Source organism: Lissotriton helveticus, chromosome 1_1, assembly GCF_964261635.1.
Source record: "Lissotriton helveticus chromosome 1_1, aLisHel1.1, whole genome shotgun sequence".
Lineage (NCBI taxonomy): Eukaryota > Metazoa > Chordata > Amphibia > Caudata > Salamandridae > Lissotriton > Lissotriton helveticus.
The window spans coordinates 797,681,558-797,753,646 of NC_136057.1; positions in this window are offsets into that span (position 1 = coordinate 797,681,558).

The window sequence follows — 72,089 nt, forward strand, 5'->3', positions numbered from 1 at the left end:
AGCATATCAATGGAGCAGAGGAAACGTTGTTCTTGTTATTCTTTCAGTAGTCGGACAGATAATGACTGTTGAATGTGTTTCTCCTCATGCTGTCTATATTTATCTGCCTTGACCCACAGTAATGTAGCCGGGGCGGGCAAACTCATGGACAGTTGAAGTGTGATTGGTGCGTTTGAACAATATTTTACAAAAATTAAGTTAAATTATATAAATAAGAAGCTCGGTTTCACTCCCTTAATGATAGCACAGGTGCTCTGCTTTATTAATACCTTGTTTAATTTGAAAACATTGGCGCTTATTACAAGTTAAGGGCTAAATACTGATCCCTGTGTAAACACGTTTGCACCGGGATCGGAATTACCATTTGTATGATAATTAGCACACTCTTGAAATTTTCCCCTGATAAATTCCATCAGGTCAAGCTGGCTAAAATGTATTGAGGAAAAAGCCTGTACAAAAAAGACAAAATGTGGAATTCGGTGTGTTAAAAACCAATTCCGCATGTTATGCTTAATTTTCCTGTAGGAGGTATTTACCACACGTCGTATATACCGCACCTTTGAGTATTCGGCCAAATTTGAAATGAGGTCCATACTTACTGAAGCTAAATTAAATTCAGAGTTAACATTTTGATGGAAATAAACAGTTTGCCAAGAGTAGGAGGTAGCAATAACATAATTTACATTGCCCACAAGGAGATAAATATATATATATATATATATATATATATAGAAACCAAGTCCTCAGCACTGCAAACACTCAGCAACAGAAGACACGGACCCCAGGCTGCAGTAAGGTAGATTTTATTCTCCTCTCAGGTGACGCGTTTCGAGCAACTCGTGCTCTTGATCACACACCATACACCTGGTCAGCACACCTTTAAATACATTTTTTTCCTTTGCAATGCTCCACCTCCAAAGTGAGTCACATGGTGCATGAACATAAATAAAATACTTCACGACACCCACCATCCTTACAATTAATAAGCAGGAGAAAAGGAAAAAAGGAAATATATAACTGCATGAATGCAATAAACCAAATTGTTCTCATAAGGCACTCCTTGTCCAATCCATCATACAAGGGTTATAATATCACCTCCTACAGACCAAATCCAAACAACAACCCCACATAAAAACATACTATATGTACAAATAGAAAAATATATATATACATAAACATGTAATTCCTATATATACATAATTACATATACTATATTACCATAAGCATATAAACACTATCTACAAATATATACAACAGAAAAGGTGTTGACGATAGGTCTTATGTGTTAGGTATATGAGAACAAAAACTATTTATCATAAATTGACTCTTTTCACATTTCCCCTATAATCCATACTCAAACCCTAAGTGATAATACATATATTAGTGATTGAGACACTTAAAAAAACAACAAAGTACAAAAAAATCTTTGTGTTTAGTAATTAACAAAAAACGTGACTTTTCTCTTAATATGTACATAGTCGTTTGAAGAGAGTTTAACCGAATTCTCAGCTTGTTATCAGTTCATTATCTTGAAAGATATAATTGGATGATTACTTCCCCATATGTACAACTTGATGCCTTTATTTTTCTTATGTTGCAAACTGTATCCCTGAATCCATACCGGCCCTTGAAGAACAAAGAAAATAAAAATCCTCATCAGGATTTATTTCATATTTGATATTTTCTATGTGATACATCTCACTATATACATATTACGCACAATTTATAAAAGATGATGCAAATCTTCAGTTGTGTTAAGCCCATTGGGATATTTGCTATCCAGCTCCACTATGTACTCTGTCTCCCTTCTTCTTAGAAGTCCCTCTCTGTCACCTCCCCGATTGAGAGGGGCCACTACATCTATAACGAAATAAGTCAGCTGTGACAGATCATTATTATGCGTTGATTTGAAGTGGCATGCCACGGGGTATGTATTGTCGTTGTTTACTATTGCACGCAAGTGTTGCAAAATCCTGACATGCACCTGTAGTTTCGTGCTGCCTACATATCGCAGACCACAGGTGCAAGTCAGGACATATATAGCAAACTCGCTGTGACAATTGAAATTGCCCCGAATGGCCTTCCTGATGGGACAGAAAGGCGTGCTGTAGTGAGTGGTGTTTACTCCAAATTTGCACGCCCTACATGTGGAGCATTTAAAGAAACCTTTGTACTTGAGCCAGGTGCTGCCACCACCTGATTCTGGGCTAGTTTTCACTAAGCTGTTGTGCATGCTAGATGATTTTTTATAGGTTATCGTAGGAGTAACTTGTAGTATCTCACTATAAAAACCATCTGTCATCAAAATAGGCCAATGTTTTCTGACAATAGACCTAATTTGTTTTTCGTGCTTGCTGTAGGTTAGAATCAAGCGAGGAGTATTGTTTTCTGGAGTGGGTTTTCGTGCCTCAGATCTAAGTAAAGATTCTCTAGATTTTTCTCGACTTTTTCTCAGGGCACTGTTTAAAACCTTATCACTGTACCCTCTGACCCTGAGTGTGTTAATGGTATATATATATATATATATATATATATATATATATATATATATATATATATATATATATATATATATATATATATATATAAGAACAGTCCCTGCTTGCTCTCGCCTGGAGCCCAATCCTGGATACCACAGCGCAGCGAAAGAAGAGAGGAGACCCAAGTGCAGGTGAGCAGTGTATTTATTTTCTCGAGGAGACGGCACACCACATATATATATATATATATTACCTACTGGCGATAGCCAGTAGGTATATATAGTTAGGATTTTTTTCCTATGGGATTTTTGAAAATTCTATGTCGAATACCTTTGGCGTTTGAGGACAGAATTGGCTGAAATTTTCAGGAAAATTGAACATTGTGTTTCTGAGCAGCCCCTGAAAATTTGGGGGGGTTTCGTCAAGGGGGGGCCGAGAAAAAAGGGGGGTCCCAAAACATGTTTTTCCCATGCAATTTTCCATAGGGCGGTTGGCCTCACTTTTAGCCTGAACGGCTGAATGGATTTACACCAAACTTGGCAAAATTGTAGGGACTGGTAGCCCGATGTGCCTTTGCTATGTCTCAAGATATAGGCTCCAGTGGTGTTTACGAAAATTAACTTTGAAAAATATATATTGGGCTACATTGGGCTATATATATGTTGGAGCCCAAATGTAGCCCAATGTAGCCCAATGTAGCCCAATGTAGCCCAAAGATGGTCACCAGAGACAAAAAAAACAAATGTAGCCCAAATATCAGCCAGATGTAGCCCAACTATAGCCCAATGACAGAATGTCCCAGAGTGTTCTAAAGAACAACTAGAGTGCTAACAGTCCTACTTATTACAAAGGTATGGCACACCTGAAGCCATCTTGATTGGAATAAAGTGGTAACTCTTAAAACATTTAATTTAAAAATGAACAAAATGAGGGGGTTCATTTTGCCATAGAAAGTATGATTAGCGAATATATGACGAAATCCCGCATACCATCAGTCCGCAAAAAAAATCCTGCATGTACTATTAGGCCGCAAATTAAAATAACGAAAACTTTTAGAACGAATATGCCTTTAGCATACACTAAACAACTTAACTACCCTAAACCCTAAAACACTACCCCCAGCATGACCCTACACTACACAAACAGTACAACACTACCCTAAACCCTAAAACACTACCCCCAGCATGACCCTACACTACACAAACACTACAACACTACCCTAAACCCTAAAACACTACCCCCAGCATGACCCTACACTACGCAAACACTACAACACTACCCAAAACCCTAAAACACTACACCCCAGCATGACCCTACACTACGCAAACACTATAACACTACCCTAAACCCTAAAACACTACCCCCAGCATGACCCTACACTACACAAACACTACAACACAACCCTAAACCCTAAAACACTACCCCCAGCATGACCCTACACTACACAAACACTACAACACAACCCTAAACCCTAAAACACTACCCCCAGCATGACCCTACACTACGCAAACACTACAACACTACCCTAAACCCTAAAACACTACCCCCAGCATGACCCTACACTACGCAAACACTACAACACTACCCAAAACCCTAAAACACTATACCCCAGCATGACCCTACACTACGCAAACACTACAACACTACCCTAAACCCTAAAACACTACCCCCAGCATGACCCTACACTACGCAAACACTACAACACTACCCAAAACCCTAAAACACTACACCCCAGCATGACCCTACACTACGCAAACACTACAACACTACCCTAAACCCTAAAACACTACCCCCAGCATGACCCTACACTACGCAAACACTACAACACTACCCTAAACCCTAAAACACTACCCCCAGCATGACCCTACACTACGCAAACACTACAACACTACCCTAAACCCTAAAACACTACCCCCAGCATGACCCTACACTACGCAAACACTACAACACTACCCTAAACCCTAAAACACTACCCCCAGCATGACCCTACACTACGCAAACACTACAACACTACCCAAAACCCTAAAACACTACCCCCAGCATGACCCTACACTACGCAAACACTACAACACTACCCAAAACCCTAAAACACTACCCCCCAGCATGACCCTACACTACGCAAACACTACAACACTACCCAAAACCCTAAAATACTACCCCGAGCATGACCCTACACTACGCAAACACTACAACACTACCCGAAACCCTAAAACACTACCCCCAGCATGACCCTACACTACGCAAACACTACAACACTACCCAAAACCCTAAAACACTACACCCCAGCATGACCCTACACTACGCAAACACTACAACACTACCCAAAACCCTAAAACACTACACCCCAGCATGACCCTACACTACGCAAACACTACAACACTACCCAAAACCCTAAAACACTACCCCCAGCATGACCCTACACTACGCAAACACTACAACACTACCCAAAACCCTAAAACACTACCCCCAGCATGACCCTACACTACGCAAACACTACAACACTACCCTAAACCCTAAAATACTACACCCCAGCATGACCCTACACTACGCAAACACTACAACACTACCCAAAACCCTAAAACACTACCCCCAGCATGACCCTACACTACGCAAACACTACAACACTATCCTAAACCCTAAAACACTACGCCCAGCATGACCCTACACTACGCAAACACTACAACACTACCCTAAACCCTAAAACACTAGCCCCAGCATGACCCTACACTACGCAAACACTACAACACAACCCTAAACCCTAAAACACTACCCCCAGCATGACCCTACACTACGCAAACACTACCCTAAACCCTAAAACACTACCCCCAGCATGACCCTACACTACGCAAACACTACAACACAACCCTAAACCCTAAAACACTACCCCCAGCATGACCCTACACTAAACAACCACCACAACTCTACACTACACTAACACAACACTACACTACACAACACTACACTACACTACACAATCACTAACCCACGAAAAAATTAACACAAACCCACTTACCTCTCTCGTCATCGTGGTTTTCACAACGCAAATGCATTTACCATACATGCCTTTAAAATGTAATTCTTTGTAAAGGCATGCGCGATAAATGCACATGCGTTTTGAAAAAATGCGGGATAATGGTATGCGAGGTCAATGACCTTGCGGGATAATGGTATGCGGACTGAAAGTCTGCGGGATAAAAAATGCGCGAAAATGGCTGCAAACCATGATTAGCAGCAGACTTCCCTGGTGAGCACTAGCTTTACTACAGTGATCTAATGAGCAACTAGAGTGCTAACATTTAGAATTTATGGCAAATGTGTGACACATCGAGCATGACCCTACACTACGCAAACACTACAACACTACCCGAAACCCTAAAACACTACCCCCAGCATGACCCTACACTACGCAAACACTACAACACTACCCAAAACCCTAAAACACTACACCCCAGCATGACCCTACACTACGCAAACACTACAACACTACCCAAAACCCTAAAACACTACACCCCAGCATGACCCTACACTACGCAAACACTACAACACTACCCAAAACCCTAAAACACTACCCCCAGCATGACCCTACACTACGCAAACACTACAACACTACCCAAAACCCTAAAACACTACCCCCAGCATGACCCTACACTACGCAAACACTACAACACTACCCTAAACCCTAAAATACTACACCCCAGCATGACCCTACACTACGCAAACACTACAACACTACCCAAAACCCTAAAACACTACCCCCAGCATGACCCTACACTACGCAAACACTACAACACTATCCTAAACCCTAAAACACTACGCCCAGCATGACCCTACACTACGCAAACACTACAACACTACCCTAAACCCTAAAACACTAGCCCCAGCATGACCCTACACTACGCAAACACTACAACACAACCCTAAACCCTAAAACACTACCCCCAGCATGACCCTTCACTACGCAAACACTACCCTAAACCCTAAAACACTACCCCCAGCATGACCCTACACTACGCAAACACTACAACACAACCCTAAACCCTAAAACACTACCCCCAGCATGACCCTACACTAAACAACCACCACAACTCTACACTACACTAACACAACACTACACTACACAACACTACACTACACTACACAATCACTAACCCACGAAAAAATTAACACAAACCCACTTACCTCTCTCGTCATCGTGGTTTTCACAACGCAAATGCATTTACCATACATGCCTTTAAAACGTAATTCTTTGTAAAGGCATGCGCGATAAATGCACATGCGTTTTGAAAAAATGCGGGATAATGGTATGCGAGGTCAATGACCTTGCGGGATAATGGTATGCGGACTGAAAGTCTGCGGGATAAAAAATGCGCGAAAATGGCTGCAAACCATGATTAGCAGCAGACTTCCCTGGTGAGCACTAGCTTTACTACAGTGATCTAATGAGCAACTAGAGTGCTAACATTCAGAATTTATGGCAAATGTGTGACACATCTGAATGCCTTCTTGATAGAACCAAAGTAAACAAGCATTGAAAATGCAATAGATCTCGCCCTCGTTTAAGTTAAAGCCATTCTGTTTGTAATGAGGTGGCTTTTTAGCTTTGCTTTTATTAGTGTTTTTAAAACTTTCATGTAAATAACATGCATATGTATGCATATATGTATATGTATGCATGCATTTATATTTATATAGATATGCAGATTATATATGTTTATATATGTATATTACCTACTGGCGATAGCCAGTGGGTATATATAGTTAGGATTTTTTCTCTATGGGATTTCTGAAAATTCTATGTCTAATACCTTTGGCGTTTGTGGACGGAATTGGCTGAAACTTTCAGGAAAATGGCACATTGTGTTTCTGAGCAGCCCCTGAAAATTTGGGGGGGTTTCGTCAAGGGGGGGCCGAGAAAAAAGGGGGGTCCCAAAACGCGTTTTTCCCATTAATTTTTCCATAGGGCGGTTGGACTCACTTTTAGCTCGAATGGCTGAATAGATTTACATGAAACTTGGCAAAATTGTAGATATGGTTTGCCCGACATGCCTTTGCTATGTCTCAATATATGTGCTCCAGTGGATTTTGAGAAATTAACGTTTAAAAAAATATATATATCTGTGACAGCGCTCCGGTTAGCGCCCCGGTTCGCGTACCTGACGCGTAACGGCACTTCGCGAAGCGAAGCTGATTGGCTCTCCGGTGTCTGTCAACATTCTAAACAGTCCGGAGCGGCCGCCATCTTGTCTCTTGGTACGATCGAGAGACAAGATGTGGTGAAAAACGAAGGGGGAAATGAAGGAAAGGGGGCAACGTAGACCACTCCTGACCCCCTAGGATTGATGAGGGGGATATTAAAGTGCCCCGCGGGGCAAAAAATACGCCGTAGAGGCGCGTCCCGATACGCGAACCGGGCAGCTCACCGGGCAGCTAACCGGGCAGCTAACCGGCAGCGTAGCTGTCAACATTGTAAACAGTCCGGAGCGGCCGCCATCTTGTCTCTCGGTAGGTTCGAGAGACAAGATGTGGTGAAAAAAGAAGGGGAAATGAAGGAAAGGGGGCAAGGTAAACCCCTCCTGACCCCCTAGGATTGATGAGGGGGATATTAAAGTCCCCCGCGATTTTTCGCGGTAGAGGCGCTTCCCGGTACGCGAACCGGGCAGCTAACCGGCAGCGTAGCGGGAGTCCGCCATCTTGTGTTTTTGGAGCATCCGGTTCGCTTACCGGGTAGCGTCCCGGTAAGCGTAACAAGGGGAAAACCAAGAGAAACAGTAAAAAAAGAAATTAAGGGAATAGATTTCCAGCAAACTTGGCAAAATTGTAGGGACTGTTTGTTTGATGTGCCTTTGCAAGGCCTCAAGATATGTGCACGTGTGGATTTTGTCTAATTAAGGTTAAAAAAAAATATATATATCTGTAAGCGTGCTCCGGCACGCTTACGTTACGGGTTTTGTTTGCGCTGCAGAGCCGATACGTCACGGTTATGCGACGCGTCATGAGGCGTCTCACGTGGCTACGTGATACGTCACGTAATAAAGAATATATTTTACAGCTATAGATATTAGCTTTTAAAAAACCAATGAAATTCACTGAAAAAACCATAGGTTATAGACCATATATAGTTAGGAATTTGCATTTACAAAACCTTGAAAATTCACTGAAAAAACCATAGGTTAGAGACCATATATAGTTAGCTGGACATTTTATTGACATAAAACCAATGAAATTCCATATATAGTTAGTTGCACTAACTATATATCGCGCACCCGCAATCCACTGCTGATGATGTCACATATTACATCATTCATGACATGGTCAGTGACATCACTGATGATATCTCAAATGACATCACTGATGACATCTCAAATGACATCACTGATGACATCATGACACACCAATACCAGTTACTACATACGCACTCACTGATTCCTACGTCTACACACACATTCACTCATTCACCCATACAATCACTCATACATACAGTCACTCATTATTACAACACTATCATATGCACTCATACACCTAGTCAGTCCTGTGAAGAATCAATCACACTTCGATTTCCTCATCTATACAGTTAAACACAGAACACCATACTTTTCACACATATACTAACACATACTTACTCTCTTATACAATCACTGATACAAGTACACATTGATATGCACAGTCACACACCTCCCAGCCAGCCACACACACACTCAGTCTTCCATACATCCACTCATTCTTCAATATGTAAAACATATTTAAACTTTACAAAAACACACAGACACTAGATGATGTCATCAGTGATGTCATTTGAGATGTCATCAGTGATGTCATCAGTGATGTCATTTGAGATGTCATCAGTGATGTCATCAGTGATGTCACTGGCCATGTCATGAATGATGTAATATGTGACATCATCAGCAGTGGATTGCGGGTGCGCGATATATAGTTAGTGCAACTAACTATATATGGAATTTCATTGGTTTTATGTCAATAAAATGTCCAGCTAACTATATATGGTCTCTAACCTATGGTTTTTTCAGTGAATTTTCAAGGTTTTGTAAATGCAAATTCCTAACTATATATGGTCTATAACCTATGGTTTTTTCAGTGAATATATATATATATATATAATATCAACCAGCTGTATATGAAAATCGACCGAATGATGCCGAAAGCAAGTGTACCACCCCAAAAAGAATCATCATTAATAAAAAAAATACTTTTATGAAATAATACTTCGAAAGCTGAATCTTCTTTTTTTCCGCAGAACTTCTTACTTTGAACCCGTCTGTTTTTAATTTCTTTGTGTGATGGCTGAAGAGCACTTTTTGTTTGCGTATCTGAGTGTGTGTGTGTGTGCGCGCGATTTCCACGAAGTCGGCTGTGTATAATGAAACCGGGAGTATGTGCTCTTACAGTACACTGAAAAGGAGAATTGAGGTGCTGGGAAATCTAGCGTCCGACTGTAACAAAGTATTCAATCAAACAAAGTCACGCTACCTCAGTTTGACGGCTAGCAGCATATAATCGGGTAAACAAATACTTTCACATACTGCAAAAGTACTATTAAAGGCCAGAACTGTCAACACAAATCCCACTCTTACAAGAAAAAAAATGTAAACTGTTGATCACCTCTGGTTGCTTTAACTTGCCTCGATGTTGTCATGGAAACATGGACTAAATCCACAATGATGAAACACAAACACTTCTATTTTAATTGCTCTTCGGTTTAGAGTACCACTGTTTATTTATACTTGCAGCACATTCTAATGAAACGAAATACGGTGAAGGTGAAGGGCTGGTCGAGTCTCGACTTTGCCAAATCTTGTTGTTTAGAAACTTGAACCAAGCATAAATGTAAAATTTAGAGGAATAGTTTGCATACATTTCTAAAAATATTACTGATTCAGTGCTGCTACGTGCATTTGCTTTATGGTCGTCATCAACGCTTATATTTCCCCCAAATCAAAGGTCAAGTGTTTGAGCAAATTGCTGTTCAAGTCAAGGAAACAAGCCAGACATTTCTGCAGAACTCGTTTAGTTACAATTCTGTGGATTTACAATGGGGCGATTTTCACAAAGGACAAGTTGATAAAGTAAGACATTTTCTTCGTATTTTCCCAATTCAAAAAAATTGCACCAGAGCTCAAAGAAATCTGCCCCATTTATATATTTTGAGCATACTCTACTGTCCAACATTTGCCTATGTAGAATTTAAACATGGTGAAAATTGTTAAGGTAAAAACTGTTATTTTGCAAGTAACGTTTTTTCTACTCAAAAAAAGTATTGTCCACAATGAAGAAATTCCTTAACCTTCACCACAATCCAATATGCAAGTGTCCACCTGTTTCTTCAAAAGTCCTGCCCTGCGAAGTCACTCACTCTTTCCTCTGACATAGCCCAATTAACATCTAATTTCATGGGAACGTACCTACAACGTATGTATTTGTATCTTCAAGGTTACAAATTAATAAACTGTTTCATGCCCCATGGGAGAGGGTTGGTTTGCCCTGCATTGACTTGACCAAGCCCACAACATATTTAAAAAACATTGGCAATACCAATAGGTCTGGTTTACAGGAATGGTGTGTGTTAATGTAAAGTATTACAAGTAAATAGCATGGAAACGAATGTGCATTTGTGTTGAAGTAAAGAACTGTAAGAGAGAGGTGTGACGCCGCTGCCAGGGCGACTGACACTGGACGCTGGGGATCACGGTTCAATCCCCGGCTCTGGCGACAGGGGTCTGCCCAGCACCATGTGACTCTGGGCAATAGCTCGCTTGATCTTCCCAACGGCCCCCAGCGCCGAGATACCCCTTCGGGGGTGATTCGTGCGCTATACAAGTACTGGATTTACATTTATGTTTTAAGCCAGAATTTAAAATACATGTTGTTTAATGGTTGTCCTTCTCCATCTGTGTTCCTGGCAGGAAAAAAAACAACATAAATGATCTTGTTATCTACGACACTGCATTATGGGTTATCTGCATGCCGCTGGAATTTTAAGCTCAGGCAGCTCGATAAATAATCACAGCTGTGTGGAGGACAAGCACTTTTTTTGCAGAAGCACATAACTTTGGCCCAATTAAATGTAGTCCAGGCTCCCAACATGTGGGTGGAGCCAAAACTCTTCTTTAACAATGCCCACATAATTGTCTGGCAACTGCTGGTCTGTCAAGCCACATCATAAAACTATGAGAAGACTCATTACCCTCTAAGGGCCTGACCTCCCTTGCAAGGAACGATTATTATTTAAAACAAGCTGTGGCAAAGCCAAAAGGTGTTGTGTTTGGAGACTATTGTTGACCTATTGCTTCCCCCGGTAGCTGTCAAGCATGCACACATGCACAGTAATCATCTTGTAAAGAATGTTATTATATTTTTTGAAAGTCCATAACAAGAAGTTTGCAATGCATAGCAAGTAAGTAAACGTTGATAGAGCGACAAATTGCCGAGGCGTCTTGGCACTAGGGTTCCTGAAAACAAGAATTAATAAAAAATGTATAGAATTAGTGGCAGGCTGTTCAGTTTGTAAAACACGTGTCTTTAAAAGCTCTCTAAAGTAGGAATGATTTAATGGGATCTCAATGCCAAAAGCATAGCGTTCCAAAGATTACAGGCTAGGAAGGAGAAAATGTTCCCTCCCCGTCATGCCTTCTTTATTTTTCAGACTGAGACAAGTCTTGCAGAGCCAGATTTCAGAGTTCGGGTAGGTACTTGCCAGGTGAAAATCTCTTGAAAATATACTGAACCACTACTTTCCTTGGCTTTTTGAGCTATACACAGATAATTGGATTTCTTTCTTTCACTAACAGGCAGCCAGTGAAGAATCCTAATACTCTTGGAACAGAAGAAAAGTTTAGTATTCCCAAGAGCAAACAGGCAGCTGCCTTTTGAGGGGATTAGAGCTTCAGTAGCAAACGTTTCTGGGTACCCAGGTATAACACATTGCCATATTCTAATTTAAATAATACTAAGGACACCATCACTATTAGCTGCATTTCTGTTGGAATGAATCGAAATATTTAACTGAGAACTTTAAGGAGATGGAAACGGGCGAAGATGAACTGGTTGATTTGAACTGAGAAGCTCAACTGATTCTCAAATAGCACTCCTAAGTTTTTTCTGCTTTCTGAACAGGGCAAGGAAGCTGTCCAAGATGTGCCAGCCACCATGACGTATTCCAAAAGGAGGTGTTTGTACCCTAAATAATTATTTCTTTCTTTTCGGAATTCAGCTTCAGGCAGTTTTCCTGCATCCAGATGCCTCTATTACCCAGACAATTTTGATGGTAACTAGACACAATATCAAAAAAAATGTCGAATGGACATATCAAATCCAAAATATAGAATGGAAATAATATCGAATGGACATAATGTAGTTGTTAATAATATCGAAATGCAGGTAAGTAATATCAACTGTCAAAATATCGAAGTACATAATATAGGCATTAAAACAAATCGAATTTTTAATATCGAATTTTTATAAGTGATTTGCATGTTAGTATATGTGTTAAAAGTGTATATTATTTTTGTAATGCATGTTTAAATTTTTTTAAAGTAAAGAATTTTATTCTATTACATTTTTGCATTATTTAATTCCGTTACGGGTTGTGGGTTTATAGCGGAATAGGGTAGAAAGTAATTTAATTGTAGTAAATTAAATATTAATTTTTAGGAATTATTAATTACTTTTAATTAAATTTTTCGTTCGTTCTGTAGTGGTTTGTGGGTTTATAAGGGAATAGGGTGGGAAGTAATTTAATTATAATTAAGTAAATATTTATTTTTATTTCTTGGTATTGATAATTAATTTATTTTTAATTCATTATTAATTGGTAATACATTTTTATTAATTGGTAATTAATTTTTTTGAATTGATAATTATGTTATTTGTATTAATTTATTATTCATACCAGGTTGTGGGTTTATAGGGGAGTAGGGTGGGAAGTAATTTAATTTTAATTAATTCATTATTGACATTTTTGTGTATTGATAATTAATTTACCATTAATTAATTATTAATTGGTATTTTTTATTATTTGTTAATTTTTGGTAGTGAAAGTTAATACGTTGTTCAATAATTATGAATAGGTAATTCATTTTTAATAACTAAAATTTATTTGTATTTATGATTGATTAATTATTAAATACGATGTGATTGGTAATTAATGTTAGTTAATTTTTTATTGGTATTTATATTAATTTATTAATAATAAAATATTAAATCATTATTTTCCCTACTGTTGCACTCACTGGAGTGGGAATAGTCATTTTTACCCCTACGCTATCCATGCTTTCCCTACTGCTGCACTCACTGGAGAGGGAATAGTCATTTTTACCCTCCCGCAATCCAATGCTTTCCCCACTGTTGCACTCACTGGAGTGGGAATAGTAATTTTTACCCCTACGCTATCCATGCTTTCCCTACTGTTGCATTCACTGGAGTGGAAATAGTCATTTTTACCCTCCCGCTATCCAACGCTTTCCCTATTGTTGCACTCTCTGGAATGGGAATAGTAATTTTTACGCCTACGCTATCCTAGGCTTTCCCTAGAGTTGCACTCACTGGAGTGGGAATAGTAATTTTTACCCTCCCACTATCCAATGCTTTCCCTACTGTTGCACTCTCTGGAGTGGGAATAGTAATTGTTACCCCTACACTATCCAATGCTTTCCTTACTGTTGCACTCACTGGAGGGGGAATAGTCACTTTAACCCCTATGCTATCCAACGCTTTGCCTATGGTTGCACTCACTGGAGTGGGAATAGTAATTTTTACCCTCCCGCGATCCAACGATTTCTCTACTGTTGCAATCTCTGGAGTGGGAATAGTCATTTTTATCCAATGCTTTCCCTACTGTTGCACTCTCTGGAGTGGGAATAATAATTTTTACCCCACCGCTATCCAACGCTTTCCCTACTGTTGCCCTCAATTGAGTGGGGATAGTAATTTTTACCCTCCCGCTATCCAACGCTTTCCCTACTGTTGTACTCACTGGAGTGGCAATAGTAAATGTTACCCTCCCGCTATCCTACGACAAAAATATTGAATATTTGTTATTAATATTATGTTAAAATATATATGTATTAAAAAATAAAAAAGTATGTTTATTTTCTTAACTTACATTAATTATTTATTATTTTTAAGGTTATTTAAGTATTTTTAAGTATCTTTTTAGTTCATTATATTTATTATTTCATTAATTTTAAATTACTTTTAAGATATTTAAAAAAATTCAATATTTTTTACAACAATGTTTTGGATTCAATATTTTTATAGTTACCTGTTTGCAGATAGGAATTCGATATTTTGGCATTCGATATTTTGTCCTCGATATTTTGGAAGGTCGATATTTTGCTCCTCAATATTCTGTCAGTGATCCAATTTTAAAAGTTGCTGGCAACCTCATCCACACAGATTTTGAAAAGTGGGATGGACAAAGATGATCCTTGAGGAACCCCGCAGGGTAAAGAGAAAGGTCTGATGATAAATATCCCAAGGACTCCCATTGTTCTCTATTTGATAGGAATGATCGTAGGATGGTAAGGGATGTACCTCTAATTCTGACACTCTCTAGCCATCTGACAAGCATAGAATGGTTCATCGGATCAAATGTGGCTGAGAGATCAAGAAGTATCAGTGTATCCCTCCCTCTTTGCTCCACCAATCACACATTCAAAGTGGCCAATATAAAAAGGTGTTAGCTATGCATTCACAGTGGGCAATTAGAAGATGTGGTCTTTGGAAATGCTTGTGATATAATTCAATAAGCATTAGGGAAGCCAAAATAAAGAGCTGTGCCGGCAACATTTGGTGGGGTGAGGCAGCAAATGGTGATGGAGCCATATCCTGCACTGCGGAGGATGGGGATATCAGGGACACAGACACATGGTGGTGAGCAGAAAACTGGAGAGGTTACGGTTACAACAGGGAATTACTTAAAGCCTTGGTAACCTGCCTTGAAATGCCATGAATTTAACGAGACACACCCAGACAACCTGTCAGGGAGAAAAGCATCTCCTCACACCCAAGCCTTTTCTCCTCTTTCTGGGAGCAATACACATTTCACCACTGGTAGCAATCAACAATGAGGCAGCACTGAACACTGGTAAAAAGGCTCATTGGCTTTCATCAGGAATATGTTAACATTCTGAAAGTGTCTTTCAAAATAGTAATCTAAATTCCAAGTTGATCATTACGTTGGATTTTAAATTACCATTAAAATGAGACTTTAATTATTTTTATTAGCTACTCCTAAACTGAAATTAAGAAGTATAAGGGGCTATAATGTAACCCAGTATTTTCTTATGGGGGAGCCAGACTTACAACAGTGAAAACTGATTTTTGAAGCTTTCTCATTGAAGGGCATGTAAAACACCCTGCCCTGTGGGTAAGAAGGGCATAGATTAGGGTTGACTTGTAAGTAATAAAAATAAAGGTTTAGGCCTCATAAAATGTTTATTTGGCCAAGCCATACTGCCAGTTTTAAAAACTGCCTACGAAGGTTGCACTGGCAGCCCTGGAGACATTCTTTGCATGGTTACTTTAGTGGTAGCACAATATTTACTGCAGTCCACTACTGACATTTTACATTCGAGCCCAGGGTACACAGTAGCATAAACTAGGAACTAATAAGCCAGTTAAATATGCCAATTAGGAGTTTAGCCAATTTCTACATGTCTTGACTGGTCAGAGCATTTGAACTGGGCCTGGTTAGCAGTGTTCCAGTGTGCAGAGTCTAAAGAACCAGCAGCATCATTCCAGAACAAAAGTGGTGGCTATACAAAAAGAGGGATCTTCCTGCAGTGGAATACACTTTCACATCATAATTGACATAACAGATTATATCACTGAAGCAACTATGTGGGCTGAGGCTGTAAGCGCTTAGCTTAACATGCAGCTGGCATCTGTGCCTTGCGACTGCTAAATATAGAAATATAAGAATCGTAGTTGACAAAGGAGTGTTAATTTATTTTAAGGTCTGGACTAAAAAGCATTGGTTAAGACCCGTTGACATATTTCAACTATAGGTTTATGCTGTTTGCAGGGTGGCATCCATGCATTTACCAACTTCTCCTTTTTGAGTGGAACATACATTTAGTCATAATTTTGCAGGTATACCTTTCACTTGTAAAGGTTATCATCAAGGTTACCAATTAGGAAATTAAAAATTCAGATACAGATAAAACAATCTCTAGGTAATTCAATCTACTAGTGTTCCTACACTTTGGTGCTCTAAAATAGGAAAAGATGACACTTCATATTTTAGATGAGCTTTGCATTGCACACACATTGGAATGCCTGTTACATTTGTGGAATCCAAGCTTAAATGCAAGCAGGATTTATATAAAACCTAGAAGTCTAGCAGCAGTGCCCATGAAATCAGAAGTTGGCTCAGAATTGAGAGGTTTGCATGTTCAAATAAAAAAGCTGTTCATGTGAAGCCTTCTATCTAAATCCAGAGACACATTTTTATCAAGTAGTAGAGCCCAAGTCTCCAATGATGTTCCATATACTTCTAGAAGATGACTTAGGGTTTAATCTTTACACATATAATTGGCTAACACAGTTGGCCCACTGTTTTTTTCTGCACAGCTCTATGATTATTTTTTTAAAAGTTTTTTGTGATTTTATAAGTAAACTTTACATACTCCCATCAAGCGAATCAAATCTCCCACACTTATATGCACCTGACATTTAATATTCTGATATTCCATCAATGTTATAATATTTAAGTTATGTTTGTAACTGGATTAAAACCAGCAGGATGAACAACTCTAATCTGTGCAATCAATATTGAGGCCCAATATAGCTAACCTTGTTGCAGCCAACTGCCATGAATGTTCCATCTAGTCAATGTACAGCAAGAAGTTCATCTCCACACGATTCCTGGGGGAATAAAGCTATGGTTCCTAGCACAGGAGGACATCACCTTAGGCAAAGACCCTTGTAGTTCTATCTAGGACCCTAAATTCGATAGTCCTGACTTATGCCCTTATGTGGTTATAATCAATAATATCCTTATAAAGGCATAAGAATCATATCCATATTTAGTCATAGCCCATGCTGTCCAAATTAAGCAAGGCTACTTCCCCAGGCTCCTAGCAAGTACATAGAGTTCTGTAAACAAACCAAACCTCCAGCAACCTGGGAATTCCCCATTGCTTTTGTTTTGATTTCGTCCTAGAACTCCTGTGAGCACTCTAAGAATGGCCAGTTCTTAGTGACATCTTTATTGACGTCTTATGTCCAACCTTACTTCAAAACCCGGCACCTTTCAGGTATAAATATACCAACGCTGCCTTAAGCAAACACACGGTGGTGGTTTTGGAGCAGAGCAGCTATCTACTTGCCCGAGAGCCCAGCTGATGCGAGAGCCCACGGACGCTGCCCCTCCTCTTTGACGCACTGAGAGAGACGCTGTCTTTTCTCCTGCCGAGAAATCCAGCTCCGGTGTTTCCAGATACCTTCGCGGGTTACTGGGATATTGAGTCCTGAGAGAGAGAGATACAAGACCTCCTGCTTTCTATTAACCCAGGTACGGAGCTGACTAAAACCTTAGAGAGAATTCTTGACTCAGATTCTTGGCAAAACCAACTTAACTTAAACTGCTACTTACTTACTCCTTCCCACGTATTAGGCTTAGGTCAGGTACACCGGGGTAGGCGTATTTAGAAGCACCAGTTCAGTACATTAGTCAATGTATATTTGTATGTATGTATTTTATCTATTTTAAGTATCTTATGGCTAAGAAACCATATCAATGCTTTTACAGTATTATTTCTTAATCCCCCTTTTACTGTACGCACTTTACTTTACTATGAGTATTGCAATTGTGGCAATTCATTTCTCTTGTATGAGAAAGAAGACTGCTCAATAAATAACACCTTTTATTGAAAACGCCCGTCTCTCTTTTCTCTGCACTCTGGTGAAACTAAGTATGCACACTTGACTGAGTGAAATAGCTGTCTATTGTTTTCACACAACTCTAGAGATACACTCTTATTCTGAGGGAGCAAAGTTGTCATGTTATATGGTTGTCAGAAGCTAATCCCTTCTTGTCTATCCAGGGAGGTTAAACTCCTCCTCGTTTATTCGAGAAAGTTTCTAGTGACCTCTGAGCTAGCTGGCAAAAACTTAAGTCTAATATAGTCAATAGAGACCTAGTCGACCTCAGTCCTATGTCTACACTGCTGAATATATTATTCCAATGCGCAGAGCCTATTGGGAATATAGGAACTACACTACATGGCGCCCAACGTTTGGTAAGGCGATAAATCTAACGCAAGACGTTAGAGTAACTCAGTCATGCTTTTTCACACAGAACCCTTTTTCCCGTAAATACTCCAAAAGACGTCTGGAGTGGGTAAAAGGTTAAAATCCGCTGGAACTTAGTAGAAAGAGATTCCTATGTATAGTTTTTGGTTTAGTCAACGTTGAAGGATACAGTGTTCCAAAATATTGTGCAACTAATCTTTGTTTCCTTGAAACTTGATCTGCAACAAAAAACCTTTCTGTCAATAAAAAGTGTCAGTAAGTGAAGACGAAAGGGAGGCAGCTAGAATAGCAGCTCAACTCCTAGCGGATGACACAAGTCTCCGAGACAATGACCCGAATGCTAAACTCATTCCGGTCAACATAAGAAAAACTATAACTATTAAACTTATAGAAAACGGACTAACATCACGAGGTGGTATAGTCATATTCATGATAGAGGCTCATGAATATCGGCAGACAGAGGTATTCTATTTTTCGATAAACTTTCCAGCAGCAAACGCTGTCACACACGACTTCCACTATTACAAAATAGAGGAACGTCCGGAAGAGTACACCCCTTTCGAGGAGGTGGAAATCCCACTAAATTACCAAGAGCACCTGCTCTGGTTTAATGGCTCCCTAAAACATAACAATTACAACACAAGGCTCGGTCCACTAGGTAGACCAGGAGCAACGTGGCCGGTTCTAGCCAGCTACACACCACATCCAGACATCGGAAAAAATGTCAGTACCAGAACTTTTAGCACAGCTAAAACAACTGATTAAAATACATAGACAATTGGTTCAATATGTAATGCGGACTACAACAGTCCAACCAGCAATTTACATTTCACAGCTGACCCCTCATCAGGGGAACTCAAACAAAATAACACCACAGAATATACAATCGTGTCTTGGAAAAACACCCGCAAAACGGGAACAAATTCCATTCTGGTTAGCACAAAAAATCACTCAAGTAGAGGCAGTATTTCCGGATACTACCCCTACTGAGAAACACAGAATTCTGACTATCTGTCTTCCAATGGGGATCGCACCACATGTGGAGGACTGTGACACTTATGGCACAGTCTTTGCCTCCATTTACACAAAAACACATGGTGTTCCGTCCATGGCGGTTATACCAGATGTGCTAAGACAGATTCAAAATGAATACGGTCCAGAACCTGCTTTAACTCTGGGTATGAAACTACTGAAAGACTTCAAGCAGGTCTTGGCTATATTATTAGCCAACATAAAATGAGAAGCAGCATCTGTGGCGATCCGCCAGAAATTGAAAGAAACAGATACAGCAGAACAACCATTTGAACTTGCCAGAATCATAGAAAAATCCTATGAAGAACTAGGTACAGATAGTTTGGGTGGGAAACCAGTAAAACCCCAACTAACTGAAAATCCTGAAAAGATATTTATTAAAAATAATCTAAACACTCCAAAAAAGAGCTGGGATGGAAATAAACAATCCACTCCCAAAGAAAAAAGATTCCAGTCCAGAGGAAGGTCTCCTCGGCGGAGAGAAAGATCTCCGGACCAAGGACACAAGTCTCCCCAGAGGGAGCCCTCTGAGAAAAGATACAACCTTAGAAATAGGGATAATTTGAAAAAACCTGACAGATATCAAGATATTGATACACGTCCCTCTCGATCTTTTCAGACTTCCTCGCAGAAATCGGAAAGAAGAGGACGGTCAGAACACAGGGAAGAGCACGTCAAATCCAAAGACAAAGAACCAGCTCATCAAAGTAAAAAATTACAATTTCCAAGAAAGAAGGTAGCCAGTATTAAAATAATTAAACATGCCGAGGATACTGAGGACACAACTGAAAAACGGAGAGTGGGCCCAGACAATGCTAGACAGCGCAGCAGAAGTGACGATAGCTCGCAAGATCTTGATGAATCTTCTGGAGACAGTTGACACGAATGAATACATTCAAGTGGAAACTGCAGATACCAGAGTTAGCAAACCTCATAAAATATACGAGATAACATTACATATAGAGGGAGATAAGACCAGGAAAATAAGGGGTCTCTTTTGGCATAATCTTTCGAAAGGCTATGAAATCCTTTTAGCTGAGAAAGACTGGCCACCAGAGTTTGTCAGGGAGTGCCCTCATGGCGAAGAAATGATTATGCCTGCCTTCTCAAATCATATTCCAATTCATAGAAAATATACATATGCAAGAAAATGGGCAGTAGCCCAAGCTCCTGCATTATACAAAAATCATGTAGGATGGGATGAGGACTCTCCTCCTCACAAAATCCAGTTAAAATGTCAACCCACTGCACAAAGGCAGTACCCAATTAAACAAGAAGCTAAAAAGCAAGTCAGGGAGATCTTAGATCAACTTGAATACCAGGGGGTGATTGAAACATGCACCTCTCAAATGAACAATCCTCTGTTTCCTGTCTCCAAGCCAGATGATTCATATCATCTAGTTTTGGACTGCAGACACCCTAACTCATGTTGCAAGACATTTGCAGTACAAAACTCAAACAGTGTAGCACTAATGAATAACATTGTGCGCAAGAAATACAAAACGACATTAGACATCTCTAATGGATTCTTTTGTCAAAACATTGCTCCTGAAAGCAGGTATTTGACCGCTTTCTCAATAATGGGGTCACAGAAAATTTCTGTCGACTCCCACAGGGATTCAAGAACAGCCCAGGATTATTCTCAGCAAGCGTAACAGAGTTACTACAAATATATGATGATGAGGCATTATCTTATGTCGATGACATCTATCTCACAGATGATGACTTGGACACTCACTTGAAAAGAGTGACCACCATAATACTTGGGTTCGCAGCAGAGGGTTCAAATTCAACTTTAAAAAGTCACGAATTGCCCATCTAACTGTCCTGTTTCTAGGATATGAATTATCAAGTGAAGGCAAAAGCCTAGCGGACAATTTCTTAGAGAAATGCGCTGTCCTCCAAGCACCAAAAACGCTGAAGAACTTACAATCAATACTAGGTTTCCTGAATTTCGGAAGAACATACATTCTAAATTATGCAGAGAGGGTTAAACCTCTCTATGAATTAATAAAACCTGATTTCAAACCAATCAATTGGACTCAAACACAGACAGAAATTTTAAGATCATTGCAAGCAGACATGTTAGCTAAAACAAAATTACAAACACGTGAAAACATACGCAACCTTGTAATCCGAGTCATCCCAGGAAGACGCGGATTCATGTACCTGACCTCTAATGAGGGAGAAACGGTACCAATAGCTTACAAATCAAACTTGTACACACAAGCTGAAAAAACATTCAGTATTACACAAAAAACATTGTAAACGCGGTTCAAACTGCTGTAGCAAAAGAAAGAGGCCAAGCACAAGGCAAAAGAATAACTGTTTTAACAGCAGAATCAGCCTTTGAAGCATTAACAAGCCCACGCAATTTGACTAACGTGGCATTAGATCCAAAATGGATCGAATGGGAAAATTCTCTTGCTGCAGAAGACGTGAAATACTATTTTGACCCGAACATGAAAAAACTGAAACATTTAACATATGAAAAAGAATATCCTCTGCCAATCGACATTCTGCCTCTCGAAAAATACGAATGTGTAATCTACATGGACAGATTTGCACAACACTACGATGTAGAGAAAAAATCCTACAACGCAGCGTGCGCGATTGTTAAAGGTCGCTGGCGCTTGGGTAAATTCAGACCATTAATTACCAAAACTGAATCACTCACAAACTGTTCAACTCAGCGAGATGAAATAAGATCTTTAAAGATGGCACTGGAAAATGCCGATCGCGAATTCCCGACACTAATAGTGTGCGATTCGCATCACTGCGTCAATTCTCACAATAATGACTTGCAGAACTGGGTTCAAAACGGTTTCAAAGATGACACAGGTGACACAATAAAGCATAAAAAGCTTTGGGAACAAGTAGTTCTTTTGCAGAAAGAACTACAAAAGACTCACGTGATCCATACACTGAGTCATCAGCGTGATGGCGTTCACGCTGCAGGGAATTTATTGGCTGAAACAGCCACAGCGGAAGCAACTAATCCGGCTTCCGTAGCCACAAAAAAGCGTTCAGAAAAATACATAGACGGAGAAACCATGCTGGCGGTAAAAACGTCTTCAAAAGGCGACTGTGCAGCACTACCCATGAACTATCCACTCAATTATACATACATAATTGATGCAAACTCCGTTCCTTTTGCTCGAATCCCTGGAGTGGGGGATAGAGTGATTCCAAACACGAACAGGAGAGTCTTGTTAATAGCAGACGCACATATGGGTGAAGGTCTAGGGCACCGAGAGATCTTGACATCTCTGAAAGAATTACAATCAGAATACTGGTGGCCGGGGATGAGCCTGCATAACTACAAATTTGCAATGGGCTGTCAAAACTGCAACAGAGATCGCAGTGGCAAACCGGCCGGAGTATTAAGTTTGAGACTAGATTCACTTAAAATGTAGACACCAGCGCTCGACTGACGCCAGAACTGTTATAAAAGATTTGCGAGTCCATATCGGCACATACGCAATTGGCATGCTACATTCTGACCAGGGTCCTGCTTTTAGCTCTCGAGCTTATAAGGAGGCCATGACCAGCATGGGCATTGCATTGCAGTACTCTTGTCCCTTCCATCCTGAGGGAAATGGGATTGCGGAATGAAAAAAACGGGACATAAAGCAATCTATAACGGCGAGGGTATTAGGTTCGGGTGATGGGTGGGTCCAACATATAACAAGTGTCCAACGTAGTCTTAATAATCTGCCAAGAAATTCTCTGAAGGGTTTCAGTCCGTACGAACTATTGTTCGGGACTAGAATGCATGTTCAGGACCTCGAAAGTCAGATTTTACTGGTAGAAGAAAAATGCTTTGATATCAAAGATCGTTTGGCTATTTTACAGGACTTAAATGAAACAAGAAAAGACCTGAGCAACGTAAAGTTAAAACAGCAGCCAACAGCCACTGAAGATAAACCACCTGTCCCAGCAAGGCCTGCCTGGATTCCAAAGATTGGGGATCTGGTCAGAGAGAAGATCGTGGTGAAGAAGGAATTTGGGCCTTCTTACAGAAAAGCAGTACCTGTATTAGCTGTCAGCGGAACAAGATCAGTTGTACTACCGCCCCTTGCTGGTAAAAAGGAGAACCGAGTTGTAGCCATCGACCTGGTGAAACCACAATCATATGGCCACTAATAAGTAGTAGGCCCAGTGGACTCCCAAGATGTAGCAGAGTACCGAAACTTGCTACAATACAAGAGGTTCAAACTGAGAGACTAATCACATTCGATAAACCTGCAGTGAATAAAAAAGGACTATGCAACAATGCCATGGAACTTGTGCCTCTTGAAACCCAAATTGCAACAGTTCGTCTAGAAACACCAGTCTACAACGATGTAGCCTCAGACCATGCTAATGAAACAAAGAAAAATCCAAAAGCAAATGAAAATTCGGAAGCAATTCCAACAATTGACAGAACTGCATTTGGCTACTTCATCAATTTCAATGACTTTTCTGAGGATCCAAGCGAGCCTGACGAACAGCCAACAACAAAAACTTTTAAAGACAAAGTAACAGAACTCTTTCATCAACTCAAAGAAACCTATCTGATTTCTCCATGGATTGAATTTTGGATTGTGTTAGGTGTACTTTTCCTCCTGCTTTGGCTCATCATGTTTCTTTGTTTAGGGAGATTTATTGAGGGAAAATACAGTACAATGGACACAGCAAGTCAGAACATCAACTTGGTCCTAAAGCCACACAAGTCATCTCACATCGAGAAAAGAGAACTATCATCAGTGAATGTCACAGCCAATCCAATACCCGGTGGGGTAGCTTGGGACAAAACGGATTACGAAATCTATGGCCCGGTTGAGCTCTTGAAATATCCACACCAGTTCAAGGTTTCATTAAGTGACTTTGTAAAACCGAGTACATTCTCTGATGATTGGGACTTTCAAAGTATTAATGATATGATGTCAGATTTAGTAATGTCAGCAAAATTGGCTTGAGACATTCATAAAAAACGAATGCTTTTTTCGCAAAAGGCTTTGTTAAATAGGTCCATGAGTTCAATGGCATAAAAAATGTGCATTCAGCTTAAAGCCTTTGTGTTACCAGGTTTACACTAAATTCAAAAAGTTCCTTTGTTCAAAACGTGGTGGAATCATTTAGTAGGGTACAACCTTGAAGGTAGTATTAATTGTTTGTGATAAATGTTTTGTATATATTGATAATGTGTTCATTGTGAAGAAAATTATAGTATTTGTAAATATATGTTTTGTGCACGACAACGTAACCTCAGACTGTTGTTTCAAACTTTCAGAAAAAACGTGCTGAAATGTGTAACTACTTGATAGTTAAAACATCCAAGGATGAAATACCTTAGGGTGTTATTCTGCGTAAAATAAAATACAGGCAGATCAAAACAGTGACCGGGTCCTTCTTTTCCTTAAGCAAAATTTACAGAACATGATTATTTACAGGGTTCATCAAATTATGAAGAAATGTATTGCTACAACCACTTGGCAAATCACTATTTACATAAATCTGCTCAACCTAGAAATGTTTTTAATTATAATCAATGGGAACATTGTGCAACTCCACCGAAAGGTAGTTCGAAAACATTTTATGAGAAATTCCCATACTTCTCAGGGTTTAAAACAAGTGATGCAGAAACGTTTTATTTCACAGTGTTAAATAAGACAGGAATGAAAACAATGCTGACAAATACTAAATTGATCTATTCGGAAACATTTTATGAAAAAATGATTACATTTGGTTTTGATTTCTTGAAAAACAACATTGAAACAAAAACCATCTGGGGTACAAAAGAATGGCAGGTCCAAGGCCCAGAAGCATTATTTAGAGCCTGCATGATCCCAGAACAAATTATATTCTTGAATGATACAATTCAAAAGACAACCTGTCTTGGCCTAGCCAAAATTAAAGACTTAAACAAACCGTCTATTCCAAAGCCAACATCTGACAGTAATAGCACTACAGATGATGAGATAGACGTATCCCATATTTTTAACAAAACAGAACACATCCAGATTGGAAAAAATGGTTGATCTGGCCCACAGACACAAATAACTGTCAATATAGAATCCTGAACAAAACACAGGGGTTAAAAATGACCAGGCCAGACCCAAGATACTCCCAGAGACAACATCCAGGGATAGTCACAACATACAGTGTAGGGAAACTCTGCCTCGAATGGCTACAGAAATACACACTGGCTGAAATTAAGCAACACTTGACTTTACTTAAAGCCGGTGCTGACTTGCGTGATTTCTTAAAGGGACCACGAAAACAGCGTCAAAATTGTTTCATAGCGGCCAGTATATACGCTACTTACAACGAAGCTTGGAAAGTGATGCAAATTAAAACAGCAGAAAAAATACGCATAATTGATCGTATTAATTTGGAAAAATCATTTTCTGTTGTGGACAATGGGTTAATGACTCTGTCCTCCAGAATATATTCACTGGACAGTATTGTATCCTCTGCTATTGATATCATAGAGCAGGACTTACTAATGTTACAACACGGTCAGTCCCAATTACGTTCTATTGTACAGCTTGGCTGGACGTTGCAAAATCTGCGTTCAGGCTACGTGCCCTGGCGTTTATTTAACACAACGTCATTATTCTCTATCTTTAACCTTACTGATACACAAATCAGTTTGGCACAAAAAGGAGCAGACTATACGATTCTGAGCATTGAAAATCTTGAGAGATTACCATTGACAATGTCAGAAATACCTGTCATTGAATGGATAATACATGGAATAATCCCAATTCCGATAACAACTTTCCAATTTAAATACTGTCAAGAGTATATACCAGCGGGCCAGTATGAAAGGTTGGATAAAGAGTACATTAAGTCATCATGGAATTTACCTTTTACACACACATGTTACAGTGAAAAGAAACAGAATGTATTTCTTAGTGGAAAAAATTGTAATCAATCACTAAGCGGTATACTTCTGTGTCAAGGTATTGACCTGCATGGGGCCTGTGAGGGGATTTCAAATAACCTTTCATGTCACCAGCACGGCACACCCGCAACACAAATAGAGCCATTCTTTAGACGACTTTCTAACGGGAGTTACATTCTAATAGTGGACCACAGCTGTTGTGGCATGGTTCCAGGAAAAGCCTATCTCGTGAGCGTGAGTTCCATGGTCACTTGCTGTATGCAAGTATTGTATCCAAACAGCACTCCAGATACGGAGGCAACAATTTGGCCTTCTTTGAATATCTCTTCTATTCGAATTGATACTTTAAGTAGAATAAAGTCTGTACTTTTACAGACAACTGTGCCCTTAACGTCATCAAAAGAAACTTATCATCTGCAAGTTGCAAGGACAACGGCAGAGATACATAGCCTTTTATCAACAAATTGCCCCGTGCATTTCGTAGAAATGCTAAGCCAAATTCTAAATATGTCAGATACCAGTGGTATCCCACATATATTTAAGACAATTTTTTCGGGACTGTTAACACCCTTCGAAACAGTTCTGGGCATTTTTCCTAATTTTGTCCATTCTGTCTTTGGCGGCCTACCACTTCTGTTGGGACTCGTAGCAGGCATTTTATTTTTGATCCTTCTGCTCCGATATGGCAAGCCAAATCGCAGACAAGACCCCAGCAACGATGGAAGAAACGATCCTAGCTATACGCTATCGGGACCGCATAACTAAAGTCCTTGGATTAGCCCGGCTAAGAGATCTGAATATGACCTGGTTTCTTTCATTCAGACCCATCTGGCAGAATTGCATCTTACCTGTGCTTCGATGTATGCTATGCGGAGAAGAATGCGTGTTGGACGTCTGTCTTACACTAGCATCAGCAGTACCATTGGATACAGATACTTTGCTAAGTCCAGTAACGGCTCATGCATCGTGTTGTCCCCAGCGGCTACCCATTCTGATGACGGCATTCGTTGAGACTTCACCACTACGATTAGGGGGTTGTGAAGTACGAGATGAGAGCCGCATCACCCAGGTACGGCCTTCTGTGAGCATTGCTGATCCTGACATCGATGATAGCAATCATTCTCACGACTGTACTGTTGCGGCATTTTCAAACGTGGTCGAACTTTCACCTGAAGCCGTAGACCAATTTTTTGAGAGTCTGTCTGAAATGATGTTCTCCCCTGAACAGAAAGAATAACTTTTTAAGTAACGAGCACACAGCGTTCCCTGAACTCTGAATTCGGCCTTCAGCTTTGATAAACAAAAGCTACTGAAAATATTTGGAACTATTTTTTCCCCTGAAGCGAAATTATTTTTTCCCACTTCCAAAATATTTACCTTGTTCTGGCACATGTACTCTGCTTAAAGTAGAACTATTCTTAGAGAAAAGAGCTTCTATTTTAGGAACTCTAGAGACAATATATTACCTCAGCCTCTAGCACATGTACAGCATTTTGTATGAATATGTGATGGAATGGTCTTGACCTGCTTTTCTGTATTAAGAGCCATTTCATGTGTAATTTTCGCAAATCATTCAGCTGATAATTATATGCAATCTTTGTTTTTTCTGAATGATAACACTGCTTGAAAAGCATACAGCACTAATACTCACTTTCGTGTATTACCATATACCATTTCAATATGCAAATGTATGTATTTTGGGGTGGGTTGGAAAACACATGCATCATTATATGTTTATATGTTTACTACTGCTTAGTTTTAAGTAATGAGCGACATTAGATCGTGGAGTGGGTGTTGTAGTTCTATCTAGGACCCTAAATTCGATAGTCCTGACTTATGCCCTTATGTGGTTATAATCAATAATATCCTTATAAAGGCATAAGAATCATATCCATATTTAGTCATAGCCCATGCTGTCCAAATTAAGCAAGGCTACTTCCCCAGGCTCCTAGCAAGTACAACGAGTTCTGTAAACAAATCAAACCTCCAGCAACCTGGGAATTCCTCATTGCTTTTGTTTTGATTTCGTCCTAGAACTCCTGTGAGCACTCTAAGAACGGCCAGTTCTTAGTGACATCTTTATTGACGTCTTATGTCCGACCTTACGTCAAAACCCGGCACCTTTCAGGTATAAATATACCAACGCTGCCTTAAGCAAACACACGGTGGTGGTTTTGGAGCAGAGCAGCTATCTACTTGCCCGAGAGCCCAGCTGATGCGAGAGCCCACGGACGCTGCCCCTCCTCTTTGATGCACTGAGAGAGACGCTGTCTTTTCTCCTGCCGAGAAATCCAGCTCCGGTGTTTCCAGATACCTACGCGGGTTACTGGGATATCGAGTCCTGAGAGAGAGATACAAGTCCTCCTGCTTTCTATTAACCCAGGTACGGAGCTGACTAAAACCTAAGAGAGAATTCTTGACTCAGATTCTTGGCAAAACCAACTTAACTTAAACTGCTACTTACTTACTCCTTCCCACGTATTAGGCTTAGGTCAGGTACACTGGGGTAGGCGTATTTAGAAGCACCAGTTGAGTACGTTAGTCAATGTATATTTGTATGTATATATTTTATCTATTTTAAGTATCTTATGGCTAAGAAACCATATCAATGCTTTTACAGTATTATTTCTTAATCCTCCTTTTACTGTACGCACTTTACTTTACTATGAGTATTGCAATTGTGGCAATTCATTTCTCTTGTATGAGAAAGAAGACTGCTCAATAAATAACACCTTTTATTGAAAACGCCCGTCTCTCTTTTCTCTGCACTCTGGTGAAACTAAGTATGCACACTTGACTGAGTGAAATAGCTGTCTATTGTTTTCACACAACTCTAGAGATACACTCTTATTCTGAGGGAGCAAAGTTGTCATGTTATATGGTTGTCAGAAGCTAATCCCTTCTTGTCTATCCAGGGAGGTTAAACTCCTCCTCGTTTATTCGAGAAAGTTTCTAGTGACCTCTAAGCTAGCTGGCAAAAACTTAAGTCTAATATAGTCAGTAGAGACCTAGTCGACCTCAGTCCTACGTCTACACTGCTGAATATATTATTCCAATGCGCAGAGCCTATTGGGAATATAGGAACTACACTACACCCTTGATTAATTAAAATCAAATACATTTTCCAACCAAATGTATGTGTTGCTTTACCCATTGGGCGACCATTGATCTTCAAAGTAACACTTGAGAGGTCCCACTCAGCACATTCTAGAATTTGTGCTTTATAATCATTTACAACTACCTCATCTCTCATTGCATTTATGGCATTGCTATTTAATTCCTATTTAGCAATTTGTCATAGGTCAAAATGTCCATTATCTTGTATTAGACGTTGGTGGTAGTAATGTGGTCAGATGAAGTGCAGGTTTACCCCACAATCAGGCATTGCTACAAAGACATTTAAGTGATGCACTTTTACTATTGCTCATCAACATCTGTCATATCTGGGCTGGGGGAGTGGGCAATTACAGCAGGTGAATCATGAGCCATTCATTCACAGTTAGGACAAGTGGGGAGTGATTCACAAAGTATTTTCCAAACACAAGTGGCATTAAATTTAACTAATCACCTGTGTTTTCACATGGTCTTCTAGATTTCATGCTTTATATGGACTTAAGTGTTCTTGTATTTGTGCACTTTGACATTGTATTTCGATGCTACAGTGAGTCTACTATTGATGAACTGTGTTTTAAAATGACCCACATGACTCCATTTTGTGTTGCCATGCTCTCGGCTACCCGGTGAAAAATTGCTTTCCACGTCCCTGTTGAAACTTGCACAACCCTCCCCGTTCCTTGTGGTTGAGCCGATTCAGAGAAGCTACCTGTGTGACTCACCCCCCCCAGTTGTGCCAGAGACTCAGCCACATCCTGTCCATTGTTGGTAACAGCCTGTCACGAGCCACTCCTGTGCCCCGTGACCACACCAACTGATCAAGAAAGCACGAGGCTGTGCCCCGTGACCACACCAACTGATAGAGGAAGCACCAGGCTGTGCCCCATGACCACACCAATCGGGCAAGGAAGCACGAGGCTGTGTACATTGTGCAATCAGAGACAGATTTCTCCTGGTCACGATTGCACCACATAAGACTGACAAAGAACTTGTCTGATGAGGAACTTGTCAAAATGAGGAACTTTGTATTGTGCAAATGGGCGTGGCTAGCGCTATAAATATGTGTGCGCTGCGGAGTAAAGCAGCAGTCTCCGTAGAATTGTCTTTGTACCATTCTGGGACCCTGTCCTTAGCTCGAGCTAATAAATAACTTACTTCCCTCCACGGCTGGTTGTCCTGGTCTCTTTGGTAATGTATGATTCAAGCAAGAAGAACCCATAGATTCTAGGTGTCCCCTGCACCGCTGGCTTTGACTCTCCTAGTGGAGAGGGGCTCCAAAAAGCCCGTTCTACAATTTGGCGCCCAAAGTGGGGCATCTTCGGTGGTCGTCATCGAGACTGGTGGTCGTGAGAAGTCCGTGAACAAATTTTAAGGGAGGCGCGCTACAACATTGGCTGAAAATTGTCTTTGTGGGCACGAGGTCTCTGATTGCGTGATTCCTCCCTCCAGTGGGCTACCCGACTGCGGCCCCGACTGACGCCCCAGTTCTGGTTCCTAGTTTTGGGAGCTCGGGACCTTTTTTGACACCTGCCGTGTGATGGAAGATTAATGGTCAGGTAAGAGTGGAAGTGGCCCACTTCTTTGGTGAATTGTATTATGGTTTTGGGTATTGTTCGACTTTTGCAAAAGCCGAAGCCAAAGGGTAAGTACAGTTGTATGCTGTAAACATTAGATTTTACCCTTTGATGTTTGGAACCAGGACACACGTCTAGAGATGCCTGGATTTAGTAAGTTTCGGAAATGGTGTTGTTGTTATTGTACACAGGACTCCGCATTGGAGGAATCTTGTCTGATTCCTCCTTTGGGAACCCCTAATCATGAAGTGTATGCTAAACATGGTGTTGGCCCGATTATATTTTGCTACTTTGGCATAAGTATACAAAGGGTAATGCTGAGTTACAATGGCCAATATATGGTAGTTTTGAACCTCCTGTACTAGATAATTTAGATGAGAAGTTGTTTCAAAGAAAAGCTAGACCTGGGATGTTTGATTCCTTTTGGGTTTGGCTCAAGGAATCCAAACAGAAAGAGTGAAGCTAAAGTAATGCGTATGAGTGTGATTCAGAAAGCCCAGGATCATGATAATCTGAGAATAGAAGAGGGTATAATACATGATAGATTACATCGAATGCAGGTAGATGGATGTTACATTACAAAGAAGGTTCCCGATAAGACCCGGGGCAAGGAGGATGACCCTCTCATGTCCTCCATGTTGAGCACCACTCCAACTTATACCCCTGCCATGTATCCGGCCCTTGATCCCACACAATTGACTCCCGCTACTGCTTCAGTTGTTGCCCCTGCCCATTCCCTGGTTTGTCCGATTCCTCAGTCACTTGTTCCCAACGCCCGACTGTTCAGGCCACTGTACCAATGCAAGTCCACCCTTACCTTCCCCTTGTTGCATCTTCCACTGGTCCCGTACCTGTCCAACCTAATATGCTTTCATCTCCCGTTGCAACCAACCCATTTCTTGTTGACAGTCATCCGACACCTTCCCCCAGTGCAGGGCTATTAGCGAATGCTTGGTCAGTGGTCCGTGATTATATCCCTAATGTAACTCCGAATAAACAACCCACTCCCAGATGGCGCACTTTGTGCAGACTAATAGGTAATACACAGGAACAACTTGCTATGGGTCAACAAGCTCGTAGGTGGATGGAAAGTAGCACTATGTACACCGCTCAGGATATATGGATGACAATGGATCAGTGGACGCGCATTCAACAGATTTATATTTTTAGTGAAATGTATGAAATATTGATCCAAATTTGGGAAGATTTTGTAGAATTAGGTCCACCCCCAGGTCTCTCTGACCTTGGCCATAAGGTTCAAAAAGGGGACATACAGGGCCCAGCACTATTATGCGATCTAATCACGCTGGTAGCCTACAGAGACTCCTTATCTGGTGTTACGTTAAATAAGGGTTTTCCAATGAGGGAGGTACAGCCTGTCTGGAGAGACTGCGTTGTAGGCATAGATGGCAACCCTGACACACCGGCAGGTTTTAGACAAATGTGGGTCCATATCCCTTGGAAAAGGTCTGACGTCCTCTAACTTAAAAGCCAATTGCCTGACCCGCGTAAAAATCCAGCAGGTTATTACAAGGAATTAACTCCGACACTCCAATCTTGCATGATGACTTTAGCAGATATAGATATGTTAATGGGACAGGTAGTACCGACTGAAGTATGGTCTAAAATACGCCATAATGATCAGGCAGAATTTGGCCATACGTGGAAAGAATTTGAGGAAGCTGACAGGGCTCGAACTGGTGGTGAGAAACCTGATCCCATGATCTTAGCTCTTCCAGTCCAGATACTTACCACCATAAAAAAGATGTTGACACCTCACCATATTAATTGAGACAGATTAGCTGCTTGCAGGCAAAAAGAAAGATGAAAGTGTCTCTGACTTTTTCACACGATTCGAAAGCACATTCACCGACTATAGTGAAGAGGACATGACTTCAGAAGGGGGACAGCGACTGTTTGTGGATACATTTGTATCCAATCTGTTACCAGAGCTTGGGACTAAGCTTAAAATGTCAGAAAGTGCATGGCCCATCTCCACCCCGTCTGGCATTTTGACAATGACCCAGTACTATGAGAATAGGGAGAATGAAGAACAAGATAGAATGGATAAAAAGACTAAAGAGTTAAAGACAAAGGTCTTACTCCAACAAGCATACCCGACCCAAAACAGAGGTGCCCCTAAGTTTCAACGAATAGCTCAGAGACCTGCCCCTGTGACTCCTCGCCCGCCGCTGGGACCCAACCAGTGCGCTTATTGTCGCCAGGAGGGTCATTGGCTTGATGAGTGTCCCTTGTTGGCTCAGAACAACTCTGCCCCTGCTGCCAACTTCACAGGCCAACGTCCTCGGAGAGGATGAGGGCGAGGCGGGCCTAGAACGCAGTTATAGGACAGGCGCCCCCTTATGCAAGAGAATAGATTTGATACCGCTAATTATGAAGACCGCAGTTATTTTACTGAGGATTATGAGCCTGAAGAAGGGACGGGGTTCCTGTCCCGCAAGGATTGCCAAAGACAAGAGAAGGGACCCATGCCTATTCCTGTTGACCAGAAGGGACCGTATGTCCATGTTACAACACAGGGCTCTACGGAGAAATTTTTGGTCGACACTGGTGCAACCAAAAGTTCTATTGCTAGGTCTAAAAAAGTCCCTGGGGCCCCCTTGTCTGGCACAAACAACATTTCTGTGGGATTTTCTGGTACCTCAGTATTTAACCCCGTTTCACAACCACTGGATCTAACGATAGGACCCTACACAGTTGATTCCCCTTTGGTTGTGACTTCCACTTGTGGCGAAAATTTGTTGGGTTTAGATCTGTTAAAAAGATTACATGCCACCATATACTGTTCTCCTGATGGGGTTTACATCACTATGGATCCCCCTACCACACATCCAGTATATTTAGCCTCCTCGGATCCAATTCCCCAGGAACTTCAGAATGTCCCTCCTGCTCTTTGGGCCCAAGGTGATACTGATGTCGGCCTTTATTGGCCTATATTTTGTCCATATCCCCCTTTTCTGTTACCCTGAAGGAAAATGCTTGCCCTCCCCGACTTCTCCACTACAAAATACCCAAAGAAGGGGAAAGGGCATTACTCCAGATCATTTCTGAACTTGTCAACAAGGGTGTGGTTGAAGAGACAAGAGGAAATGTGTGCAAGAGCCCAATTTTGCCTGTCCTAAAATGCACCGATCCTTCCAAGCCCCCTGTTTATCGTTTTGTCATTGATTTGCGCAAGATAAACAAAATCTTAGTTCCCCAGTTTCCTGTGGTCCCAGATATCACCACCCTACTTACTATGGTTCCCCCATCAGCATGTTTTTTCTCTGTCATCGACTTAAAAAATGCCTTTTTTAGTATACCAGTCGATGAACAGAGTAGGGATATTTTTGGATTCTCATTAGCAGGACGAAGTTTCGGGTTCTGTAGAGCTCCACAAGGATATACAGAGAGCCCTTCCATTTTTAGTCAGGACCCCAAAGGTCAATTTGATTCTCTGTCCCTACCCCAAGGTACCGCATTACTCCAGTACGTTGATGATTTGCTTATAGCGGCAGACACCGAGGAATTATGTGAAGAAGCTACAATGAAATTGCTCCTGCATCTATCACAGTTCAAACACAAAGTTTCCCTCTCCAAAATCCAATATTGTTGACATGAGGTGACCTACTTAGGTCATTTCCTGTCGAAGGAGGGACGCCGCCTCACCCCTGAACGAATACAAACAATCAGTAAAATGCCCCCACCAAAAACGCAGAAAGAGGTCCGTGCTTTTATTGGTATCACCTCCTACTGCCGCCAGTGGATACCCAATTTTTCTTTACTCATTAAACCTTTATTGACCCTCACACTTAAAGATGTTCCCCACCCACTCCCTTGGACAAATGAGTGCCAGCATGCATTTGAAGAACTGAAAACAGCCTTGTGTTCGGCCCCAGTGCTAGGCACCCCTAGTTATCAGAAGCCCTTCACTCTTTTTGTACATGAGCATAATGGTTGCGTATTATCAGTGCTAACACAGTGTTTTGGTGACAGGCAACGCCCCTGTGCATATCTTTCAGCAGTTCTTAACCCCTGTGGCCCGCGCACTACCCAGTTGCTTGAGAGCAGCAGCTGCAGCTGCCATATCCATTCGCCAATCTGCTGGCCTGATCCTTGATACTGCACCTACAGTTATGGTTCCTCACGCAGCTGACACTTTATTAAATAGGACAAAAACTCAACATCTTACTAGTGCACATTTGTCCGGATATGAATTGACTCTCTTAGCCAGTCATACCACCATCCGCCGCTACACTACACTAAATCCAGCCACATCGTTACCCTTTGTTGATGGTGACACCAACTCTGATCCACATGATTGTGTCCTCCGGACGGAGGAAGAGACTAAAGGCCGTGTGGATTTGACTGACACACCCTTCACTGACCCTGATGGTACCCTGTATGTGGATGGTTCTTGCTTCAAACTTCCTGATGGTAGCACAACTGCTGCCTATGCTATCACCACGTTACAGACAGTAGTGGAAAGTGAGAAAATTCCTTACCAATCAGCACAGGCCGCCAAGTTGGTAGCACTGATAAGAGCTTGTAAACTGAGTACGGGGATGGCCTTCAACATCTACACTGACAGCCAGTACGACTATGTTGTGGCCCATAATTGTGGGCGACTTTGGGCTGAGAGGGGATGTTTTACTTCTCACGGTACTAAAATATAGCATGGTCATCTGGTCAGCAGACTGTTAGAAGCATTGACTCATCTTTCAAAGATAGCTGTGGTCAAATGTAGCGCCCACAAGAAAGTGACTGATGACATAGGAAGGGGTAATGCATTTGCTGACCAGACTGCAAAGGAAACAGCTAGAGATGTCTCTACCCGTATGTATGTAGCTGGTCCCTCAAACTGGGTACCGGAGAAGGGGAAGCATGAGGATACTATTGAGAATGTGAAGGAAATACAGGCAGAGGCAACTAGAGAGGAAAAGGCTCCCTGGGAAGAGCAAACCGGCCTATTAAATGAGAATGGATGTTGGACGGATCTGTCTGAACAACAGCGATGGTTGTTACCTGATGCCTATGTTTTTGCCAGTGGTCACTATGGCTCATGGCCCAGCTCACATTAGTGCAAAAGGTATTTGCAAATTGCTAGCTCCGGTATGGCAATACAAACTCATCCCAAAATATGCGGAGAGGTTAGTCAGGAATTGCATGACTTGTTTGATGCATAACCCGGGAAAAGGCACACCAACACCAGCTGGGAATTTTGCACCCCCATCTTACCCCTTCGAAGTTCTCCAAATAGATTACATACAGATGGAAAGATGCAACAATCTCCGATATGTCCTGGTAGTTGTGTGTGCCTTTAGTAAGTGGATCGAGGCCTACCCCAGGACAACACTGCTATAAGCACTGCCAAAATACTGTTGAAGGAATTTTTCCCCAGATTTGGGATGCCCAGAATTATCTGGAGCGACAACGGAAGCCACTTTACAGGAGAAATAATGAAGAAAGTGTGTGTAGGGATGGGGATCAGACAAAAATTCCATGCCGCCAATCACCCCCAGTCAGCGGGTTTGGTTGAGCGCCACAATGGAACACTGAAATTGAAAATGGCAAAAATCCAGGCTGACACAGGACTATCTTGGCCGGACGCCTGCCCTTTGCCCTCCTATCAACTAGAGCCACGGCACATTCTCGAACCGGACTATCTCCGTACGAAATAGTGTTTGGTTGGCCAGAAAATGTTTGGGGAGTACCCCGCCCAAAGAAATATTCTGATATTGAATACCCGTTGTTGATTGATTATTTACATGAATTGACCACTAACCTACGTCTCATTCATCGTCAGGTACAAGACATCCTGCCACCCAAACCCGAGGGCCCTGGTCACACCATCCAGCCAGGCGACTGGGTCTGCATCCGCAATTTCCAATGAACAAAGAACTTGGAGCCGAGGTGGAAGCCGCCCCAGCAAGTGTTGCTGGCTACCAGGTCTGCAGTGAAGGTGGCAGGAAGAAAAAACTGGGTTCACAGAGTGCACTGCAAGAAGGTGCCTCTACCACTACCATACGACCGGTGAGTCAAGGAAGGCCTGGGAGATGACAAATGTGAGAAAGTCCCGCGCTTTGTACCCTTTAGTGACGCCAACCTTGCCTGGGCTTCATCTGAACGAGAGGACGACGACATCCTGCAATCTGCCGTTCCTCCGCATCTGAGGTTGCGGGACACTCAACGGTCAGAGCCTTTGTTTCCTGATCAAACAACGCCCAGGTCCACCCGGTACAACCTCGGACTCAGAAAAAAGGACTAAAGAGACAAAGGTCTCTGCCCTCTGCTTGACATGGTCCGACAAATGGCTGCAGGGTTGTGATAAACCGGCGCATTTGATCGGAGCCAGAACAGGCGACCGGAGCATGCCAATAGGACTGCTGGAATCACTGACCGGTGAAGCCACCACCAATCACAGGCAGCAACTAGGGAAGACCAAGTGAAGCAGACGGTGACCAAAATGAATGCTGAAAGCTTGAATAGCAAAGATATGAAAAAACAAGAGTACATAACGACAATACGTGGCCAGTACTCAATCTGTCTACTCGTACTCATGACTATTTCACTGGTACTGGCCTGCCTCGGGTGGGTAATACACGCTGCCCTTGCAGCACCTGAGTCTCCTACCTCTACAGAATCACCTCATCAACATGTGTCATTACCCACCCATGAGAAAAACAGAAGGACAGGTTTCTTCAACAACACTTTCATTCAAATGTTACACCAGCACCAGCTTGTGGTGAACACAACAAACTGTTGGGTATGTGGGTTGCTGCCCCATACTACAAGCACTGGGATGTCCCTGATTCCTGCTCCTTTTTCTCAAGCTGGTTCAACCTAAGTCTGGTACACTGTGTTCTTGGACGCATTCTATTCAGGTGACACATCCACACGATCCCTGGGGAATATCAGTAGCAGACAAGCATTCCACCACATCATGGCTGCGGAGTGGCCAAGCATGGATAAAGATTCAGCAGAAAAGAATGAATATGAGAACAATCATGGGTCTTTTTATCCATCGAACATCTACAATGGTGGGGGAAAGAATAGACTGCCACCTCTCAGGGATCTCCCTGTCTACCCACATCCCGGAAAATTCTGCATGAAAAGCAATAGAACAGTATGGGTGGGGCAAAGTGACTGCGCCTCAATGGTTCGACTCTCCCAGCTCTGGTGTCCTCACTGAATACGTACTTTGTGTGTGGGAGCAAGGCCTACATCTGGCTGCACAAGTCCTGGGCCGACACCTGTTACATTGCTTGGTTGCTCCCCCCCACCTACACCGCCGATGCAACAAACCACATCCAGAAGAGAGGTGTGATTGACGCTGAAGACACAGCTGGCCAAGAGTTTGGGGACTTTGCTAAGGGGTTCCTCCCCTTTTGGGGCCCTATGGTCAATAATCGCAGTCTGCGAAATCTCATAAGGGTGGTAGAGGCCACCATCAACGCAACTGCCGGTGCCCTCAGTAACATCACGGCGGAACTTCAAGCAGACTGTCTCATGACTTTACAGAACAGAATGGCACTTGACATAATACTGGCGGACCGTGGGGGAGTCTGTACATTGATCAGAACAAGCTGCTGTATATACATACCTGATAATGCGCCAACAGTCTATCGAGCAATACAGAGACTGCATAAAATTGCTTCCGACATCCATCAGGATGAGTGTTCATGGTCCCTAACTGGCTGGTTCTGGAGCATGGTATCTAAGTGGGGATGGAAGATAATGATTTTCATTGCCATCATTGCAGCCGCATTGTTCTCTTGCTGCCTCTGTGTTCAATGCATGCCCGCGCTATGTGGGCTCTGTGCCACCTCTTTGAAACCCTAACAAATGAAATTACACCATCACAATGCCATGATGATGATCGAGAGAGAAGTCGAGGAAATGATGAACATTGACCTAGATGACGATTGATTGTTGCCTCTGCATGGCAAAAGGAGGGACTGTTGAACTGTATTTTAAAGTGACCCACATGACTCCATTTTGTGTTGCCATGCTCTCGGCAACCTGGTGAAGAATTGCTTTCCACGTCCCTGTTTAAACTTGCACAACCCTCCCCGCTCCTTGTGGTCGAGCCGATTCCGAGAAGCTACCTGTGTGCCTCACCCCCCCCAGTTGTGCCAGAGACTCAGCCACATCCTGTCCATTGTTGGTAACTCAGCCTGTCACGAGCAACTCCTGTGCCCCGTAACCACACCCACTGATCGAGGAAGCACAAGGCTGTGCCCCGTGACCACACCAACTGATAGAGGAAGCACGAGGCTGTGCCCCATGACCACACCAATTGGGCATGGAAGCACGAGGCTGTGTACATTGTACAATCAGAGACAGATGTCCCCTGGTCACGATTGCTCCACATAAGACTGACAAAGAACTTGTCTGATGAGGAACTTGTCGAAATGAGGAACTTTGTATTGTGCAAATGGGCGTGGCTAGCGTTATAAATATAGTGTATATAGTATATAGGTGTGCTGCGGAGTAAAGCAGCAGTCTCCGTAGAATTGTCTTTGTACCATTCTGGGACCCTTTCCTTAGCTCGAGTTAATACATAACTTACTTCCCTCCACGGCTGGTTGTCCTGGTCTCTTTGGTAATGTATGATTCAAGCAAGAAGAACCCGTAGATTCTAGGTGTCCCCTGCACCACTGACTTTGACTCTCATAGTGGGGAGGGGTCTCCAAAAAGCCGGTTCTATACTATGTCCATAAATGTCCTTTGAAATTGGTTATGGCCATCATACATATTTACCTTTCCGGTAGGGTCATGGTAAGTTCACACGGAAGGTGCACCTGTGGCACAGAAGTTAAATGCCATTACTAGACTGCAATGTACAGTTACATCTCATACATATGTGATATAAGTGCATGGCTCCAGGGAATACTTTTGCTTCCTGCATGAGAGCAGAGAGCACAGTGGAATTAGAAACAGTTCTGCTGGCTACCTTTCCTTCAGTGACTTCTGACCTTCTAGAGTACAATACAGCCACTATTAAGAGCGAATAAACTGTAGTTCACACTCTGATAATTTACTGGGATGAATCATCTGGAGAAGTGGCATAACAAAACTTGAGGGGGACTCACCCACAGCAAAGTACATGGAGGCCCTCCACCCAAGCTCACCAACTAACATTTGTGCTGTTGGTGCCCCCTGAAGCTCAGAGGCCCCCCCGCACTGCAGGGGTTTATGTTACGCCACTGATCTGAAGGGGACATGAACAATTACGACTGCCAAAGTCTTTCTTTTCACATGAAAATACCAAATGACGAATAAAGTGCTAGAAATCTATTTAACTCCATGGTTCTCTCAGGATGTCTATAGAAGGGGTAGTCTTTTCCATAAGGGTGGGCCTGGAGAGAACACTTAGTTCCAAAAGGGGAGCCTGGCTAGATGGCTTTTTGAATAAGAGGCTCTCAACATCTATGATAAGGTGTAAGAAGAAGCCCTGAAAAACGGGTATGGAATGATGATAATGTTGACGTCATTGGCCAGAGGAAATGCTTTGATTACTGGCTGATGCAAAGGACAAGACTGGCACCTCACCACCACCTCTTCAGAACGTTCCTGGAAGAATAACTGAGGTAAGGAAATTCTGCCTAATGATGTAGGAGGAATTAGGAGTACAAGAGTACAACAGGAGTACATTTTTACATACTCCAAAATCCCTTTACGGATCGGCATCCTATTGCCTTTTGCCTATTATATTTGTTTCCTAATTTTTCTAAATTGGTTGGGAAATGTATTGTGTTTTTAATTTAAATGTTGTTTGGTACTGCTTGAATGTATCACACATTCTATCAGAGGTTTCTTTGCAAGTTATGCAAAAACTACTACGGGTGAAAAAGATTTAAGCCATTTCTGATTGAACAGTGTGGTGACTTTAAAAATATTATGTTTGTAAATTGGTATATGTATTCAAGTCTCAAATTAATAACACAGTTTCTAACATAAATTGTGAAAATGTTGCACCTTACATTGTTCAATTCTATGTTGTAACAAATAAAAAAATCTAGCGTATCTGGTACATCAGTGTGAGTATGTATTCACTGATAGACTCTGCATATGTTGTTTTTAATTTGATTTATACTAGTGGACATCCCAAGGGAGAAACAGAGCAGTAATCGACAGATAATAATGAACAAGTACAAAGAGACTGAATTCCAGTAAATACGTATCCCTGTTTTTGCAGTGATTGGAATTCTAATATGGGAAGGAAACAGTGCATGCCCTTAATTTGTCCCTTGACGAATTTTAGCAGGTCAAGTCTTCTGAAACTTGCATCTGGAAAGACATGTAGTAAGTCCCACTACATGCAAACTTCAGTGAAGAAAAGACAATGGCATAATTATGAGTGCAGCATATTTAAGTGCAGAAATATTGAGTGTACAGAATTGACGAATCTGGACAGGAACTCTGCACCTTAATTTGCATATTGTGAAGAAATCTCCATGAATTGGGAATAACCACACAGACCCAATTGTACAGGGTGTAATTCTGCACAGTATGTATTCTCTGTGGCAAATACAATTCTCAATTTCCCCCTGCAAGGAGCAGGTGGTAAATGAAAGTGGGGGGTTGGTGAGAGGCAGGAGGTGCGAACAGTAGGTTGACAATGGAGATGTGGAGGATGTCGCTTGGAGGGCCAGACTGGGAACATCAACCAGCCCTGGCAGATTTTGCTGCTCTACCGGCCCTGGGAGCGGAGGAGGGGGGGGCTGCTAGTAAAAAGCACGTCTCCCGCCTTTGTTACTGGGAGCTGATATTGCAGCACTGCTGCAAAACCTGCCCCCAGTGACCAAACCGGCCCCCACATCCAGAAAACTGTCCCCCACCACCTGGCCCACCGGGGAAATGCCTTGTGCACGCTACAGCCAGTCCGACCATGTTCGCCTGGTAGGTAGAGCACTGCATGCTCCCCTATGCCTTTGAAAGGGTCAGACGTGGAGCCAAGATGAGACCCAGACTGCATTTGAAGCTGAATTCCAAAGCCATTTTATAAGTTACATTTTCTGTGCCATAAAATTGAATCTGGTGTTTTTGAACCCAAGAAATCCAGTTCCTGGAACACCAAACAATTGTAATAGGACTGAACTTTAAGTTACCTAGTTATTCCTCATTTTACAAAAGAAACCTCAGAATGTGAGGTATTTACCACACCTATTAAACACCTTATCTGGAGTATCCGTCTTTACCTGATGGGATAATACCTCACCCTTTCACATCCAGCTTGTAATTGGTGTCATCTGAATTGTCTCTAATATTTTCACTCCAGAAAAGTATGGTTAGGAAAACAAGAGGGAGTCAATCAGTTTTGACATACACGAATACGAAACATTTGTGAATTAACCAAACCATCATACATTTTTATCATATGTCGTTGTAATATACGAATCTCATATTTTACACTTATTTTTGGGAACTAGAGTGTAAAGGATGTATTATTGGCCATTCCTCATATTGCAAGAAGGGTTTCCATGTTGAACTTATGCAGCAAAAATATGTCTCAATTAAAGCATCTTAGGCAGACATCAACAGATTTAAGATATTCAACATATTTTGAGAAATATCGGATTAAAAACTATAAAAATGTAACTACTCGATAGAATGTAACTAGTTACGTTCGCCGACGCTTTAAAAGTTTGGGCCTATGGTCATCAAAATGAAAAAGCCCTCCAAACCTGCTGGAACTGAAGCAGTATACTCATAATTGGCTGTTTCTCCTAAACAACTAAATTGGAGAACGGGTTTATGAAATGAAACTGCTGAGAGCAACAATTGAAAGGTTTGCGAGCTGCCTGATAACATATTCAGCAATGGTCTAAAAAACATTGATTTGCATTACAAAAGAAATAGGCATCTACATGTCAGAAAAAGTCAAATTTACAAGCAAATATTGTTATCATCGAAATTCAAGTGCATAACTGCAATATTCAATTTCCATTTAAATCTTTAAGCCTACAGTGTCTTTAGGGTGATCTTTTGAAGCTGATAACTGCTTTTCAAAATAAGGTATACTGTAAAGTAAATATTGCTGGTTTCAGATTCCGCCTGCCTTTGATCCAGATCTTACATGTGCAGTGCCTGATAGTCCATTGAGAGTAGCGTGTGAAAGACCACACGAATGGTGAATCACAGCTCTGGACTCATATGAAAGCTGAATAGGACTCCCACGTGTCAGGACAGATCAATAGCAGGAAAGACCACAATGTGCAATACCAATAATATACAGTTATTCGCAGAGGACCCTTATTATTGGAGGCGGGACGATTCCCTGTGGCAAATATATATATAAAAAAGGCATGCTTCCCACCAATACAACTAGAGATGCAATACTTATTAGGGGAAATCCCATACAACTTTAATCGCTTGGCATAATGTTCTCCAAGATAAACTCGCAAAAGTGTTCTAAAAATACCGTTCAGGTTAGTCCATTCTTATGAATGCATCAAAAATTAAGGAGCGTTAAAAAAATATTTGCACCATGCAGCACACACTATTTATAAAACCTTTCCACAGACCAAGTTGTATGTTTTTGACGAACACTACTAAAAGTGTTTTACAAAAGAAACCCTCCAATGATCATCTGCACTGATGATGAGGAAGTTTACGGATAGCCAAGGCCTCTACATTTATGATGCAACAGATGATAACATTATGCAGCACGGGATAGTAAATTATGGAACAGAAGAAAAATTGCTTTTGTGGCAAGGAATGTATGTAGCATGTTATGCAAGGAAAGGGAAAATATGGACTACTTTTTGTGGCATTACCGTCTACTAATTTTGACATTTTATCATACATTAACACAAAAGTGATTCATACGGTGAACCCAGAGGTTTCTTCAACAAGAAGTCAAAACAGTCTACAGTTCCTGTTCTAAATAGTATTCTGCAACAACAGATATGCATGGCAGCAGGAAGCATGTCAGAAATGAAAACTATTTTATTAGTGTGTACCTTTCTAAGATACAAAACATTGTGCTTAAAACACAGAGAAGTAAAGTGTATTGTACCAGAATATTGTACTTTTAATATTGTGCTACAAACCAAATTTAGAAAAAATATCAGCACCAAAAAATCGTTTAGGGCAAAAATGTATGTGATTTTTTCTGTGAATTTATATATAAATCACTGAAACACCAAAGTAAAAGGGAAGTTATTGTTGCACCATTTTAATTTAACAAAATCACTGAAATTGACCAGTTTTAGTTAACTCAAGTAGGTGATCAAGTGGTGATCCCCAGGGCCGGAAACTGACCAAGAGTGAGGCTGCATGGCTCCTCTACTAATTGATAACTCAGCCATGCTCCAGGGAGGTGGTGGTCCCTGGGGTGGTAACAGACCAGGAGGATGGTCTGCATGGTCCCCATCCCCTGTATTACTTTGGCCTTGTACTGGGGCAGTCCCTGGGGCCGTCACGGCCTGGGGAGGCTCTTCATTAATGGTTGGCCTGGTCCTGGATAGTTGGCGGTCCCCAGAGCGAATATCAGTCATGAGAAGGAGAGGACCACATGAGCTGCCACCCTCAAAATAAATAACTATTTATGCCCCCAGGATCTGGCCCACCTATAAACAAGTGCAGGAGACTACAATTGATTGTTTATATTAAATTGCTGAGATTTATGAATCCGCTGTGATTTTTGAGCCAAAAATGAAAACATAATGCTTTTTGGCCCTGGCGGGGTACCTGAGGGACCCCACCACCAGACATAGGGTGGTCATAATATTCCTACCCTGCCACCTTCTCTTTTTTTAAACTTTTTTTGGGGGGACTCGACTGAGTCTGAGTCCCAAACTGGCTGCAAACACTTCCTGGTTGAAGTGGTGGCAGACAATCAGTTCTTGGCATGAGATCTGTTGGATCATCTGAGAATCTGCGTCCCTAGATTTGCAAATTTCTTTTTCCCTGAATATTAAAAAAAACTTCTGAATGGGTCTGCAAAAAGATATCTTTCTGGAACGAGATCTTGCATTCTGCCAAATTTGGTATAATTCCGTTCAGCGCTTTGGGCTGCAGTCAAGTCTAGAATCTCTATGGTAATTAATATTGAAAATGCACTTTTCTTACCTCTTTTTTCCCTGCCCCTGATTGATGAATCACCCGTAATGTGTCCAAGCACAACAAGACATAGAAGGCACTTTTTCCAGATTATTTTGTGAAGATTTGTCAAACAACGCCAAAGTTATAAGCAAACCAAAGCAAAACATAAATATATATATATATATTACCTACTGGCGGTCGCCAGTAGGTATATATAGTTAGGATTTTTTCCCTATGGGATTTTTGAAAATTCTATGTCTAATAACTTTGGCGTTTGTGGACGGAATTGGCTGAAATTTTCAGGAAAATGGCACATTTTGTTTCTGAGCAGCCCTTGAAAATTTGGGGGGGTTTCGTCAAGGGGGGGCCGAGAAAAAAGGGGGGTCCCAAAACGTGTTTTTAACATTGAGTTTTCCATAGGGCGGTTGGCCTCACTTTTAGCCCGGACGGCTGAATGGATTTCCATGAAACTTGGCAAAATTGTAGGGACTGGTAGCCCGATGTGCCTTTTCTAGGTCTCAATATATGTGCTCCAGTGGATTTTGAGAAATTAACGTTTAAAAAAAGATATATATCTGTAAGCGCGCTCCGGGCAGCGCTCCGGTCCGCGGACCTTAAGCGTACCGGAACTTCGCGTAGCTAAGCTGATTGGCTCTCCGGTGTCTGTCAACATTCTAAACAGTCCGGAGCGGCCGCCATCTTGTCTCTCGGTAGGATTGAGAGACAAGAGGAGGCCAAAACAAAGGCGAAAATGACCATAAGGGGGCATACTAGATCCTCCCTGACCCCCTAGGTTTAATGTGGAGGTTTTAAAAGGGTCCCGCGGGGCAAAAAAAACAAAAAAAAATTTTTGTTTTTTTTGCATGGGGAGCGCCCGGTCCGCGAACCGGGAAGCATTCTGGGCAGCGTACTGCAATGAAAAATGAATGATAGACTTTTCAAATGCTGTATGTTAATTGATTGTTGTTTTTGTTGATTATTTTTAATTTTCTTTATTTTTTAAGCATTTTTTTTAATGTGATTGTGTTTCATAATTTATTAAACTTTCTAACATTTCATTGTCAGAAATTTCATAATTATCATGGAATATACATTGTAGTCTCTGAGGGTGTAAAATGTCCTCATTTGCAAGGAGGTTATCTACTGCTTGTACACATTGCAGTAGTTCATTGTCCCAATTTTCATCGAAAAATTCAATGTCAATTTGATCAATTGTATCAATCAATTCTTGGCTGCTCTCTTGCAGGTCCATTTCAAAAGAAACTTGGTTTTCGCCTTCCATTTTTGCCTGAAATTTGGATTAAAAAAATATATATTAGTAGAGATAGGGCAATGTTGGGAATAATTTTAGATAGGCATTTTTTATCAGTGAATTTATCTTTGGGCAGTGTATAGTATCAGAGTGGAAGTAGGAATATAAAAAAGTGTATGTGATTTAACGTAAGTAAATTCATAATTATACAAGAGAAGCCTAACTCCATCCATAACTATAACAGAGAAGTCTCTCTAAATCTATAACTACTACAGAGGGATAGTATATATCTATCAGAAAAAGTTTACCATATTAACTTATAGTGCACAATATACTTCAGTTTTAAAAATAAAAACTTACCTTTAGAAAGAAGTTGAAGGAATTAGTGAAAATACTATTGAAATGTACAGCAAGAAGTAGTAGTCAAAATGGCTGTGTTTTCTTCTCTTCCTTTATATATATTCAGGTATATAACCAATGAAATGTCAGGTAAAAAAAATAGAAAATGAAAGTAACATTTTCATTGGTTGTCAATTCCAACACTTCAGATGTGTTTTGTGAAGTAATTTACCTCAGGGTATTTAGAGAGGTCTACAGGCTAAATGACTAAATGGAATTCCAATCAAATTTGTGAAAATGGTAGGGATTGGTATGTAGTATGAGCTAATCTATATTTGGTGAAATTGTCTCCAGTGGCTTTTCTGTGAACTACTTTCCCACCTTTTTTGATGGTGCGCTTCCCAGAGAGCGACCCGGTACGCGAACCGTTGAGCGCCCCGGTTCGCGAACCTTAAGCGTTCCGGGAGTCCACCATTTTGTGTTTCGGTCGAATTAAGATACAAGATGGAGGGCAAATAATGTTCAGAATGGGTAGAAGGGGGCACGGTAGAGTTATCTTGACCCCCTAGGTTTTCTGAGGGTGGCTGAGGAGGCTTATATGTGCGAAAAAAAACATTTTAAAAAAAAATTTCGCGAGGTTAGCTCCCGGTTCGCGTACCGGGTAGCGCCCCAGGGAGCGTACTTTGTTGGAAATTAGTGAAAAATGTTAGAGTAAAATAATAATTGTGAGTGATCAGATGTAGGGTAGCTCTGAGAAGAGCTTTTGGGTTTATGGTACATTTAGGTACTTATAAGTAGGTACCAATGCACATTCTTAAATTCAGAGTGAAAACTCTGTTGCCCTCATCTGAGAAGTGAACTCCATCTCCTCTGTAGATATCTTGCATGTAGTAACGCAAGTTATTGTTGTACAGGGAGCCCATTCCATGGTCTCTCATGTAAGCTGAAACAGATTTGTTTACATGCTTCCTCGACTTCTCAATTTGTGGACAAAATTGGTTTGACCACCTCCATTTCTGTCTTTGGCATATATTTGAATATACCAAGGCAGTCTGAGGAAAAAGTGCCATTAATTGCTCAAAGGTGTCCTTTAAAAGCATTTCCAGACCTACACCAGTCAAAGTGCCCAAGTCATTACCTCCACAGTGCACAATTAACAGGTCAGGTTTGGGCAAATGCATAAAGGTTTTCACCAATGGTATCAATTGGTGACATTTTAATCCTCTGTGGCCAAACCACTTAATTTCCACATCTTGTAAATTGAGGTTAGGTAATTTCCTGTTTTCAACGTACCTTTGAGCCCAGTGAATATAACTATGTCCAACAATCCAGACAGAAAACATGGTGAGAGAAGGTTCTCCTGCAGTCAGATGAAGTGTGGCAATGAAATGGCAGTTGAAAAAATGAGAGTTTAAAATGAAAAAAACTGTGGAGTTTCTGTGTTCATGAAGCAGTAACAGTGATTGGTGGATTTTGATTGCTGAAAACAGAAAGTTAGGGTGCACGGATGTGTTCTTTGAAAGATGTATTTTGAATGGTCAATAAAAAATCATTAAATGAAAGAATGCACTGGATATGCAGGTGCACTGAGAGTTCAGAGTTCAATTGCAACAAAGTTGTGTGAACTTGCAAACACCAGAAGTCTTCCAAGAGGTGGTTGCCATGCAGAAAAGACAGAAAGGGCAGAGGGGGGAAGGGTTTTCATTTGAAAAAAAGTGAGGGAAGAGTTTTGATTGGGTGACATGAGAAATATGTGTGAAGAATTACAGCATTTCTGTGCTTTTGATAGCTGCAGACTCTGGAGTGCATACCTTTTGCTCTGCTGAAGACAAATTGGTGTGTTTCTGAGACTGTTTTCAAACTCAAAGTATTTGCTAAGGTGAGAAAATATTTCTTTAATTTAGATAGAGAATAGTGTGCTTTAAGGAGAAAATTATGAATTATGTGGCGCAAATTGCTTGTAAATATGCTCCCACCTGTGCATGGAAAATTTAGATTTTGAATGTTTGTGTTACATAGCCATGTTAAAAGTGACCCAACCATGCAGGAAAGGCAATCAAAAAACGCTTTTATGTGTCTTAAGGACATTTTAAGTAATTTTCCCATGTGCAGTGTTTTGAAATTATGATTTGAAAATCGTTTTTGAGGTAAAGGAATTGTTTTTAAATTTATGACAAGGACATAATGGTGTATGCTTCTTTATAAGGCAATTGACTGTCCCTGATGTTATTTTTCCCATTTTAATGTAAGACTTTTCTCTGTGGCGCAAATTGCTTGTAAATATGCTCCCACCTGTGCATGGTAAATTTAGATTTTAAATGTTTGTGTTACATAGCCATGTTAAAAGTGACCCAACCATGCTGGAAAGGCAATCAAAAAACGCTTTCATGTGTCTTAAGGACATTTTAAGTCATTTTCCCATGTGCAGTGTTTTGAAATTATGATTTGAAAATCGTTTTTGGGGAAAAGGAATTGTTTTTAAATTTATGACAAGGACATAATGGTGTATGCTTCTTTATAAGGCAATTGACTGTCCCTGATGTTATTTTTCCCATTTTAGTGTAAGACCTTTGTCTGTGGCGCAAATTGCTTGTAAATATGCTCCCACCTGTGCATGGCAAATTTAGATTTTGAATGTTTGTGTTACATAGCCATGTTAAAAGTGATACAAACATGCTGCAAAGGCAATCAAAAAACGCTTTTATGTGTCTTAAGGACATTTTAAGTAATTTTCCCATGTGCAGTGTTTTGAAATTATGATTTGAAAATCGTTTTTGAGGTAAAGGAATGTTGTTAAAATTTATGTGCGCCATATGCCCCCAAATTTCTTTTTCAGGGGTGCAGCAGGGTGTTATTGAGACACCCCTGCAGCTTTGGAAAAATTCCTAATTTGCGATGAGCAAATTGTTAATCGCAAATTGCACCTTCATTTATATGAGCCTCCTAGCCCATGGAAATGAATGGGTAATTTGCAATTAGCAATTTGCTCATCGCAAATTTGGAATGGTAAAGAATCGCTATTTATTCCTTAAAATTCGCTATTTTGGAAATGCAAAATAGTTATATGATACATATGGCGGTTGATGTCTAAGAAGATAAGAAGCTTAGGGATACATTTATGATGACTGGCGCAATGAAGTTGACATCACTTACTTCATTGGTAGAGCTTTACATGTATTATGTCCTCTGTATTCTTCATCAAGCGTAACTTTAATCTGCAATCCTGAGTAGGCCTCACCTTAAACAAACCTCTGGATAGGCCACATCTTATTGTCATCCTGAATTAATCATTTAAAATGCTAGGGACAGATTTATGATAGGTGTATGCCTCTTTTGCGCCACTTAGAAAACACTGTCCATGGGGAAATGACTTAAAATGTCCTTAAGACACATGAATGTGTTTTTTTAAAACGTTTGCAATTTTTTTGGGTCACTTTTAACATGGTTATGTGACTCAAACAGTCAAAATCTAAATTCGCCATGCTCAGGTGGGAGCATATTTACAAGGAATGTGCTCCATGGGGAAAGGTCTTATAATGTAATATGGGAAAAATGACATCAGAGACACTGAAATGCCTTATAGAGAAGCATACACCATTATGTCCTTGTCATAAATTTGCAAACCATTACTTTTCCCCAAAAACGATTTTCAAATCATAATTTCAAAACACTGCACATATGGAAATGACTTAAAATGTCCTTAATTCAAAATTTGCTATTCCTTATTTTGCGATTGCACTGAAGGATTTGCAAATTTTACGATTCCTTAAATGCAATGTATCAAACAAAAAATATGTAAAAAATGATATTAAGGATTTGGAAACTACCACCAACTTCTAGTTTGTGGTAATTTGCGAATTCTTTTCAAAAAGCATTTTTTTCTAAAAAACAAAAGGTCCCATATGACGCCCATACATGTCCTTAGGGCATGTATGTGTGCCATATGCCCCCAAATTTCTTTTTCAGGGGTGCAGCAGGGTGTTCTTGAGATACCCCTGCACGCTTGAAAAAATTCCATTTTTTGTGATGAGCTAATTGCTAATCGCAAATTGCAACCTTCATTCCTATGAGCCTCCTAGCCCATGGAAATGAATGGGTAATTTGCAATTAGCAATTTGCTCATTGCAAATTAGGAATGGTAAAGAATTGCTATTTATTCCTTAAAATTTGCTATTTAGGAAATGCAAAATAGTTTGATGGTACATATGGTGGTTCATCTGTAACAAGATAAGAAGCTTAGGGATACATTTATGATGACTGGTGCAATAAAGTGGACATTACTTACTTCATTGGTAGGCCTTTACATGTATTATCTCCTCTGTATTTTTCATCAAGCGTAACTTTAATCTGCAATCCTGAGTAGGCCTCAACTTAAACAAACCTTTGGATAGGCCACACCTTATTGTCATCCTGGATTAATCATTTAAAATGCTAGGGACAGATTTATGATAGGTGTATGCCTCTTTTCTGCCACTGTGCGTCACTTTTATGATGCAGCGGCGGTGGAAAAGATTTGCTATGAGGCGACAACATTACAAATTGATGCATTTAGGCAGATATGTCATGGTGTAAAAAAAACGTACCACATGAAACCGATGCAGCAGTGATGCAAAAGATGCACCATGTCGCAAGACAGGCCTCACTTGGGGCCATATGTATCAAGCTAATTAGCATTCGCAAAGATCAAAATTCTACGAATTTCGGCCTTTGCAAATGTAAATTAGACAAATGGTATGTATCAAACAAGTTTGATGCAAAATAAGGAGTAGCAAAATTTGCTATTCCTTATTTTGCAATTGCACTGAAGGATTTGCAAATTTTGTGACTCCTTAAATGCAATATATCAAACAAAAAATATGTAAAAATGACATTAAGGATTTGGAAACTATTGTGGTAAATTGGTGGTAATTTGTGAATTCTTTTCAAAAAGCTTTTTTTTAAAAAAACAAAAGGTCCCATATGACGCCAACACATGCCCTTAGGGCATGTATGTGTGCCATATGCCCCCAAATTTCTTTTTCAGGGGTGCAGCAGGGTGTTCTTGAGACACCCCTGCACCCTTGGAAAAATTCCTAATTTGTGATGAGCAAATTGCTAATCGCAAATTAAACCTTCATTCCTATGAGCCTCCTAGCCCATGGAAATGAATGGGTAACTTGCAATTAGCAATTTGCTCATTGCAAATTAGGAATGGTAAAGAATCGCTATTTATTCCTTAAAATTTGCTATTTAGGAAATGCAAAATATTTTGAAGTTTACTGTTATTGTTTTACTGTTTGGTAATAATGGTTAATAACATTTTTTAATATATTTTACCACAGATTCAACTGCAGATTATTTCAAGATTTCACCATGCCTACAATAGAAAGACAGAGAAAGGCTGCAAAACGTCAAAGACAGCAGGTGAAAAAAAATAAGCAGCAGTCCTCTAACAAAAAGATTTGTCAAGTCACGAAGTAAGCACCGGGTAAGAGCACAAAACAATTCATAAGAAATATGTGTAGTAAAAAAAATATTACTACAGAAAATGTTTCAGTCCATAAAACGAGAAGGAAATCAAATGGAAAGGAAAGGCCAATGAAACGAGAAGGAAATCAAATGGAAAGGAAAGGCCAATGAAAAATGTTACTGCTAGAGCAAGAGATAACTCTGTGCATGATAGTAGAAGGAAACAACAGTTTAGGGAGATTCGTAAACGAATGTTCCGCAACAGGATAATTGGCAATTTGTTAAAAAATATTAAGAAACGTCAACAGAAACTGGTTTTTTATAAGAGAAAAAAAAAAGTTGAGAAAGTTATTGATCAGGCATTTGAAATTAAACGTAAGTTATTTATTTTGATAATCAATAGAATTAGGAAGCTAAACAAGGCAATTTATGATTTCAAAAGAAATAGTAGATGGAAGAGAATAGTTAATCGTAGTAATTTTTGTGAAGTTTTTTCTGGAGAATGGATGCATAGTTCAAGCTGTGAGGCATTTTTTAATGAGGAGAGTTATTTCCAGGATAATGATTTGGTGCATGCAGTTGACACCAGTGGTCGTGCTTATGAAGTGAAAGATGGTTGTCCAGTTGAAAAAGAAAAACTTGTGACAACAGAGGCAGAAGAGGTGTTAGGTAATGAGGTTTTAGGAAGACGTGCTAAGGGTCCTGTGTACACCTGGAAGTGTAGTAGTATTTGCAGTGTGCGACAGGATTCCATCAATTTGCTTTGTGATTTTGTACGGTCATTTAATAAGAAAAGTTTGAAGCAGAAAATAAGGTTGTTGCAAGAATTAGATCCTTGCAGAGTGGGAGAAGTGACAGGTTTGCATGGTCATTCACTGGCTTGTCTTTCCAGGAGAGTATGCCAGAGTGTTTTTCATCATTTCAGGATGCTAGCAGTGCATCATAATAAAGTGAGGAAATTAGTTAGAATGTTGTATTATGCTAAGAGTCCAGCAATTATGCTTAAAAAATTATGCGCTGCTCTTTTGCATGGTTCTGAAATAGATGTGAAGAATATATGTGAAGAAATTGAGTTTTGTTACTTTGGAAGTAAAGAGGAGAATGTTGAAATTGAGCAAGAAGAAGAGGGTCATGTGGAAGATAGTGTACAGGTTTCCAGTACAGATAATTTCCAGAGGGAAATTGCGACATTTGAGGTGAAATCAAGTGAGAGGCCTAATTTCACTTGTGTGTGTTGTCGACGCACTTATTATAAGAATCAGACTAAGTTAGTGGATTTATATGCAAAAAGTGAAAGGGAAAATAATAGTGAATGGAAGGATTTCGCAACATACTTGATGGTAGAAAATTGTTTTGATTTGGGATTGGATCAACGTGTGTGTACTTATTGTTGTTGCAAATTAAATCAAAACCAGATGCCTGCTAGAGCAGTTCATAATAATCTGGAATTGGTTGAGATTCCTTCTGAATTGAAGGATTTAAATACTTATGAATCTATTTTGATTCAAAGTATCCATCCATTTCAGGCTATTGTAAGAATGGAGCCAAAGACAGGGAAATTGCCTCCATCAGATTTACAGAGAGGATTAAAGGGAAGAGTTGTTTATTTGCCTCTAGATTTGAAGAAAAACATTAACACAATTGGAGTAGAAAAAGTGGAAGAGGAACCTCTGGTTATCTTAGTTAATGGGGTTCCGACAAAGAATAAGAAAATATGGCAAGATTTAGTAGATGTTAGGAAAGTTAAAAAGGCAACATTGTATTTGAAAAAAAATAATAAATACTATAAGAATGTATATGTTGCAGAAGAGGAAGTAAGTGAGGAAGAGGATAGCGATTTGTGTGCTGGTCAAATTGAGAAAGTAGAACCCTCTACTAGTGAAGAAATATATGAACATTATAGTGTTCATCCTTTGCATTCCAAGGAAGTCATGGGGAATGCTATTGAGTTGTTTCAAATGAAACAAGCCAAAGGGAGTCCCATTAGTGTTTGGGAGGAAAGTTTGGAAGCTCGGTGTTTCCCACAGCTTTTTCCAACAGGTCAGGGAGGAAGATATGATGAGCGACCTCATCAAATTCCTGCTTCTGAATACCGGACTTTGCGATTGTATGCAGGAGATGCTAGGTTTCGACAATGCATTCCCTATTTGTTTCATCTCCTGTTTGAAAGCGATCTGTCTGGACTGTCATATGCAGTGAACCACATCTTGAAAAGTGGTATACACATGCAAAACATCTCGGCAAGTGACTTTATGGATAAAGTCAATGTCCAAGACAGTATTTTGGATTCTCACCTGATTAATCTCATGGCGTGTCAGCGTGGTACTAATGAGTACTGGTACCGTCGTCATGGTGATTTAAAATGTATGCTGAGGAACTTAGGTACTCCCACATGGTTCCTCACTCTGAGCTGTGCCGAGTATGGCTGGGAAGACTTACTTGAATTTCTACGAGAGGCAAATGCTAACGTAGATAACATCGAATTCAAGACACCTGGAGAACTGTGCTCTTTGGATCCAGTCAATGTATGTAGGTACTTCAATCATAGATTTGAAGCTATGATGTCTTTCATCATGAATAAGAAGAATCCACCTCTTGGAGAGGTGTTGGATTTCTTCTGGAGAAAGGAGTACCAAGCAAGAGGTGCTCCTCATATACATATGTTGCTGTGGATCAAGGATGCACCTAAATTTGGAACGGATCCAGAAGACTCAGTGATGAGTTTCATCCAACAGTATTCTACGTGTGCTGTTCCAAACGCAAAGGAGAAGAAAAGCCTAAGAGAAAAAGTTCTGCGTTTCCAAAGCCATCGATGTGGAAAGTACTGCCGTCGTAAATTCCGAAATAAGGACAAGTTCTACACTAAATGTCGTTTCGGCTTTCCACGACCGGTGATTTCTAAAGGAAGAGTAAACAGTTTGATGTCTTCGCTGCGACACAATGTCATGAAGAAATCACCTAAAAACACTTACAATTTGAAGAGGAACCAAGAGTCCAAGTACATCAACGACTACAACCCGGTGATTTTGTCCATGTGGAATGCTAACATGGATATACAGTTTGTGGCTGATAACTGTATGGCTGTGGCTCGGTATGTGACGTCTTACATCACCAAAAAAGAGAAGACAGAATTGAAGGATATGTGGGAGGACATTTCCCATGAAAAGAGCCTCAGCAAGAAGTTGTACAGTTTCAGTCTGAAGATGTTGTCGCATCGAGAAATCGGAGCGTACGAATGTTCTGACCGGTTGTCTTCAGCAAGTCTCTATGCCAAGTCCAGGAGTATCATTTGGGCGAGTCTTGGTCTTGCAGCAACGCGTAATCGAGTTCTCAAACCTGTGCGGGAAATTGAGTATTTGGCGGAAAAGGAGCCAAACAGTACCGACATTTTGAAGACAAACATGTTGGATACATATTATCCAAATCGAAGCAGTCACCTCGAGAATGTTTGTCTGTATGAGGTTCTGCAAAATTACATATTCAAGAGGAACATCAAAGAAGATACTGAGAAAGGAGTGTATGCTGTAATAGGAAGTGAGGGATGTCTGGTCAAGCAAAGAAAATGCCACTTGGTAAACCATCGAAAATTGAGTGGCGAATCTCCTGAAAAAAAGGAGTTTTTCTATTTAGCACTTTTGCAACTTTTCAAGCCTTGGCGTGCAGAAGAGGAACTGCTTGGAGATTTCCTCTGTTACGAAGACTCTTTCAATGCCGCCAAGGAGACCATAGAATGTCCTGCTTTTCCCAAATATGTAGAAATGTTGAATGCGGAAATTGAGCAGGAAGCAACGATTGCAGCCGAGATTGCCAGAGACAGTTCTCAGGACAGTCAGAGTTCTGCTTCATTGAGTCAGGATCCACTAGGAGGACCTGTTATCGAAAATGAAGCTGCCACTGCTATGAATGAAGTGGAAAGAGCCATGGCACATGCTCAAGAGGATGCGGTTAACTTAGAAGAGTTGGAAAGACAACTCAACGTTGAGCAGAGGAAAATATATGACGAAGTTACCATGCAAATTGATCATGGATTAAGTCATGATAAGAAAGAGTGCTCATGTACGTCGTTGAAGCCTGTCCGACTGTACGTGAGTGGAGAAGCGGGAACTGGAAAAAGTTTCCTCATTAAAGCAATTTCATGCCATTTGCAGGAAAGGACAGAGTCATCGCTGTCTTGTGTTGTCACTGCTCCAACTGGACTGGCAGCACATAATATTAAAGGGATTACTTTACATCGTTTACTGATGCTGCCAGTGGAGCATGACAACAAATTACAATATCACAAGCTATCTGGAGATGCTTGTTTTGAAGTTTCAAGAATCTTGAGGAAAATGAAACTTCCTATCATTGACGAAGTAAGCATGGTTTCCAATATCATGCTTGCCTTTGTGCATTTGAGGATGCAAGAAGTTCTCAAAACAGAGTATGATGTGTTATTTGGTGGCAAACACATCATTGTTTTCGGAGATCTTCTGCAGCTGACACCAGTGAAAGGGCAACCTGTGTTCAAAATGCTCACGCATGAAGATACCAGGAAGTGCCTAGGCAGCATTGGCAACGTCAATATATGGTTAAACTTCAATTATGCTGAACTGCATGAAAATATGCGTCAGGCGAAAGATGAAGTTTACAAGACTATTCTACAAGATGTTAGAATTGGAAAAGTGACCGAGCATGGGAAAGAAGCTTTACATGCACGATTACTGTCAAATTTATATCCAGAACAAGATGTTGTGCCTGAGAATATTTTTCTGAAAATTACTGAGAAGAAATCTGGAATATGTTTGATGCCAACTCTTGCAGAATGTGCCAAATTTAACAACAAAATGTTGCATTTAGAAAAGCAAGAGATTGTGAAACTGGAAGCTATTGATAGAGTAGAGCATATGGGATCAACAATTATTTTGTCTGAGAATCTGAAAACAAAATTGGATTCATTAGAGAAGAGTATATCTAAAACTGCAGGTTTTGAAAAGACTGTGAATGTGTGCTTGAACTGCCGTATAATTTTAAGAAGGAATTTACATGTTGAAAGAGGTCTGGTAAATGGATCAATGGGTAATGTTGTTGATTTTGTGAAATACAGAAATAGAGATGGAATTGAATTTTTAAAAATTAAATTTGATGGCATTGAGGAAGTACAGCTAATTGCTCGTTGTTCTGCTAGATTTTTGCTTGTAAAAGACTTATATGTTCGCCGTAAGCAGTTTCCTGTTTGCTTGGCATATGCGGTGACAATTCATAAATCGCAAGGTTTAAGTGTAGACAGTGCATTGGTGAATATTGGCAGTTCTGTGTTCAAGGAGGGTATGGCATATGTGGCATTGTCACGAGTTAGAACTTTATCGGGATTGTACTTGATTGAGTGTGATGTCACAAACATTTGTGCGGATCTAGATTGTGTTAAGGAATACAATAGGTTAAGAAGAGAGTATGCGCCACATTTGCCTCAGTATCCTTTGTTTGAGAAACGTGTGGTAGGCCGGAAACGAAGAAATGAGAACAATACTGGGGAGGTTGTAGCAAAAAGACAAAAAGTCAATGAACCTAAAATTACAAGCAGAAACAAAAAGGATTCTGTTGAAGATGTTGTTGGTTTTCAGTTTGAAAACAGTTCTGGTGTCAACTGCTATGCTAATGTAGTGGTTAATGTTTTGTTTTCTCTAAAAAATGTAAAAGAAGAGATTGTGGTCAATTCTGATCAAAGATTTTGCAGTTTGTTAAATTCTGTGTTAGAGAAATGTACCACTGATAGAAGAAACATAGAAAGTGTGTCTGAAATTCGAAATCTGTTAGACAGATGTTCAGGCCAAACACAATTCTCTCAAAATATTCAGCAAGATTGTCAGGAGTTTTTAATGTATATGCTTGATGTATTGTATGCTGAAGGTGTAGATGTAGATCAGCTGTTTGGGCTTTCTTATCAATGGCAGCATGACTGCGAGAACTGTATGGTATCAAGTACTACTAGTGTAGACTCAGAAAGATTTATATATTTAACTTTGCCAGACAGTAAATCAGTCTCCTTTAATAAGCTAGTAAAAGCAGCTGATCACAACATGGAGTGTAGCCAATGTAAATCTGAAATGATGTCCACATTATTTATACGAACATATGGCCAGTATGTCATTTTAATGTTCCAACGATGTAGGCCTGATGGAACAAAATTGACAACTTTAATTAAAAATTGTGTAGCTTCGCAGTTGTCAATATCAGGAAGGACTTTTGTAACTGCAGCAATTATATATCATGACGGCCCTTCAATAACATCAGGACATTACACAGCTTATTTAAAGTCTAGAAATGGCTGGTCATTCTGCAATGATTCTGTTTTAATTTTCAAAAAAAAATTGCCGTATGACCTTAAAAACTCTTACCTGGTGTTTTTAAAACCAAAATTTTAGGGAAATAATCTCGGGATGTGCTCTGTGGAATTTCAAGAAGTTCTAATGGCTCCTACACAATTTGGCCTTGAGGATAAGTGTAGTTCAGAGACATAACTTCTAACCATAGGACTGGACATTATGGAGAAATACGTGCACTTTGAATGAGTTCAGAAAAACTGTTTCTTTTTATAAGCTAATTGAAGCAGCCAATCAAAACATGGAGTAGAGGGAATGTAAGTCTGCAATGCTGTGTACTGTTTTACATTGCTTTGTGATTAAAAGTGATGTAGAGAATTAAATAATTGTAGTAGTCATAGAGGTAGTGTAAGTCTGCTTGTATCAGTGTCATAGGAAAAGTAGAACATGACTGAGCAAGAAGGGGAAGATATTACTATTCCAGGATTGTGAAAATGATCTTCAACATTTTAATTCTGAAAGTTGCGGAAATGCCAAATGACGGGATTGGCTTACAAGAAATCCAAGAGTTATAAATGGCTCTGACCAGATTTGGCCTTGTGGAAAATTGTGGTAGAGAGCAAGAAGTCATTTATTGCATGTAACGTGTTTTTAAAAACGATGGAGATTTTCTTTCAGAAAGTGGCGGGCTGAAAGTAATAACAGCACAAAAGAGTGTAAGCTGTTGATAGGACATCCTTGGACGTCATGGAAAGTAAGTTAACTTTAAGGAGTTCTGAATTTTGATTTCTGATGTTGTATGGGTTTTTTAAACACAATCATTTTGATTGTGTTTTTTTTTCCCCGCTGTTACATGATGAATACCTTCAAGTCACTGTTTTTAGTGAATTTTGATACATTCTGAGAACAGCAAAAATAAACCATTTAACATGTATAATTAATTCTGTACTGTTTGCATTTATGATGTATATGTAGAACTGTGTAGGAGGCATGGAGAAGGTGAGGCTTCTGTAAGTGTCAAAGTTGTTGCATGCAGTGCTGCACTTCTGCGTATTCTTTCATATGCTAGACTACATCTGCACAATGAGATACCTAAGCAAAGGAAACACAAGTGATGTGATTGTGAAATGAGCAAAATAAATTGCATGTATTTCAATTACTTCACCTGTGTTTCCTATCATTACGAATCACATTGTGCAGATCAAGTTTAGGTCTGTCCAGGGAAACATAGGAGTTTTGGACTTTGTTGAAGAGTGCAGTGGACATGACTCACTTCATTGGTAGACCTTCACATGTATTATGTCCTCTATTCTCTTCAACAACTCGAAATTTCATCTGCAACCCTGAGTAGGCCTCACCTGAAACAAACCTCTGGATAGTAGACATCTTATTGGCATCCTGAAGCAATTATTTAAAATTTTAGTGTGTTGCGACACTTTTCTGAAACAACAGCAATGCAAAAGATGCACCATGTTTTAAGATAGGCCTCACTTCATCTGCATCAAGATACTGTTAGTTTAAAATGTATATCTTTAGGACTGTGTAGGGGGCCTGGAGAAGCAGAAGCTTCTGTAAGTGTCAAAGTTTTTGAAAAACTGTTTGTCCTTCAATCTTTTCCCTTGTCTTTTCAAATTTTTAAATACATGTTTTAATATTTTTCAAATGTTTGTTCTCTCTTTCCCAGATTGAAAGTATAAAAAGAAAAAGTGAGTAATTTAACGACAATTATAAGGTAAATTTTTTGTACTGTTTTCGTTACATTTATATCACATTTAACTACTATTAGTTCCACTGCTTCATTTCTTTAACCCTCAGTTTCCTGCCTTTGCTACTTCCCTCATTCCTTTCTCTATTAACTACTTACTCAACTCCTTCCACTCTTTTTCTCAGTCCCTCTCTTCTCATAGTTCCTCACTCTTGTTCACTCACTGCGTCTCTATTACTCTTACTGTCTTTGACTGATCAGTCTATCACTACTTGTTCATAATGCTTTCTCTGTGTAGTTGAAGCACACTAAGGGGAATATTATGAACACAGCCAATAACATTATTGCTCTTTTTATTGGCAGAAAACTGGTGCAAAAGTGGTTTTAGTGGCAGTTTTCTGCCACAAAAGCATCTTTAGCGACACATTTCTGCCAATAAAAGCTGCAAAACTTTTATTGCCTATGTTGATGATATGGCTCTATGTTAATTACATTTCTTTGCTGTTTCAATTAATCTTTTTCTGTTATTTTTTGTTTTCTGTTTTCTATTTTTTCTCTCTGTTATTCCTCATGTTTTAATCTTATTTTGAACATTCACTCACATTCTCCAAGAAATTCTTCTTTGTTAATGTTATACTTTCTTTTTTTTTCTTTCACTTCCTTATCTATTTTGTTTTTCACAATTATACCCTCTTCTGTCTTTTCTTCGGTAAATAGATCTATTAAACAGTATCTCTTCTTTACTCCCTATAGCTGTCTTTCTTTTAACATCACTCTCTGTTTCCTTTCCTTATACTTACACTTTTTTTTTTTTTTTTTAATTTTTGGTTAGCTCCCGGTCCGCGTACCGGGAAGCTAACCCGGAAGCGGACCAAAAGAAATAGAGCTTGCAAGAGTGCTAAACATTCTAGCAATTTTTTTGGAAAGGGAAGGTAGTTCTGAAAAGAACTTTTTTTTTAATATTTTTGTTGTTTTATATATTTTTTTATTTTTTGAACATTTTTTGTTTTTTTTTGTATTTTTTGAACGATTTTATATTTTTTTTGGGGGGGGGAAACAACAAAAAACAGACGTTGAAAATGGCTCAACAGGAGCAAAAAAAAATTACTGGGGGCGGTTAGGGCAATCATGGTGTTCATACGCCAGGTTCAGTGCATTGATGCTCATGTTGCCACAAGCTAATAATGCACGACAGTGCATACATAAGTGGATCATGTGCCCAAAATTTTGTTGAATATTTGGCACAGTTTCCCGTGCCTCTTCTGGTGATAGAGAAACCGGTATTGTTGGTCTGGCCACAGGAGTTGGTCTGGGATTGTCGTGCATATCCCTTAATTCCGCCCGGCTGTAATTTAGGGGATGTTTCCTCGTCATGTGCCTGTGCATAGTGTGATTGCCAAAGCTATATTTTTTGTCCGTCCCTCTGGACAATTGTTCCTTGCATATCAGGCAGGTGACATACCTCGCGTTGACTTTTTTTTGCCCACGAGGTATTGAAAAAAACTGCCAGATGAAACTGGCTTTCTTTCTGGAAACCCGGGGCAACTCTTCTAAAAATTGTGGTTCTTCTCCCTCCTCATCCATTTCTTCCTCTTCCTCCTCAGTGTTGGTAAGGACCTGGGGAGGTGGTCCTTTCTTCCCATGAGGAGGTGGTGGTGGTGGTGGGGGTCCACCAGCTGAAGCTACCAATGAAGCCATTTTCCAAGAAGCAAAATAGGTCTTCCTCTCACAATGATGAAAGTCAGAGTGAGGAAAGAAGGAGGGGTTTTCATCATTTGGGAAAAAACAATACTTCTCAACCAATGAAAAGTGTTATTTTTAAGTCACCTGACCTAGCCTTCCATCATTATGAAACCAAAAGTGAAATGAACCAATGAAAAGTTTTATCAACAAGTCACATGACCTCTCACGCTCATGTTACGCGCTGCGGAACGCTCCCCGGTTAGCTTCCGGTTCGCTCCGGTTCGCGCCTCGGTACGCGCCCCGGGACACTTCCGGGTTCGCTAACGCGATACGTCACAAGACGCATTTCGCGGCAACGCGATACGTCGCGCTTTCGCGCCGCGGATCGCTTCCGGGGAGCTGCGTTTCGCGCCTCGGTCCGCGCCCCGGGGCACTTCCGGGTGCGCTAACGCAGTACGTCATAAGACGCATTACGCGGCAATGCGATACCGTCACTATGTTGATTTCTTACCGGTTCGCGGACCGGGTCGCGGAATCAAAGTGAGCTAACGGGAAGCTTCCCGGTTCGCGGACCGGGAGCGAAACAAAAAAAATATTTAAAAAAAATTATTAATAAACATATAAAATATATTTTTGGATTTAAAGAAGAATAAATTTTACAGCTATAGATATTAGCTTTTAAAAAACCAATGAAATTCACTGAAAAAACCATAGGTTATAGACCATATATAGTTAGGAATTAGCATTTACAAAACCTTGAAAATTCACTGAAAAAACCATAGGTTATAGACCATATATAGTTAGGAATTAGCATTTAAAAAACCTTATTTTACTCATACAAAACCATTGAAATTCCATATATAGTTAGTTGTACTAACTATATATCGCGCACCCGCAATCCACTGCTGATCATGTCACATATTACATCATTCATGACATGGTCAGTGACATCACTGATGACATCACTGATGACATCTCAAATGACATCACTGATGACATCACTGATGACATCTCAAATGACATCACTGATGACATCACTGATGACATCTCAAATGACATCACTGATGACATCACTGATAACATCTCAAATGACATCACTGATAACATCTCAAATGACATCACTGATGACATCTCATTTGAAATCAATGGTCACATCACTGATGATATCATTCATGTGACAATACAATGCATCTCCTCACACTTTAATATAACCTCTGTTACACCCAGTGTTAAATACAGAACATATTTTTTTAAACAATTGACACACCAATACTAGTTACTACATACGCACTCACTGATTCCTACGTCTACACACACATTCACTCATTCACCCATACAATCATTCATACATACAATCACTCATCTTTACAACACTATCATATGCACTCATACACCCTATACAGACACTCACACTCTGCCACTCATCCTTGGAGTTACTCACACACCTAGTCAGTCCTGTAAAGAATCAATCACACTTCCATTTTCTAATCTATACAGTTAAACATAGAGTACCTTACATTTTCAAACATATTCTAACACATACTTACTCTCTTATAAATCATTGATACAAGAATACATTGATCTGCACAGAGTCACACATCTCCCAGCCAGCCACACACACACTCAGTCTCCCATACAAATACTTGGACAATCAATCAATAACCCATATAGTTACTCATATAGCTACTGATCAACACATGCAGCAGTTTACAGAATACCAGACATAATGATGCACAAATTAAGACAGTTTAGTCACTAACCTATGCATTCAGTGAGACACATTTAATCACTCACTCATACAGTCAGTCACGCACCTACTAAAACCTTCATTCAGACACTTATACATCCACTCATTTAGTTGTGATGTGATGTCATCAGTGATGTCATTTGAGATGTCATCAGTGATGTCATCAGTGATGTCATTTGAGATGTCATCAGTGATGTCATCAGTGATGTCATTTGAGATGTCATCAGTGATGTCATCAGTGATGTCACTGACCATGTCATGAATGATGTAATATGTGACATGATCAGCAGTGGATTGCGGGTGCGCGATATATAGTTAGTACAACTAACTATATATGGAATTTCAATGGTTTTGTGTGAGTAAAATAAGGTTTTTTAAATGCTAATTCCTAACTATATATGGTCTATAACCCATGGTTTTTTCAGTGAATATATATATATATATATATATATTACCTACTGGTGATAGCCAGTAGGTATATATAGTTAGGATTTTTTTCCTATGGGATTTTTGAAAATTCTATGTCGAATAACTTTGGCGTTTGAGGACAGAATTGGCTGAAATTTTCAGGAAAATGGAACATTTTGTTTCTGAGCAGCCCCTGAAAATTTGGGGGGGTTTCGTCAAGGGGGGGCCGAGAAAAAAGGGGGTCCCAAAACGTGTTTTTCCCATGCAATTTTCCATAGGGCGGTTGGCCTCATTTTTAGCCTGAACGGCTGAATGGATTTACACCAAACTTGGCAAAATTGTAGGGACTGGTAGCCCGATGTGCCTTTGCTATGTCTCAAGATATAGGCTCCAGTGGTTTTTACGAAAATTAACTTTGAAAAATATATATTGGGCTACATTGGGCTATATATATGTTGGAGCCCAAATGTAGCCCAATGTAGCCCAATGTAGCCCAATGTAGCCCAAAGATGGCCACCAGAGACAAAAAAAACAAATGTAGCCCAAATATCAGCCAGATGTAGCCCAACTATAGCCCAATGACAGAATGTCCCAGAGTGTTCTAAAGAACAACTAGAGTGCTAACAGTCCTACTTATTACCAAGGTATGGCACACCTGAAGCCATCTTGATTGGAATAAAATGGTAACTCTTAAAACATTTAATTTAAAAATGAACAAAATGAGGGGGTTCATTTTGCCATAGAAAGTATGATTAGCGAATATATGACGAAATCCCGCATACCATCAGTCCGCAAAAAAAATCCTGCATGTACTATTAGGCCGCAAATTAAAATAACGAAAACTTTTAGAACGAATATGCCTTTAGCATACACTAAACAACTTAACTACCCTAAACCCTAAAACACTACCCCCAGCATGACGCTACACTACACAAACAGTACAACACTACCCTAAACCCTAAAACACTACCCCCAGCATGACCCTACACTACACAAACACTACAACACTACCCTAAACCCTAAAACACTACCCCCAGCATGACCCTACACTACGCAAACACTACAACACTACCCAAAACCCTAAAACACTACACCCCAGCATGACCCTCCACTACGCAAACACTACAACACTACCCTAAACCCTAAAACACTACCCCCAGCATGACCCTACACTACACAAACACTACAACACAACCCTAAACCCTAAAACACTACCCCCAGCATGACCCTACACTACGCAAACACTACAACACAACCCTAAACCCTAAAACACTACCCCCAGCATGACCCTACACTACGCAAACACTACAACACAACCCTAAACCCTAAAACACTACCCCCAGCATGACCCTACACTACGCAAACACTACAACACTACCCAAAACCCTAAAACACTACACCCCAGCATGACCCTACACTACGCAAACACTACAACACTACCCTAAACCCTAAAACACTACCCCCAGCATGACCCTACACTACGCAAACACTACAACACTACCCAAAACCCTAAAACACTACACCCCAGCATGACCCTACACTACGCAAACACTACAACACTACCCTAAACCCTAAAACACTACCCCCAGCATGACCCTACACTACGCAAACACTACAACACTACCCTAAACCCTAAAACACTACCCCCAGCATGACCCTACACTACGCAAACACTACAACACTACCCTAAACCCTAAAACACTACCCCCAGCATGACCCTACACTACGCAAACACTACAACACTACCCAAAACCCTAAAACACTACCCCCAGCATGACCCTACACTACGCAAACACTACAACACTACCCAAAACCCTAAAACACTACCCCCCAGCATGACCCTACACTACGCAAACACTACAACACTACCCGAAACCCTAAAACACTACCCCGAGCATGACCCTACACTACGCAAACACTACAACACTACCCGAAACCCTAAAACACTACCCCCAGCATGACCCTACACTACGCAAACACTACAACACTACCCAAAACCCTAAAACACTACACCCCAGCATGACCCTACACTACGCAAACACTACAACACTACCCAAAACCCTAAAACACTACACCCCAGCATGACCCTACACTACGCAAACACTACAACACTACCCTAAACCCTAAAACACTACCCCCAGCATGACGCTACACTACACAAACAGTACAACACTACCGTAAACCCTAAAACACTACCCCCAGCATGACCCTACACTACACAAACACTACAACACTACCCTAAACCCTAAAACACTACCCCCAGCATGACCCTACACTACGCAAACACTACAACACTACCCAAAACCCTAAAACACTACACCCCAGCATGACCCTCCACTACGCAAACACTACAACACTACCCTAAACCCTAAAACACTACCCCCAGCATGACCCTACACTACACAAACACTACAACACAACCCTAAACCCTAAAACACTACCCCCAGCATGACCCTACACTACGCAAACACTACAACACAACCCTAAACCCTAAAACACTACCCCCAGCATGACCCTACACTACGCAAACACTACAACACTACCCTAAACCCTAAAACACTACCCCCAGCATGACCCTACACTACGCAAACACTACAACACTACCCAAAACCCTAAAACACTACACCCCAGCATGACCCTTCACTACGCAAACACTACAACACTACCCTAAACCCTAAAACACTACCCCCAGCATGACCCTACACTACGCAAACACTACAACACTACCCAAAACCCTAAAACACTACACCCCAGCATGACCCTACACTACGCAAACACTACAACACTACCCTAAACCCTAAAACACTACCCCCAGCATGACCCTACACTACGCAAACACTACAACACTACCCTAAACCCTAAAACACTACCCTCAGCATGACCCTACACTACGCAAACACTACAACACTACCCTAAACCCTAAAACACTACCCCCAGCATGACCCTACACTACGCAAACACTACAACACTACCCTAAACCCTAAAACACTACCCCCAGCATGACCCTACACTACGCAAACACTACAACACTACCCAAAACCCTAAAACACTACCCCCAGCATGACCCTACACTACGCAAACACTACAACACTACCCAAAACCCTAAAACACTACCCCCCAGCATGACCCTACACTACGCAAACACTACAACACTACCCGAAACCCTAAAATACTACCCCGAGCATGACCCTACACTACGCAAACACTACAACACTACCCGAAACCCTAAAACACTACCCCCAGCATGACCCTACACTACGCAAACACTACAACACTACCCAAAACCCTAAAACACTACACCCCAGCATGACCCTACACTACGCAAACACTACAACACTACCCAAAACCCTAAAACACTACACCCCAGCATGACCCTACACTACGCAAACACTACAACACTACCCCAAACCCTAAAACACTACCCCCAGCATGACCCTACACTACGCAAACACTACAACACTACCCAAAACCCTAAAACACTACCCCCAGCATGACCCTACACTACGCAAACACTACAACACTACCCTAAACCCTAAAATACTACACCCCAGCATGACCCTACACTACGCAAACACTACAACACTACCCAAAACCCTAAAACACTACCCCCAGCATGACCCTACACTACGCAAACACTACAACACTATCCTAAACCCTAAAACACTACGCCCAGCATGACCCTACACTACGCAAACACTACAACACTACCCTAAACCCTAAAACACTAGCCCCAGCATGACCCTACACTACGCAAACACTACAACACAACCCTAAACCCTAAAACACTACCCCCAGCATGACCCTACACTACGCAAACACTACAACACAACCCTAAACCCTAAAACACTACCCCCAGCATGACCCTACACTAAACAACCACCACAACTCTACACTACACTAACACAACACTACACTACACAACACTACACTACACTACACAATCACTAACCCACGAAAAAATTAACACAAACCCACTTACCTCTCTCGTCATCGTGGTTTTCACAACGCAAATGCATTTACCATACATGCCTTTAAAACGTAATTCTTTGTAAAGGCATGCGCGATAAATGCACATGCGTTTTAAAAAAATGCGGGATAATGGTATGCGAGGTCAATGACCTTGCGGGATAATGGTATGCGGACTGAAAGTCTGCGGGATAAAAAATGCGGGAAAATGGCTGCAAACCATGATTAGCAGCAGACTTCCCTGGTGAGCACTAGCTTTACTACAGTGATCTAATGAGCAACTAGAGTGCTAACATTCAGAATTTATGGCAAATGTGTGACACATCTGAATGCCTTCTTGATAGAACCAAAGTAAACAAGCATTGAAAATGCAATAGATCTCGCCCTCGTTTAAGTTAAATAACATGCATATGTATGCATATATGTATATGTATGCATGCATTTATATTTATATAGATATGCAGATTATATATGTTTATATATGTATATTACCTACTGGCGATAGCCAGTGGGTATATATAGTTAGGATTTTTTCTCTATGGGATTTCTGAAAATTCTATGTCTAATAACTTTGGCGTTTGTGGACGGAATTGGCTGAAACTTTCAGGAAAATGGCACATTTTGTTTCTGAGCAGCCCCTGAAAATTTGGGGGGGTTTCGTCAAGGGGGGGCCAAGAAAAAAGGGGGGTCCCAAAACACGTTTTTCCCATTCATTTTTCCATAGGGCGGTTGGACTCACTTTTAGCTCGAATGGCTGAATAGATTTACATGAAACTTGGCAAAATTGTAGATATGGTTTGCCCGACATGCCTTTGCTATGTCTCAATATATGTGCTCCAGTGGATTTTGAGAAATTAACGTTTAAAAAAATATATATATCTGTGACAGCGCTCCGGTTAGCGCCCTGGTTCGCGTACCTGACGCGTAACGGAACTTCGCGAAGCGAAGCTGATTGGCTCTCCGGTGTCTGTCAACATTCTAAACAGTCCGGAGCGGCCGCCATCTTGTCTCTCGGTACGATCGAGAGACAAGATGTGGTGAAAAACGAAGGGGGAAATGAAGGAAAGGGGGCAACGTAGACCACTCCTGACCCCCTAGGATTGATGAGGGGGATATTAAAGTGCCCCGCGGGGCAAAAAATACGGCGTAGAGGCGCGTCCCGATACGCGAACCGGGCAGCTCACCGGGCAGCTCACCGGGCAGCTCACCGGGCAGCTCACCGGGCAGCTAACCGGGCAGCTAACCGGCAGCGTAGCTGTCAACATTGTAAACAGTCCGGAGCGGCCGCCATCTTGTCTCTCGGTAGGTTCGAGAGACAAGATGTGGTGAAAAAAAGAAGGGGGGAATGAAGGAAAGGGGGCAAGGTAAACCCCTCCTGACCCCCTAGGATTGATGAGGGGGATATTAAAGTCCCCCGCGATTTTTCGCGGTAGAGGCGCTTCCCGGTACGCGAACCGGGCAGCTAACCGGCAGCGTAGCGGGAGTCCGCCATCTTGTGTTTTTGGAGCATCCGGTTCGCTTACCGGGTAGCGTCCCGGTAAGCGTAACAAGGGGAAAACCAAGAGAAACAGTAAAAAAAGAAATTAAGGGAATAGATTTCCAGCAAACTTGGCAAAATTGTAGGGACTGTTTGTTTGATGTGCCTTTGCAAGGCCTCAAGATATGTGCACGTGTGGATTTTGTCTAATTAAGGTTAAAAAAAAATATATATATCTGTAAGCGTGCTCCGGCACGCTTACGTTACGGGTTTTGTTTGCGCTGCAGAGCCGATACGTCATGGTTATGCGACGCGTCATGAGGCGTCTCACGTGGCTACGTGATACGTCACGTAATAAAGAATATATTTTACAGCTATAGATATTAGCTTTTAAAAAACCAATGAAATTCACTGAAAAAACCATAGGTTATAGACCATATATAGTTAGGAATTTGTATTTACAAAACCTTGAGAATTCACTGAAAAAACCATAGGTTAGAGACCATATATAGTTAGCTGGACATTTTATTGACATAAAACCAATGAAATTCCATATATAGTTAGTTGCACTAACTATATATCGCGCACCCGCAATCCACTGCTGATGATGTCACATATTACATCATTCATGACATGGTCAGTGACATCACTGATGACATCACTGATGACATCTCAAATGACATCTCAAATGCAAATTCCTAACTATATATGGTCTATAACCTATGGTTTTTTCAGTGAATATATATATATATATATTCACTGAAAAAACCATAGGTTATAGACCATATATAGTTAGGAATTAGCATTTACAAAACCTTATTTTACTCACACAAAACCATTGAAATTCGCATATATATTATTGGTTGCACTAACTATATATCGCGCACCCGCAATCCACTGCTGATCATGTCACATATTACATCATTCATGACATGGTCAGTGACATCACTGATGACATCTCAAATGACATCACTGATGACATCACTGATGACAACATCCAGTGACTGTATGTTTCTGTAAAGTTAAAATATGTCTTACATATTGAAGAATGAGTGGATGTATAAGTGTCTGGATGAAGGATTTAGTAGGGGCATGACTGACTGTATGAGTGACTGATTAAATGTGTCTCACTGAGTGCATGGGTTAGTGACTAAACTGTCTTAATTTGTGCATCATTATGTCTGTCGTTCTGTAAACTGCTGCATGTGTTGATCAGTAGCTATATGAGTAACTATATGGGTTATTGATTGGTTGCCCAAGCATTTGTATGGGAGACTGAGTGTGTGTGTGGGTGGCTGGGAGGTGTATGACTCTGTGCATATATGTGTGAGCAGTTGATTCACTAGGTGTATGGGTTCAAAAGTGCATGTGGAAACATCTGTATGGGCGGTTGACTGTGTGCATGAGTGCATTGGTGAGTGAATGGATATCTCAGTGCTACATGTCAAAGTAAGTACATATGTAAAACACAGTACATGTGAGAGTTGACATATATAAATAACTGTGCATAAGAGCCAGTGAATGTGTGAGTGGCTGTATGGATCATTGTGAACTTGTATCCAGGATTGTATAAGTGAGTAAATATGTGTTAGTATATGTTTCAATAAGTAAGGTGTGTATAACTGTATAGTTGAGGAAATGGAGGTGTGATTGATTCTTTGCATGACTGACTAGGTGTGTGAGTAACTCCATGGATGAGTGACAGTCTGTGAGTGTCTGTTTTCACTGAGTGTATATAAGGTTATATTAGAGTCTGAAGAGGTTCATCGTATTATCACATGAATGATGTCATCAGTGATGTGATCAGTAATGTCAAATGAGATGTCATCAGTGATGTCATCAGTGATGTCATTTGAGATGTCATCAGTGATGTCATTTGAGATGTCATCAGTGATGTCATCAGTGATGTCATCAGTGATGTCATTTGAGATGTCATCAGTGATGTCATCAGTGATGTCATTTGAGATGTCATCAGTGATGTCATCAGTGATGTCACTGACCATGTCATGAATGATGTAATATGTGACATGATCAGCAGTGGATTGCGGGTGCGCGATATATAGTTAGTACAACTAACTATATATGGAATTTCAATGGTTTTGTGTGAGTAAAATAAGGTTTTTTAAATGCTAATTCCTAACTATATATGGTGTATAACCTATGGTTTTTTCAGTGAATTTTCAAGGTTTTGTAAATGCTAATTCCTAACTATATATGGTCTATAACCTATGGTTTTTTCAGTGAATTTCATTGGTTTTTTAAAAGCTAATATCTATAGCTGTAAAATGTATTCTTCTTTAAATCCCAAAATATATTTTATATGTTTATTAATAATTTTTTTTAAATATTTTT